Below are 65,130 nucleotides of genomic sequence, written 5' to 3'. Positions count from 1 at the left end.
TTATAACGCGTCTTAAATGCATATTTTAATGTAATATTGTGTACGGGATAATATCAAAATTATATCTCGATACAAGGCGGACAATAATTTCCTGCAAACCCCAGTCCACCATATTGAAAGATCGGCAAAAACCGAAATAGCATCTTGAGGGTGATTGGCCAAATTAGGATAGATCGTGGCATGACAGTCTTAACTCTCACAACAAAATCTCGACATATCGCTTCTTAGCATACTATGATAATCATTTAACAGATGATAAGATTTGAAGGGAATAAGGGGGGGGGGCGAGTACTTTTAATGCATTTTGAATGTATTTCATTCTACCAAATTACTAACTTCAATGAAAAACAAATTTTCTGTAGAAATTATTTATGTAAAGTCAAATTAGATATAAGATATTTTTCCTGCAATGGTAGCCTACCCCTAAAACACAGACCTTACGGCCCGAATTCACAAAGGTGGTCTTGAAAACCCACGGTTGAGTCCATGGTTTATGTAGATTTCCTGTATAAATTACGCTTAATTTAGCGCGTATCGGGCGCGTATGTAAGAAATGTACAATGCTAATGCGCGCTTTTGTCACAGTGCGCCAAATTTACGCCTGTTATCATGGTTAAATACGCTATTTTATTCATGAGTCCACTGTTTTTATTCATGAGTCCACTCTTCAAACAGTGGACTCATGAATAAAATAGCGTATCTAACCATGGTAACAGGCGTCAAATTGGCGCACTGTGACAAAAGCACGCATCAGCATTGGACATTTTTTTTATACACGCGCCCGATACGCGCTAAATTAAGCGTAATTTATACAGGAAATCTGCATAAACCATGGACTCAACCGTGGGTTTTCAAAACCACCTTTGTGAATTCGGGCCTATGGGTTGAGCCTCTATCTCATGTTCGATAAAATGCTAATCATTGTTCCATATTAGCAACGAGCAATAAACGAATTTGACTGCTATTTTTCTTTTTCATTCCTTTATGGGAAAGCTCCTTAGAGCTTGTCTATCTTTGAGTCGATTTCAATAAAATGTCCATACCTATATCTCAGCAGCCGCAGAACAATTTTGAGAGGGGACTGAACATGCTTTGTTTGATGGGAAATTTCAGGGGATTCACCTGAAATTTGGGGATGGACACAGGTAAATATTTTGACTAGCAAAAAAAGGTCATCAATCTATTTTTTTTTTTGGGGGGGGCTGACCACAAATATTTCAGGGGGTCCACGTGAATTTAAGGGGGACGCCGGAAACAAAATTGACAAGCAAGAAAAGGGTTATCAACTAAAAATTTAGGGAGGGGACCGTCCCCCACCTCAAATTTAGGGGGGCAGGTCCCCCCATCCCCCGCTTCCACCGCCTATGGAAAGAAGTGGGGGAGGGGCTGCAGCCCCAGCTTCCCACAGACTCTACGCTCCCTCCATCCGCATCCCTTTGAACAGAAACATTATACAGCAAATATCAAAGGGAAGATTCAAGCGTCTCATGAATCTCCTTGAATCCAGTAATTAATTTTTGATTGCCTATTTGGCCTTTACCTATTTAAATGCGTCACTGGCTGTGAACTGAGTGGTATATGCATGAAGTGGTCAATTGTCACCACGGGTTGTTAAGATCTTTGAGTGTTTGGTGTTCTTGATGAGTCTGAGTGCACAATGTATATGAATGTAAGGACGGCAAATTTATTAATTTCATTGCCCAACAGGGCTCAGGCCCGAATCTCAAAACTACAGAGTTTCAAAATGTAAAGCGAGAGAGAGAGGCGGGGGGGGGGCAGAGTATAACAATCCATACGGCATATTATATCACAGTCATGAATACAGACATGGGCGGAAATCCCAGGGGACAGGGGGCGCGTCCCCCGCCCCAAAATAATAGGGGGACACAATATAAAATGTCCCCCTACTATTTTCGGTCTTTTATGATGAAAAATACATCATTCAAAATCTAGATAAAACATGTATTTTGGTGGAAATTACCTTACATTTGGGGTGATAACATTTGTTTGCTTGTCACTTTTATTTTGGTCGTAATAACCTTACATTTGGGGTGATAACCTCTTTTTTTTCTTTTTTTTGCTTGTCAAATTTTCAAGCCTCTAGTCCCCCTACATTTGGGGAGAGATTTCCGCCCTTGAATACAAACCTACTAATTAGAATGAAGAATAGCGATATTAATACATACACTCTAAACAAAAATGAAGTGCTAATTTAGCTCTCAACTGCTTAAGAAGCGTATATAATGACTGCACTTCGTTGTGCTGATATTCTCGTTAAAATTTGAATTAGAGAAATCGGCACTCCGAAGTGCAGTCACTGTACATGCTCCATTTAATTAGCACTTCATTTTTACAGTGTGACCAGAAGTAGGCCCTACAGTCCAAAAAAAAGAAATTCATCCATGTTAACGAATCTTCGTCATCTAAGTCGTGCGAGTATCACCCAGTAATGGCTAGTGATGAAGAGTGTTTCTTTTTTATTTTACCCAGGAACAATGCGCAGGACGTAACAATGATTGGTAACAACCCCAGGGGTCCGTTGCAGAAAGAGTTGCGTTTAAACGCAAGTCAAAAAATCAATCGCAAGTCTCAAATGCGCGCTGTTGATTGGTTGAAAATCAAGTTTCGCATGATTTTTAGAGTTGCGATTGATTGTAACTCTTTCTGCAACGGGCCCCTAGAGTGATTGGAAATCAATAGATGAATTGAACTCCGAATTAATTCAGATCTCAAATATGATCCCTTTCCTTCTTGAGTATTGTCAATTCTATGTTCAGTTAACGAACCCTAGCTCTCGTATTCATGATCCAGCCTCCCTTGAAAGCATAAAATGTTTCTTCTTTTTTCGATTTCTTTCGTGATAAATTTCATTGGGAGAGGAGGGGTATAACAACTTTAATGAAATACATTGACTTGAATCGAATCCTCGCGATATAGAGTTTGATGAATTGAAGTTATTACAAAACGTCACTAGCAATTGCCAACATTTTGTTCAAAACAAGAAATACAAAATCATACAAAACAAAATCTACAATGAAAGGAATATAAGCAGATAAACAAAAACAAATGAGTATTTTTTTGTCAAAAGAAAAAAAATTGATGAAGAAAAAAGAAGCCACGGGGCAGTTGAAATAAAGAGTTGCGTTTAAACGCAAGTCCCGAATGCTCGCTTCTGATTGGTAAAAAATCAAGTTGCATATCATGTTAGAGTTACGATCGATTGCATCTCTTTCTGCAAAGGAACCCTGGTGGATGTTTCATAAAGCTGTTCGTAAGTTAAGAACGACTGGTGAACCTTTATTACGCTCTAAAGTATCACCAATGAACATTTAATGGTCAATATCATTTACCACAAGGAAGGATCACTAGTCGCTCTTAAAGTCACTCTTAACTTAAGAACAGCTTTATGAATCGCTCACCTAGGTTCCGTAATGAAATGGCCTATCAAGATCACCGTTGCATGCGCATTTTGCTCAGGATACTGACTAGAAACCAATCAGCATTGCTCTTTCAAATTATCGATCAATCGCTCAGCATGTGTGTTACATGACATTCTTCCTACTGAGATTTGGGATTAAGAATGACGTAGATGAAAAAAAAAACACCAGCAACTGGAATCTTCATTATCTTGTCTGACATAATTGTGACCAAGAGTGAAGTGCACTAAGATTTAAGACTCCCCTAAGGTCTCCACTTCACGGTCAAACAATTTTGAAATATTGTTGGGACGATGGACATAATACTCCCATGATAATTGGCGACGTCGAAAATATCTTACACTCACTGCACTGCCTTTTTAAATTTGACTTATTATGAGGATTACTTGACAAAGTATGGAGAGGGGAAGGTTGTAAGTGCGCTAGTATGTCGATGAAGAGATGCCAAAAAGGACGTACGAATGCGGTTCAAACTTGTTAAGTTGACTTTCATTTTCTTTCCTTCTCCTTCATCTCTTTCCATCTTTCTTCTTCTCTGTCATTTTCTCCCTATTAGACGCCATGGGGAAATAGCATGCAATGATTGGTACAGCTCTTCATGGGCAACCCTGTTGATTTAATGTTTTAATAGTTTTGATAGTAATGGATTTTATTGTGTCTTTAAAAAAATTTAATTTTTTTTTAATTAGAAATTTGAAAAAAATACTTCTACTATTTAATAATTAAGGAAGTCAAAATCATTCATTCTACAGCTGTATTGAATATATTGGTACTGGGGGATAACAATAAGCAACACCATGAAAAGGAGTAGTGGAATAAAGTATGATTCCTAGACAAAAAAATGGCTACAATTGTGAATTGCGTTGTATTACAATAATGTGATTATTTGCTCCTTACTTGGTTCAAAGATGAAACCATTCTTGAAAATACTTGAAACTATATACCAAAATGGTTAACGACTTTGTTGATTAGGTTACATCAAGATTTCCAGTTATTATAAACACTTTAGTTGCGGTGGCCACCTGTTTTTGACAGAATTTATGCAGGCGATGACACCAAATACTTAGACATTTACGAATCTGATTACATTTCTCTTGCGTTCGTTTTATTGGCATGCAAGCAGATGCAACCTTTTTTTTAATTTGATCCTTAATTTAGAGCCAAAGCTACGGTGATCTTGATTAGGAAATGTAAGGTTTATACTTCACTATAAAAAAAAGAAAATTGTGTAGGTGAAATCGGATTATGGTATATTAAATGCATCTATGGAATGCCAACCTGGACGATATTAGACCGCAAATGAAACGTATGCTCTCCATGTATAAATCAACGAATTGTTAAATTCACTGCGTCTGCATTTTCCTATAAGCCTATTTTCGTCCAGCTTAGCTATCCATATGGATGGCGTCAAGCTGGAGTGATAATGCTCTCATGAATTGGACACTTTAATATCTCTCTTAACACAAATATGATGTATGTTCAGAGATAATGCAGACGCTAGTATGATTTTTGTTTAAGTATCATTGTTTATCTTCATACAGGTTTTCAAGTGTACTTCCCGGCAAACCAATACATGTATACAGTTCCAGCTGATTTCCCTCTCAACCGGACAATAGCGCGGGTGTTGGCGTTAACTCGTCACGCGGTAAACGGTGTGCGCGCAGACATCAGATACAGCATCCGTCATGACCATCATCGAATCACGCGTGACGACGGAGTTGCCAATTTGGATAAAAACTTCAGGATCGATCCAAATACCGGGAGTTTTTCAATGATCAATAATATTACAGGTAAAACGAATATTAAGATATGTCGATTTTACCTATATTGCTAAAACAATAATTACGTAATTTCTATGGATAGGTCCTGTAGGATGCATGCTACCCTTCTTCTAAGGCTGCGTTTATGCGACCTCGACCCAGAATCATGATTTGAATCACAATTTGAATCATGATTCAAAACAGCAGCATGAATCACGATCCGACAGAATCAGCGTTTATACGACCATCTTTCTAACGCTGTTTCTCCCTGAATTCGGGCCGATCCAGTGCGCATCACAGTGCGCAGTTTGACCCAGGAAGTATAGGTCAACATTTTCGCACGTGTTTCTAACTTCACGTCGGCTGCTAGATTTTTGCTGCCGCCGGAGCTAACGAGCAAACGTTTGTGCAAGTGCAACGCTTACTCGGCTTCCGAAAAATAAATCTTTTACTTCCAGAATTCCGTGTATTGTACCTCATATTGTTTTTGATCGGGAACCAGAAGGGGTCATTATCCCCCCTCCCACCTCCCGATCGATTTTTCTTGTCTATGATGGTCCTGTACTGGGCACGAATTCTGTTAATTTTGTCTCGACAGGCGGTGCCACATCTCCGTTGAAATCCCTCCCTCGCAAGCGCCGCTGAAAGGGATCGTCTTATTTCCGCGCGGTAAGGGATGCTTGTGCTTCAGGCTGAGCCCAAAGCACAAGCAGAGCCCTGAGTTAATTCATCGTCGATCAGTCCAATTTGTGCCTTTGGAACTTGAAGAAATGATTGATGAAAACAATGAAATATACAAATGACGCTACAGTACAACCCCGGGGTACAATACACAGAATGATAATTCCTAAATGCTGGCAATACTGCTACACGAAAATTAACCTGCACGAAACACAGCGCGCGCCTTTGAGTCGAACCCGGAAGAAGCACGACACAATGACGTCATAGAATCATGATTCAAATCACGATATCGTTTATACGACCTTTTTCGTTCGTGATTCTACAGAAACGTCTTTCCAAACGCCCCTTTTTTCGTGTTCATGTTTGTGATTCTAATCATGATTATATTCAATTTCGACTAAACGCAATCGTGATTCTGCAGAATCGTGATTTGAATCATGATTCTAATCATGATTCTAGGGTAAAAAAGTGTCGAATAAACGCACCCAATGTCTTTTGAGGCTGTGAAAACAAAAACTTCATTTGATTCAGAAGTGGAGATTCTGCAAATGTATCTAAAAGAAGGGGGTTGCTTCATTTTGCTGATGTTTCAAATAAATAGTCTTAAAGAATGTAAAGATTGCTTCACAAATCATATGATTTTTCAAAGGTTCAATCATTTTGGAAGAAGCTTTCCTTTTATATAAAACATAGCCCTTCAAATGAGACTAAAATCATTTTTAATTGATAACCACAGTATCTAATTCTTTTTTCTATATTACAGGCTTTATCGTTACTTTGTTTACGTCTTTAGGGTTTTTTAGGTGTCTTATATTGTAAGTTTTTTTTTGTATAATATTTACTTTGTTCTTTTGGTGGCAGCACCAATAAAGCTTCTCTGCCTTCTAAGCTGTCTCGTTTCATATATTATTTATATTCATTATATATTTATATATATATATATCAATTGACAATATGTCTTAAAAAGGTTATTGGTAATCCTTGAACGGAATAAATCCATATAAATGAACGAATCAAAACTACACTACAGTACCATTATTTTGAATTTTGATTTTGAAGTCCATTAGAGAAACAAGTGTTGAAGGTGAATGAGTAGGGAATGTAAAATTTTCCGCTTCCACTTTTAATTCAATTTGAATTCAGAAATCTCTTTAAAAATATGTAAATCGCTTTCTTAGAACCGGAAAAAGAATATACATGTACAGTATGCTGTAACGTACGCCTGAAGTTCACCTTCACAGTAATGAAAATAATTCAAGAGGACCGAGTTTTTTTTTTTTATTCTTGGTCACGTACGTGGACATTAGATCGGTCTCAAGAAGTGAATGATTACATCCGTTTAATACTTACCTTAGACCTTAGCTCGTTGAGTCCACAATTTCCACGTTAATTCTGGTCTGTAAAAATTAACATACAAACACGCCCGCACAAACATCTCAATCATATGTAGACAATATACCTGGTGGGTGTTTCATAAAGCTGTTCGTAAGTTAAGAGCGACTTTAAGAACGACTGGTGATCGTAGATATATGCCAAAATGTTCATTAACGATGGTTTAGCGCGTAAGAAAGGATCACCAGTCGTTGTTAAAGTCGCTCTTAACTTACGAACAGCTTTATGGAACGGACCCCTGATGGATTAGTTTATTATTTATATGATTGTTGAAGGGAATGATATCAGGATACCAATCCGAGCCACTGGTCATCATTGCGGTAGGGTTAGTGAGGGAAGCACATGGATTCGTCTTAAGGTGCGTCACAAGGTCCCATCGTGCATGTGTAAGATCAGTTCTGCCTTGCACGTCCACGAGTCGCAGTTCCCAACGCAATCCATTGCATTTTTACATCAATCTGTTGGTAGCCTTGATGGTGCTGAAACAACGAGATTCGATATCGTATCAGGTGGGTAAGCATGAACCCGGCTCTCTCTCTCTTTTTTAATTCTTATTTGCTGAAAACACACAATGTGCAGAATATGCAAAGTGTGAAACACAGTATGAAATTCTCTTTTTTATTATGAAAAAAAGGTAATGCTGAGTATTGTAACAGTTAAAATCGCATCCACACAGATTCCACATTGTGATACACTGTGATTACACACTGAACCCCCTCCCACACACACATACACACACTTTTTTTTCTAAAACCATGTACATACACGTAAAAATTACCATCTGATGGTGATTTTTTGCATGTTCACCCCCCCCCCACATGTCAACATTGTCAACGCTTGTGTGAGTCCAATATTTCCTTTATTTGATTGGGTTTCTTACGAGGCAACGGGGGAGTCACAAAAAAATGATGGCATTCAACAAGGATCTATTCTGGGTTCTTTGTATTTTGTTTTGAAAGTTACTTATGCATGTGTTTTAATACTTGCCTGCTTTGCGGGTTTGGACTATAAGATTAGGATAATGAAACAATACATAAAGCGTTTTTATCCCCTTTACAAATAACTAGAATACTCATATCTTACGGTAGTTGTCAATTGAGAAATTTAGTCATCTTATAATGTTTGAAATGATACATTTCTAAATTACTTAAAACCAAACTGAAACGCACTGTCAAAGTCTTTAAAAAAATGAAGATGAAATGTTGATAAACATGCTTGACACTGCGTCTGTGTGGTCATTGTAGACAGGTGGTGTCCACTTCATAATTTTCATTGCTTTTAATAATATTTTATCCCTTATTGACGTTATATTTTTAATTGTCAAATTGAATAACCTAATTTCAGCACATCCAAGCAGCATTTTCCACATCAACAACACATCGGGAGAAATAAGCATACAAACGTTCACCTTGATCCACACGAACCAAACAACGGGCCATATCACGGTAAGGTGTCAGAGGTTCAGTGAAAATGGAGAAATCCTGAAAGGGAATACTCAGAATATAACACTTAACATCGATGCTTCCTACAACACGACGGTTCAAGAGAGATTGATGTATAAAAGAATCAAGGTTTGTACTCGTGCATCATGGTTTAAAGTAAATAAATATCAACGTTGCTGTGTGTATGTTGAGTGTACGGTGCATGCATGTGTTATTCGTACGGTGTGTATGCGTTAGGGAGGGTGTTCGTATGTGGGTGAGGGTGCGTTTGTGTGTGTGTGTTCTTGGGGGCATGTGTTTATGTGTGTATATAAATGTGATAATATCTGAATAAAGGCTTTTAAAAAAGCGAAAAAAGTGTGTAGGTCTTGTGCAGAAGTGAGTGTTTCGGGGATGAAGAGAGAAAATTTTATTCATGGGCAAATATAACAGACTTTTATTTCATATTGATCTATTTATCCTATAATCATTCAGTCAATTAGGTAAAGGGAATGCATGGGAATTGTATTTTGACTTAGAAATTGATATGTAGTTTCGTTTCATATTATGAATATTCAAGTTTCCTGGACTACGATATCAATCATTGAACATATAAGCCATTTCAGTAATTTCTGTTCACAAGTCTGTTTCGAAACTACTTTGATGATAGTTTTATAATGTTTGATTTCACTACTGACTTAGATGTCAAATCGTGGTAAAAGGGTGAGTTGCTTAATAGTGATATTGTAGAAATGAAAGTAACAATGTTGTGCTCCACGTGGTGCTTCCTTGGCGTTCATTACATTGATCTCTTGTGTACATGTATGTCATCAGCAAAAAGCTACAGGATGAAAATACAGATAATCCACAAATTCATATTGTATACAAAAGGCTTTTAAAGCCTTTTAAATGTAATATGAATAGGAGGGGACACAACAGACTTCCCTGCGGGTAACCACATTTTATACCTTATGAAATGGAAAAAGTGTCTATAAGATATACGAATTACGTGAGATAGGTTATTCATGAACCACTCCAGCGCATTTCCACGTACGACCACCACAATAAAAAGTCTTTTTTTTATTTTTTTAATAAAGAACCACTGATCTATGGCACATTTTGCTACCCATCCTCAACCACAGGTAGACTAGGTGTTTTACGGGGGAAGATTAGGGGAGTGTGTCCTTGAAATCTTCTACATACCCATAAGAACAAAACTTTGAAGTAATACATCGTCTTTTATTGCATCGAATGTCTTGGATAATATACCAACCATTTTCATCAGAAGATAACAGAGCATGAACGATACGCTGCATTTTCCTCTAAAACTGATGAGGGTTGTTAGATTAATGCATGCTATTATTGCAGGGGTTACCATAGTTACAAAGTAATGCTATGCAAAAGCGTGGAGAATATTAAGGTGTGTGATATATATATATACGTTGCAAATAAAATCAGTACAAGAAAGTCTCCTTTCAATTATAATAGTTGTATTGACATGAACCGTTCGTTGATGTTCAGCGATATGTTATGTTCCCTTTCCCTTTGTCTCAACCCACCCCCCCCCCTCCCCCATAACAGTACTGAGACAGTCTGTTCAGTTGATATTCATTCCATGGTAGGTTGTATGACATGTTCACAGATCGCTGTAATAAATGATCGTATATATCTATATATATATATACATATAATACGAAAATCGAATTCTGAAAATGACTTCGGATCAAAGCTATAATTGTGAATGTCTATATATCCGCATGGTTTCTACATGGTATAGAATCAATATCATGATGATGATACCTGTTAATAAGCATGATGTGCTAATTGTGGATATCATATAATAATAAAACCCCTTGCACATGCAATAAAGTGTACATGAGTGAAAACGGTTTATTTCAAGAATGAAAATTGATTGATTTTATTTCTCATTTCACATTAGACAAGAGTATACAACATTTTAAATTTTGTATCACTTTAATTCAATATTCATAAAGGATCAGATGACATATAAAATAGAACGATTACATAGTATTTTACAAACACAATTAACAAAGAAAGTAAAAGTAGCCCAGGTCCTGGCTTATTACTGCCGAGGCAGGACATACAATACAGAACATAATACAAGAGAGAAAAGAGAACAGAATAATATATCATTACATAGCAAAGATCTTGGTTGCGATTAATATCGTATATACAAAGATAATAAGCACATAACAAAACAATAATAATGCAATGCAATGGAAATAAATAAAAACAAAATGCAATATCCCTTTAACAAAATGATAATTTAGAGGAATGCAGGAGACCGCCATCGAGAGCGATTAAGCTTGATAATGATGGTGGTCTTGTAAAAAAAGTAGATGTAGTTCTTCATAGATCAAGTGGGTGCAATGCAGGTGCTGGTGCAGTCGAGAGCAGTTGATGTTTCAATTTGAAGAGTGTGATGCATAAGATGTTTAATGTATTGCTAAGATTAGCTTTCAGGAAGTATAATGTGGAGCGTTATGTAATATCTGGGAAATACAAAGTTTAGGTTGACTAAATTCATTTCTGAAAGATTGTTTGCAGTATTCATACGTGCAAAGCGATTACAGGTTTGTTGTTCGATTCGATTTTTCTGCGATTCATGTGACGCTTTTTTTTAAAGGTCAAGTCTACCTCAGAAAAATGTTGATTTAAATCAATAAAGAAAATCAGACAAGCACAATGCTGAAAATTTCATCAAGATCCGATGTAAAATAAGAAAGTTATGACATTTCAAAGTTTCGCTTATTTTCAACAAAATAGTTATATGAACGAGCCAGTTCCATCCAAATGGGAGAGTCGGTGATGTCACTCACTTTTTCTTTTGTTTTTTATTGTTTGAATTATACAATATTTCAATTTTTACGAATTTGACGATTAGGACCTCCTTGCCTGAAGCACAAAATGTTAAAATAATGGAATTCCACGTGTTCAGGGAGGTATGAAACTTCATTTCACATGACAATGACAAGAAAATAAAAATATTTCATATTTCAAATAATAAAATACAAAAGAAATAGTGAGTGAGTTATGTCATCAACTCTCTCATTTTGGATGTAACTGGCTCGTCCATATAACTATTTTGTTGAAAATAAGCGATACTTTAAAATGCCATAACTTTCTTATTTTACATCCGATTTTGATGAAATTTTCAATGTTATGCTTGTTGAATTTTTCTCTTTTTATTCAAATCAAGTTTTTGTTGGGGTGGACTTGTCCTTTAAATAACATCTCAGAGGCATGGAAATATCACAGACATTGATATAGTAAGCGGATATTTGATGTGCCAAACAATACCACTTTAGCCATCCACATTAATATATATCCTAATGTAATGATGAAATATTGGAACGAATTGTGTGTATTGAATTTCCCTAGGGAGATGAAGTATTCAATTACACAGTGCCTCAGCACCAGTACCGCCCATGGATGAGACACGCAGAAGTTTCCTTGCTCGGCGGTGAGGTGGCTAGAGAAACATTCGGGGTCAAAAGAGTGATACCAACTGGACAAGATGCGCTAGGAAATGCTGCTGTAGGTGAGTCACTCAAAATGGTCATATCATGGTTCAACTGTTGAAATGTCATTACTTGAAGATAATTTGATTTCACATAAGCTGCATTACGTAAAATACCATGAACAGCAATGCTATGCTGAATATACCTACCCACCCTTTAAGAACTTCGTTGTGCGATGTAATATTTTTTTTTGTTTAAGACGGTATCCATCATTGAGGATCAATGTCCCTTTAAACTGGATGGATTGGGCATTGGCGAATGCTGAAAACATGACCATTCGTTCTACGCATTAAAAATTGTATGAAGATGTGGGGGCCCCTTTATCAAAGGATAGACTTTGTTAACATGGCAACTGCCATGGTAACGGCCCAGCAACCGATCACACTCAAGGTTACCATAGTTGTAGCATTTTTTTAAAACGGGCCTTATAGATATATTTAATATTATATTTTACCAGTTATCATTTCCATAATTCATTCTTATATCGTCGCAGTGATATATTTATTACGAAGTATTCTCCGGGATCTCTCTGGCCCCGTTGCGCTCATCGTTCGGATTAACGAGTACGGGTGTGGTCGACGTGGCAATGAAACCATTAGAGGTGGACGAACACTGGACATCGCTTTTAATGTCACAATCTGGCCAATGGTCAATTACGAGAGCATCGTGTATAGTAACATCACGGCGGGAAGTCCGGTAAGACGCCCTTTTTATTACAGGCAGGTAGAATTATTCTATTGAATCACAGTGGCGTACAGATCTTGCCCCTCAGTGTTAAGGAAAAAGAGAATGGTAAAATATGATACTATTTTTGAAATATTATGACAAAATCTATTACAAAATTGAATTTTTGTAATAAGAATGTCGAAATTTATGCTTGCTCGATTTGCTCGTTCGCATTAATTTTTTTTCCCAATACGCCATATCTGGCCCTCTCAAAATCTCTGGCTCAAAAGCCACTGGTTAATATTTTAATGACAGAATGAAATGAAAATGAAAAAGCAGTTGCAAAATTTATCATCAATGAAAATTCGAAAAGAACAGTAAGTATATATATATATATATTACTTTACACTATATACGATATATAGTGTTAAGAAATAAACGTTCTTTGGCTTAAACAGTCTCATTGCAGATTTTTGTTTCAAAGTTGATATAAAAGGGGAATTCTCATCAATAAATCCATTGGTGCTGGTAGAAGATAAGTATGAATTAAACCACCTTTATCAAACTAATAACTTGGAATTTTTGACAGTTCAAAACAGTTGATATATCTCTTTAAAAGTCTATTTGCATTGTATATAAGATAAATATTCTTGCTTCATTTTGATTTGAGATTTTATTCATAATTATACCAGCAATGTGACGAAATTTGCGACGTTGTACATCGGACACTACAGATTGAGAAAATGTACATTAATGTAACAATCTTTATGCATTATTCTTCTATCTACAATCGGAAGAAAATGCTTAATAAGACATTACCGTTTGGCTACTTCTCTCACGACAGAAAGTGCCATTTCTGCCTTCTAAATGACTTTGAAACATTTAGACTGTAAGAGTGTCATTAGGGTTTCTACCTACTTCACAGAATGCTTATGGCGCATGACATCTAGATCCAAAGTGGCCCACATTTTATGTCACAAATAAAATGGATACATACAAGTGAAAGGTATCCTTAAGAGGCTTTGTCAAGTTGCACAGCGGGATTTTGTATGATCATCCTTTCACGTTATCAATAATTCAATGACTCTCATTTCCATTGTACATTGTGCATCGGATTTTTTATCAGGAGTACTTTTACTCGTCGTAGTATTTAATTATTCAATATCTACAATGACCACTGCTTTCAACACAGAAGGATTATCTAACCTGCCGTTAGGCCTACTCCAGAAAACTTTTTTTTTCAACAGTAGCCATAATGGTACTTATATAAACCATGGATTGTGTCTTTCTTTTTACTAGGATGGTAAATGACCTACTTTGTTTATGACCCATGTCTATTCATCTGTCTTTCGAAATAGTAATAAAATAGAATCAATAATTTACAAACCGATACCCTTTTAAGAATTTGATCAATAGAGAACGGTTCCGATCTGTATTTCTTCGGCTACCCCCAAAGCATGTTAGAAGCTCCATTTCAAAGATAATTCGATCTTCCAAAGTTTGAAAGAAGACCTACTTTTGATTTTTATTCTTAAGAAAACAAAATACTGATTATCTAGACGTAGATGTGGTGTATAGTTACTTACAAATAATCAATGTCATGTTTGAATAAATACTAGTATATTGCCAATGATTTTCAAGATCATGTTACCATTTTCTTTCATATTGAAGCAATCAAAGTTCTAAGATAACGACGTGGGACTGTCCACAATTTAAATACAATATGTAATAAAATTGTATACTTAATATCATTATGCTGAAAAAATTGCCATTCATAAAAAAAGTACCTGCAAAAATAGGTTTTTATCAAGATAAACTCGCTCATGGAATGTAATTTGTTGAGATAACGAACACATACTTTTTGATATAAACAAAACAGGAAATTTCATTCCATGTATACCACGAAATTCCAGAGTACAATAGAAATACAAAATGGATAGGGTAAATAGCAAGAAAGTTAGAAGACAAAAACCATCAACAGATATAACACATGCAGAAGGAAGTGTATTGTTTGATATTATTTTTCATTTTGATAGCGAATAAGGGTATAACACCATATACTGATAAGATTAATAACAATGATAACAATGGTCCGTGATACATTTTACACCTCCGTATTTCCTATACACGTACCTCCGATAAAAATCCGAGCTGGTATATGTCTAGATTCCGACAGTTCGAAGTTATTCTGGAGCGGAAGCGATATCACCCACAACTCAAATTTCGACCACTCCGTTTTGTAATTAATGTTGTTTTTTCCTAACTGCACCATTGACGTGATCGAACGCACGCCAATTATAGATGGTAATCTTGCATTCAACGTTTTCCTTAGTTCTCATCGAACTCAGACCATGGTTAATGCTGCAGTCACACGAATGAAACCGATTCCAAACCGATTAAAAAGCTATTACATTATTTCAAATGGCTCTATCATCGGTCGGTTTGGAATCGGTTTCGGTTACAGTCACACCAACGAAACCGACTCCAAACCGATTAAAAAGCTATTACATTATTTCAAATGGCTCTATCATCGGTCGGTTTGGAATCGGTTTCGGTTACAGTCACACCAACGAAACCGACTCCAAACCGATTAAAAAGCTATTACATTATTTCGAATGGCTCTATCATCGGTCGGTTTGGAGTCGGTTTCGGTTAAAGTCACACCAACGAAACCGACTCCGAACCGATCAAAGCTATTACATTATTTCAAATGGCTCTATCGTCGGTCAGTTTGGAGTCGGTTTCGGTTAAAGTCACACCAACGAAACCGACAGCGGACAGATCAAAGTTATTACGTTATTCCTAATGAAATATACCATCGGTCGGGTTGAAGTCTCTTTCACTGTTGTGACTCTAAAAACTCATTGTATAACATAAGAAGGCATATCAAACTTAAACCAGGCTGAAAGTTATACAACCAAAACATCTTTCCCAGAACTAGCCAAACTATTTACATGACGATTGATGCATTGTAGCTTGTCGAATGGCTCTATCATCGGTCGGTTTGGAGTCGATTTCGGTTAAAGTAACACCAACGAAACCGACTCCGAACCGATCAAAGCTATTACATTATTTCGAATGGCTCTATCGTCGGTCGGTTTGGAGTCGGTTTCGGTTACAGTCACACCAACGAAACCGACTCCAAACCGATCAAAGCTATTACGTTATTTCGGATGGCATTATCATCGGTCGGTTTGGAGTCGGTTTCGGTTACAATAATGCCAACGAAACCGACTCCGAACCGATCAAAGTTATTACGTTATTCCTAATGAAATATACCATCGGTCGTGTTGAAGTCTCTTTCACTGTTGTGACTCTAAAAACTCATTGTATAACATAAGAAGGCGTATCAAACTTAAACCAGGCTGAAAGCTATACAACCAAAGCACTATCTTTCCCAGAACTAGCCAACCTATTTACATGATGCATTGTAGCATGTCTCCAAGCGCTTTACAGATATGTGATATTCATGTTATATGATCATGACTACTTGGGGACCATTCCCGTCCGAACTATAAGGCAATGGCAAGAAATATATTATTTAGAGTGACCCAGATAACCTATGGATCAGCCCAAATATAATAGGTGCGATCATTTCCTGCCATTAATAAAAACATCGTAATATGGTTGCGTCACCAAACGCACACTTTCCTTTTTTCTCTCTCTCTCTTTTGTGTAATTCTTTATGTTTGATGACTATAATGATAATAATAATAATACCATAAATAATGACGATAACATTAAGCACAATAATCACCGTTGGTGGCGGAGATGGGCAGACTATCACTGCGGAGCTGAGGAAAGATATCGATTACTTCCGGCTCTCCGATTATCATTTTTAAATCATTCTTCATGTTCTTCATGTTCTTATGACTCTATGGTTCGAAGTAATCAGTGAAACATGAAACTCACCGAGGTTGATGACTGATGGGAGAACAGCACTTTATCACGTGATTGACTTTTGACCAATCCTATAGCAAGATTTTTTCGGATGTGGAATATGATTCTTTATCACTTCAAAAATCATGGATATAGTTCCATTCCTTTAGAAACCCATCCCGGAATCGAATACCAATAAAATTTCAATGGCATTGATTGCAGTCAAATATGATACAGAGGGCTTAAACCAGTATACGATAGTTGGTGGTTGTCATGATGATGATGATATTGAAACCTTTAGGTATGAGACCTACTTCAATGGGATTCACGATCACAATGTGTAGTCGTAATCGCCTTCACCATGACCACCGCCGTGATCTCTATCGTCAACACCAACATCCTCATTTACATGATTGTAATCGATAATGGATAGGATCAATGGCATACATGGAAAACCTCGTCAGAAGGGGCAAAAATGTTCCCATTTGAGTCACACATTGTCGGACACTGACTAAAAAATGGTCAAATATAAAAAGGAAGAGGTCAAAACATCATTGTGATTATATCATTGGATTTTTTTCAAAACAGCCCTGTAAAAAAATTATGTAAACTCCAAAGTTAACAAAAAGAATTATTACGTTTATATTGGACAACATTAAAAAAAACCTCTTGGCCGTTTTTGTGAAAAAATGATAGTTTTAGTTTGCCGAAGCCTCGGTTGTTGTTTTCCAGACAGTTCAAATCTCCGGGGAAACCTCAACAAACCGCTAGCCGTGAAATACAACCACGAAATGTTGTATAGCAAGCGATGCGTGCGTGATTTATCTCCGATTTTGGTCATCTGTTGAAGAGAAAGCTTTCTTTCTTTTAATTGAAATGGAAAACTTCAAGATGCACGCGGGCCCCTTCCTGAGCATTAATATACAAAACAACCGTAGAAGAAGGACGAATGTGAAGGGGTTCATGAAAATCAAGTTGTTTTTTCACTCTTTAGTGCAAAAAATCTCAGGGCAAAATGGTTTCCTTCTTGATTTACATTCCAATCGTTTATTGGATTACCCTAGATAAAACTAAAAAAAAGGACAACTCTGATTTCCCGTATATTTTGCATCTTTTGCCGCATTCGTGTCCGGTTTTGAGTTTCTCCTCGTTAAATACATTCCAATACAATATAAAACAAGCTCTTAAAGGTACCTTAATACTTTGCATGAAAATATTCATGCAGTTTTCATGCATTGTATAAAGATGCATCCCTTAGAATGAAATGTGATTCCGGAAACAAGACCACCTAGTACTTGATGTGATGTTGTAGCCTTCGTTGAATAAAATGGAAAGGCTGTCGCTATAAGAAATCTCAACTGAATTCATTTACTTCCATTCATCCATCCACAAAATCATTATTATTCGCGTTGTCTTGTTATGGTTGTTATGATGCAACTCTGCCTTCAATCAATACTTCTGTTGTCATCATGTTCCTATCGTATTCAATTTACGGCCTATGAAATAGTTACATGGATCCTAATCAAATGATTGGCTTAAATCTGTCATGTGATCAGTCATTTATTTTTACCATTGAACAGATTTTTGCTAATGACTGGTCACTGGTACTAATAACCTGTTTCATTGACCGGACATGGTTTTGACATGATAGTTGATTATGATCTATCTTCTAAAATCTATAATGCACATGGTTATTATTATTTATTTCGTTTTCATTTAGAATATTACAAGCAGTACGTTGTAATGATCTGTTATTTCCTTCCACTCCTGGTTTTGAAGATTGCAGACCTTTCAAGTTTAGTCTTGGCGTTGAAACGCCCTCTACCAGCGGTCAACGGTGAATACTGGCACTCTATCTTTGAGATGGAAGAAACAATGGAAATTGTTTACGTCACAAACAGGACTGCCTTGAAAATTATTGCACCCCGCGTTATCACTCTGTATGTTGAGTACGGATCTGTGGGGGATATTCTCGATGCTGGAATCATCATTAATCTGACTATCACTATACAAAAGACAGGTCGGTTTTCAATTTTCATTTTAAAATAATTCCCTAGGTTTTAATGTTACTCTGATAACCACGTTAATTCTATGTTGCTCTAACAATCAAATATTATTACAAACGAGTTGGCAAAACACAACAAGAGCAATTCACTCAAAATATGAGATATATTAATGAATGCATATTCGATGAAAAGTTGATGTTTTTTTCTTGAAATAAATCAGCATAATTGCATATTAAGGACGAGAGTAGTGTTTGATTCTTTTTAAGCAATGAGTGAATTCAAAATGATCATTTGGAAGATGACAAGGAATGCATTTGTTTTCTTTATTCATGAAGTAATATGAATAGTGCTAAAACCAATGCAATGATTATCTTCCTACCGATGACACATTTCTCTTTTTAATTTCAGAATTACAAAGTTGTAGGCTTGGTAAGTAATATCCATGTTTATTCCTTCTTATTGTTAAATTGTTAATATGCTTCGAAACTGATGTTAACGAAATAACTTTGACATCAATTTGGCAATAACTTTAGTACTCGACCGATTGTATCATGTCACTTATATACTTTTCTTGTGTCTGTAATGGCTGTTGTTAACTTTTATCTAAAACAAAATGAAAATAAATGAAATGAAAAGTGAAGTATCCTTCTCTTGTCATTGACTTCAATTTCTGAGAAAAAAAATCAATCCGTGAATCATGCATGAGTTAGCGTGCTGCCGCTTTGTAAACGGTCACATGGGTCATTTCACAGTCCATCATCATGAAAATAAATGGGAATAATAGCCTTTTGCTTTAAAGATAAATTCCAGTTTTGGTAACGATCTCAAAATGACTTTTTACAGAATATAATATAATGACCACCCAAGTGTCTGTTTGTATGAATAAAAAATATGTGCCAAAGGATTCTGGAAGAAATTGTGTAATTGCTGAGAAATGAACAAAATAAGAGTGGATTCGGTCACTTCCGTCGGGTCTTCATCACTGATCTCTCATCAGTCGGGTCTTTATCCCAGCAATAATAATACACTGTCCCACGTGTGCCTATCTGTGTTGGTGATCTTCAGTGTGAACATTTTTCAGCGTAGATTTCAAGATTTTACAAAGTTCAGTTTATATAACTGTACCAGATCTAGGTCCTCGATGATATTCTGACAATTATGCCTGGTTTTACAGACTTTCTCATCAAATCAGTCTTTACTGCAACTACTGGTATTTCTCTTTAACGTGCTCACTCATTGACTTTGTTATTAGCTTTCATCTGTTCTAAAGCATATCCAGATATTTTTTTTTCATTTTCTTGAAAATTCTCCCTTTGTTTTTTTTCTTCATTTTTGGACTTAAAATGTCAAAAGTCATGAAAGTTGGACTCTGTTAAAATTAACACTTCAAACCAGAAATTAAGAACTGCTTAAAGTGCAAAGGATGTTTCAAAATTAATGTTTCATAACTAGATAATAACGCCTTTAGAAATATATACATGTATATATTTTTAAAACATTAACTTTAAGGCATGATGTTTAAAAAATAGAACGGAAAATAAACATTAAAACAGATTTTCATCGTGCATGTCTTAAAGGATAGTTTCATAGACTTATTATGAGACAGGCATCATTTTGACTGTATTTTTTACCATTATCTCATTGACTTTCAAAAAGTTGACAGTTGTTCCCGCTTGCGTAATCGTGCCGATTGTTTGACCCACTGTGGTGCGGGTTCAATACACGACCATTGTTCATGGAGAGCCGATGGATTGAGAAGAGCCATGTCCACAGTGTATGCAACATGTACACCTAATATCAACACCTGTCCTGATAACAGATGCGATCCATTGGAAATGGAACATCGAAATGATATATGCCCTCAAGACTGTACATGTGAGTATATGGATGTCTGATTTACTTATGCATTATTTGTTTTATGTTAGATATTCCCTGCTGGTGAGAACAGAGGGCCCCACAGTGTGTTCCACACTGCGAGGACGGTGTGAAAATAAACTTCACATTGTACAAAAAATGTTAAAATTGAACATAAATCTCATATCTCACATGCATAGCATAGTCAACTTTGCGAAAAGCAAAGCATTGTGTACATTCTGTGAATGGATAAACTGTAACGTACATAGTAGGCCTATATAATTATAGTCATTGGTAATAGTCATTTTAGTTTATTCACCAATGATCAATTAGAAGGCATGTTTCTGATATCAGTTGCTGTCTTGTGTGGATCTTTTAACAAAGTAAGACAACATGAGACTTTCAGTGCCGATTTTTGCTTTTCTATCATTGAGCACTGGACCTTCTCTTCTTTTTTTTAGTGCGAACGAGCGGTTTTCGTAGACCACTCAACAGGAGCCTACCAGGTATCCAGGTAGCCATTGGACCATGCTGGTGTGACGCTGGAGGAAGATGTACATGTATGGGAGCTGATGCAAGACAACCGCATCCCGATCCAAAACCAGGACCTACTCTTCCTATTGTCAGGTTTCCAAGTAAGACAATAGCATTGAACTCTTAAGAGATACTGTATCATACTGTCCGAGACTATGGCCCAAGTTACACTTACGTTGAAAAATGGACTGAGGCCGGCCCAAAGCAGCGGCTGCGGAACAGATTTCAAAGGGGGGGGGGCTGACCATGCACAAAATCACAATCATATGGTAGTTTTAACGTTTTTGTGCACGGTTTTTTTGTTTAAGTTTTTTTTTTGTTTAAGGCTACTTAACCACTGAACTAGAACATGTAGAAATAGTTAATGATAACGAATAATAGAAAATATTGGCGTGAAAAGACAGGCGACTCTTGTCATGAATCTGGGAGCGGTGTGAGACTTCTTTCAAATGTTTTCAATGCGAGTGTATCACCACACCTTTGCAGGCTTGAAGCCGGCGTTCGACATGTCCGAGGCAGCCTCGAACCCGACGCATGTGCATTTCGCGATTATGAGTTGTCGAAATTGGCTTTGTATTGTACTGACACGGACGATGGGCCATGAAGGAAGGAAAACGATCCTAGGGCATGTTGCAAGAAAATATGTGTACTGTAATGAGATGGACGATGGCCTAAGCTTGAAAGAGGCCTGACGAATTTGGGAGTGACAGAGATGAAATATCTACGAGTAATGTCATATTCCTTTACGTGATTACTATACCACTTTATATTCAAATCGACCAGAGTATGCACAGTGTATTACCATGAAAGAAAGACAAAGGTCGTGAAGTGTACCATATAAAACACAAGTTATATTCTGGCAGACTTGTTAATGTTGTAGGAGTAACTAGCTCCAGATATGGAGGGATAAAGGGGGAAAAGTTTAAAATCAAGTAAGTTCTCGAAAAAAAAAAGAGTAAAACCTGAAGAAAATTTAAGAGGATGATTAACTTTGATAAAAACCAAAGCTCGGTTTCCAACGAACTGTCGATAAAAAAGACGATGCATTTGCATCTGTTAAACATTGATCATGTTGGTCAGGCTTTTTCTTTTCATTTGGTCAAAATAACCTTCAAACATTCAAATGTGAAGGATGCTTTTAATGTAATTGATACAAAAATTACCACGAAATGAACTTCACATTTTAGTAGTGTTTTTTATGTTTGTTTGTTTTTAGGTTGCACTTTGTAAAATTATTATCCCTTTCATTTTATACTATGTTCTGAAACAGTTACTACTACCACAGAACCGGTCGAAATACACCCAGATCCAGAAGATGAGATGTGTGGTCCCGAATGCTACCTCGGAGTCTCTGCAGGAGTGTTTCTGACTATCCTTGTTACAACCATCCTGGCGATACGAAAGAGAAGAGAGAGACTCCACCAGCGTCGGGCCTATACTTCCAGTATCTTCAAGCCACCGCTTGATGCCCCAAGCACGGCGCGTGGTAGCATGGTCCTGACTGACTATGCGGACGAAATAACTTCAGGAAGGTCTTTTGGATTCAGAAGCAGATTTGAAGTACGTGTCGACGGATCTCAATTTGGATCATCCATTTATTCTTGATAATAATAATGATAATAATTATTTCGCTTTTTATATAACACTATTAACGAAAAGACGTCTTTGTTGAAGCTCAGGCAATCCACATGTGATCTATAAATTTGAAAATGTGATTGCAGGAATGCTGCAGTTATGGCTTTGATAGAATCCTGGACAACTTAATAACTACGTTTATAATTAAAAAGTTTTTCCAGTTTTAAATGTCCGCCTGCTAAAATTGTCTTTAAATTTAAATGTGAATCAGCATGTGTTCCCGGGACAATTTTACAATAACATTTCCCTCTATTCATTTTTTATTTCTAATTTTCATTTCAGCACGACTCTAAATGGGAGTTTCCTCGGGACAAGTTATTATTGGAGGATGAGCTTGGTGAAGGTCACTTCGGTAGGGTGGTGCGAGCGCAAGCACTAAGCATACGAGGTCATACAGGTTATACTACGGTGGCTGTCAAGATGTTAAAAAGTAAGATTTGGGTGGAAATAAATGAAACGTACCTACCAGTGTTGTAGTGCCTTGATGCTCGGCCTTGGCCTTAAGGCGCCTTAAGGCCTATTTTTCAAAGCCTTGGCCTTGAACATTTAAGCCTTGGCCTTGAGGATTTTGAGCCTTGAAATTTCAAGGCATTTTCAAGGCATTTTCAAGGCTTTTTCAAGGCATTTTGTATTTTGTAATTTCATTTGTTTTATATAAGTAATTATAAATGTTTCAATTGTTCTGTATATCTAATGACACTAAATACTACACCAGTCAGCAGTAGCAGTAGCAGCAGCAGCAGCAGTACATGTAGCAGTGCCATCAATTGCAATTATCATCACATAAATATGTAACAAGGAGAAGTGATGAAAAATTAATATTATTTATTGGTAATATGATGTAATCATGACAATATCAATAATAATGATAATAATTAGGATTAGGATTATAGTCAGTGGCGTAACTACAGGGGGGGCATGGGGACATGTGCCTCCCCCCAATCGGCTGACTAAAAAAAAAGAGAAAAAAAGGGAGAAAGGAAAAGAAACGTAGTGGGAAAGACATTATTGTTCATTATAATGTTATAATTATGTTATGTAACATTACAAAAGAAACATTTTTTTCATATAAATGAAACATAATTTGCTCAGGGCTTATGTCATCATTGTTCCTGGTGCTCCCGTTGTCTGTTTACCGAGATATACATGTATAATCCTGTTATACTAAAACCTCCCATTTTCAAGTCAATATACACCAAACTACCAAATACATTTCCTCGCACTTTGAGTTATTGTTTTACATGTACAATTATAGTATGCTTCTTTTTCATGAATAGTGATTGTCCCATTTTAAGGTCTTAATATAAAACATTTCTTGTCCGTGCTTACGTTCGCAGTAGTGGATTTGTGAAATATGTCTGCTCTCCATCAATTCCTAGAATGAGTCCTTGAAATGTCCCTTTTTCTGTTTTCTGATCTGAATATCAAAAATTTTCAGCTCGCGCTTTGCGCTCGCATCATTTGGTTAGTGAACTACGTAAGGTCTTCTTCAATTCCTACAAACAAGCCTTAAAATGCCCCTCTTCAGGTCTGAATTTCCCAAATTTTCAGCTCGCGCTTCGCGCTCGCAAGATTTGATTAGTGAGATGGGTATGTTGATCATGATTACAAGTGCTTTATGTGCATGTTTAGATGTAATTCTAACAAAATCAGCAAGCGCTTATTGGCACTCGTATTAGATGACTATGGTGAGATGTGCATAATCTTAATAGACTCCTAAAATATAGTCCTTAAAATCTTCCTGTTTGGGGTCAATATTTACAAAAATTTCAGTTCGCGCTTCGCGCTCGCATTATTTAGCGAGACAGGTACGTATCATGATTACAAAAGATAGATTGTAATGTCCCTTTTTAGTTTTGAATATTATTTGACTAGTGAAATACATATCCGTTTATTGGCACCGTCCTTAAAATATCTCTATTAAGTCAGTATACCTGGCAACTGGGCGCGCTTCGCACGCTCACTAGGCGATTCCAAATTTTTGCTGGTGACCCACGGTACACCACTGATTGGGCCTATAGTGATTTTATGACAGGAATAATTCTGACAGATCTGACTGCAATTTTGACAACAATTTTCATACTTTAAAAATAGCTTACTCTAAAGAATGATAACAAGGTTGATTTCTATTCCATTAGGTTTTCCTTGTATTATTTTCTTTGACCAACAAGAATGTTTTAAGTCTTAATGATATTCTGAAAAGATTCGGTAAACTTAAACACAAACTTCAATTTTGTCATTTCCAAATGGGCTATGGCATCAATGGCATGATGAGCCAAAAAAATTGAGGGGCCAAGCATGGCATACAGAGCAAAATTTTAGGTTCCAAAATCAACAAATTTTGGATTGTGCTCGCATGAATTATTGTTAAGTAAAGTTCGCATTCAATTTACCAAAAAAAATGCTTAGAATGTCCAGTTTTCAGGTCGGAATATTACAAATTTTTGAGCTCGCGCTTTGCGCTCGCATTATTTGATTGGTGAGTTATGTATCCTATTTATGAGTCACTAAATGCAGTCCAGAACAGCTTCCTTTTCTGGTCAGTAAAAATTTCAGCTCGTGTTAATTTGTGTAGTAAGATGCACACCTTTTTCATGATTACAAAAACAGCTCGAAATATTTAAATTTCATTTCTTATTACATCTTATTACAACATCTCGCAAGGATGCCCTTTTAACAGTGATTAGCACCATAATTGACCCAAAATCGAGTTTTACAACTTCAAAATTGATTTTTTTTTCAAAACCGCTTGCTCGCTATGCTTTCTATAGCGGAAAATTAAAGCCTAAATCAAAATATCTGTCTTATCAATTAGAAATCACTTAAAAAAGCTTTGCTGAACTTAATTTCCACAAAACACACAACTTCTTCACACAGTTGATAATCTCATTTTGAAAATATCTGTTTGCACGAAAATTCTCATTTTGACTTATACTGTAAGTGCATTTTTGGCTTTGACCTCCCCCCCCAAAAAAAAAATACATTCTGCCTCCCCTGTCCCAGGGAGAGGAGAAAGACATATGTTGAGAATGGGCATGCCAGGATCAGATCACCTTGGTAATAATAATTATTGCAATGTGAATCGCCTAGAAAAATAATTAAATGCACAAAGGTAACTATATATTTATTTTAATATTATGTCTAAATCTAAATGATCTATCATGAAATTTTCGTTTTCAATGTACAAGGGTCAAAAATTTTGCTCGCTCACACCTTTTATACATTTGGTCCTGTGTGTCATGTCTGCCGCCTAAGCATTATTGTCTAATTGTTCCATATATTGTTCCAATTGAAATGCCTTGGCCTTGGCCTTGAGGTTTTCAGGCCTTGGCCTTGTCCTTGGATTGCCATGCCTTGGCCTCAGCCTTGGGTATTGAAGCCTTGGCCTTGGAGGTTTGAGCCTTGACTACAACACTGGTACCTACATGTACTACAATTAATAGTTGCATGATTTTGATGACAATGATAATGATGAAATTTATGACGATAACAACGATGATGGTGGTGGTGGTGGTGGTGGTGATGATGATTATATTAATACTGATGATGATGATGATGATTAATTTTGTTGTTGATGATGATGATGATATTGCTGCTGATGATGATGATGATAATGATGATATTGATGATGATAATATTGAGGAGGAGGAGGATAATGATGATGATGATTATGATGATGATGATTGGAATAATGATGATCATGGTGACGATGCTTACAATGAAACTTCTGGCTATGAAAAGACAATTATATTCTGTTATATTAACACTAACGTCTACCATTCTCATTAGAATGTATAAACTGCACTTAGTAGTCGTGTTTTAATCTAACGAAGAGCTTTAGCTTGTCAAATGATATCGCATACCGAGCCAATTCTCCAGGTTCCCTTTGAATATTATAACATAATATATAAAGCAAGAGAGCACCAGGGGCATACTTAAGATATTAATGCTAGACGGTGAGGATGAAATGGGTATCCATCCGCCATTCCAAATGAGGTAAAGTTCTATAACGCAATCAACTTTGACTTTTCAGTTAAATTTAACTCTTTGCGAAAAGGCTCCCATAAATGAAATATATCCTGCATTCATTAAGGTCGGATTGGCGCCACGAGGGGGCAGGGGCGACTACCCCTATGATTTTAACATGTAAAACAGACAAAAAGAATAGGAAACAATGGGAGGAAGTATATTTGAAAGGGAGATACATCTGTGATTTAATTGAAAAGTAAATAAGGACATCACCTTTGGGTAGACCCAGTTTCCATTATCATTGACACTCATTAATGCTTTTCACTGGTGCTCATGAACTGTATCGTAATTATAAACACTGGATCATAAAAATGTTTAACTACCCTGACTGAAGGTATCATAGGTATATCGATCATAATATTCATGTGTTCAAAAGTATGAAAGGGAAATATCATCGATCACGATGTTCAAAAGGTATCAGAGGTATGTCTTGTTTTGTCCTTCTTGTCTTGTCTAGTAACCTGTGTGTCCCTGTTCTTCGTAACGGTCTCTGTTTTCGTCCTTGTCCAGTTTCTGTAACTTTCACCGAGCTCAGCTCTATTTTTTCTATAATTATTTGTAGATATCAATGATTACACATGAATTATTTGTTAAGGGCCTATCCACAACAAGCTTTTGCTTTTCTTTAGGTCCATCCACTTAGAATCTGCATTTATATTGTAATTATGCATACTATTTCGGAATGAGATGTATGTTTTTTCTTTGTATTTTGATTGATTTGTGGAAAAATAAATGAAATAAAAATGAAATGAAATGAAAAAAGTATGTCATCTTAGCCCCGATCAATCTGGAAAGATCGTGGCAATAATTCGATGTTAAGCCCTCCCCCTTTTTCGATTACTTTTTTTCTGTACGCTGAAAAAGGGGAAAATTCAAAATTACTACCTCCCTTTCAAATAACACGATCATAAAAAAACGCTGAGTTGGAAGCGATTGATGGTAAAGGGTTAAATAATGACAAAGTTATGGATTCATCTAGCAGCGAGCTCATTATTATGGAAATGGCGAATTACGACTGAAGATCTGGAAATCCACATAAAGGATAATGGTATCAATGTGACTATCCTTTTAAATATCATATCGCGCGAGAGGGATCGCTTATGTAAGTCATAATTTATTTTACTAAATGCGTTGTACAAAATGCACCTTCATTTCAGTATCATTTTGTTGCACATGTAAAAACTGCGGTGTTAAAACTGACGCCAATTGAGGTGTTAAAATTACACCCTAAAGATTAAAAATAACACCAAAGATTGTAAATGTAACAACAAAAGGTGTTGTAATGACACCTATAGGTGTAAAACTAACACCACCAATTTAACACCGGTGTAAAATAACTGGTGTGGTCCTCTATGTACACCGGTTAACACCACAGTTTTTGCTGTGTGCCAATGATAATACATGGAGCCTACTCAGATGATTCACTGGCCCTTACCTTATGATATGTTTCTTTCTCAGATACTCTTTGTGTTATAGATTTTAACATGATAATCAGAAAATATATTATATTTTTACCATTTTCCCCTTCCTTTTCTTGCTTTTTATCTTTTTGATCTTCGTCATGAAACTTTTGGGGTCCATGGTCCCAAGCCACCCCCCCCCCCATTCATGCGTACACTCTTGGAAGAGGTGGATGTACTTTAACATGTGTCTTGCACTTCTACAATATAGATTGATGAACACTGTTTGGATTATGTGGATAATTTCCAATAGCACGAAATAATAAGAATGATAATCAAAGTGGTGTTAGCCTCTATATGGACACTGAAAAAAAAATATTGAGTAAAAGTGCTCCATGAGGGTAATTAGTGTCCAACCAACATTGTGCATTTCTTTTTGGCATTTTTATTAATCCAGGTTGGAGAAAATGTTGCCCATTCTAAAGTTTTTGCTGAATATTTTTTAACCTTACTGAATTACATGCTTCCCTCATTGGGTAAAATACTGCCCCAAATTGGATGGACACATAATTACCCTCGTGGAGGTAAGAAAAAATTAACCAATACATTTTTACAATATATGATTAAACTCCTTCCATGTCGAGGCAGACGTAATTGATTTAATTGTTATGTTATCTATAACTCTGTTATTTGTAGGGGATACTGCCACCAGTTCTGAACTGCAAGATTTGCTTACAGAATTAGAACTACTCAAACTACTCAATCATCCAAATGTTATTCGACTTCTTGGTGCTTGCATTCCAAAAGGTAAGACGAGTCAGAATGATTTTTATTTTCTCTATCGCCTCGTTTTATGAGTTACTGGTAGCATTGCTGAGTTATAAAGGCAAAGAATGCAATAAAGAGAGAGAACTGGGGATTTAATTGAAGTTTAAGAATGAAATAATTTGAAGGTTTGCATGCAATATTTAAAAACACGTGCACGCGTTTTGCAGCTTTTCACGTGATACATAACCCTAAAACGAAAATCAAATGTTATTATGAACTTCTTTACATGCATCAAACATGTCAAATAAAAGATGTATAATAATATTGAATTAGCTGAAGTTGAAATAAGTGAGTTTTTTTTAATTCATTGAATCCCATTTTTATAGATCCCTTTGACATGTGTGTGATTGTTGAATACTGCAAACACGGGTGTCTTCGGGAGTTCCTTCGGCAAAACAGAAAGAGGGCGCTATATACTGAATACATCTCATCAGACCAATCATCAAGTATCCCAGGACTTTCAAGAGGGAAAAATGTAATCAAACGTTTTGATATTGGGTTCAAAGAAATTGCATCCTTCGCTTGGCAGATATGCAAAGGGATGCATTATTTATCATCACTTAAGGTAATCTTACTATTCGGTTGATTGGTATTTTTTACTATTTTCCTCTCCTCCTCCTCCTTTCTTCTCCTTCATTAAACACGTTGTTTAAACATTTCTAACACTCTAACAACTAAATGTTTCAAAATCTTAAACGGTTGTTTAAATTGTTAAACAACCCTTTTAAAAGTTGTTAGAACTTGTTTAAATGTTCAAACAATAGTTGTATTAGTGACGGGCTTAAACCGCGTGCTCAAAATTTCAAACAGCATATTGATTATTCTTTTCTTCTTTTTCTTCTTCTTTTTCTTCTTCCTTTTCTTCTCCTTCTTCTTCCACAACTTTATCCTCTTTTTTCTTTTTTTTTCTTCTTCTTGTTTTCTTCTTCTTTTTCCATGTTCTTCTTCTTTTTTCTTCTTCTACTTCTTTCTCTTCATCCTCCTACTTCTTCTTTTTCTCTTCTTCTTTATACAAAATATGTGCACTTTCTGTGTAGAATGACCTAACTTTGTGAATTTTTATTTGGTAATGGTTGTGTTTATAGGTTGTACATCGTGATTTAGCAGCTCGTAATATCCTCGTAGCAGAAGGTCTTCTTATGAAGATATCTGATTTTGGTCTCACGCGGGATGTTTATGAAAGAGGGCTATACGAAAGACAAAGCAAGGTATAAAACATCGTTTATCAAACTTGATCATGTTTCTTTTGTCCTGTAAAATTTGTCAAAATTTTGACCAATTCCTCGCCTCATGACAACGTTGAACTGTACAGGAATTGTGTGTTTCTGTTGTCATTGGACTAAATTAAAGATTTCGATATCGAGATTTAAATTTAGTCTGCATGAAAAAAAATGAATGGCTATCGCAATATTCTTTGTATTTTTTTTTAATTAAAATAAGTAGTATATGCTCATTGCAAATCATGCATGTTATAAAGTTGATTAGGTTAATATGTATAACGAAGTGAAATGATTATTTGAGTACATAGATCTATAGAACTTTAAGATGTATCCAGTTCAATTAAACACATATTGTTCTATGAAACACTTCTGCTTTTTCTCCCAATAAATCGTTATTCTTTGACAAAAAATTATATTCAAAATATCAGGAATAATTTTAATTGAGTGTTAAAGAAAATAATTCATTTCTTTTTAAATATGACTGTTAATTTAACAGTCACATTTTTACTGACGCCCCACCTCCCATCCTTCCCCAATCATGTATATCACACGATATTAGCGTATTTTCACACTCATTGCGCGGACGCTTTCTAGAACGTTGGAAATCTATTGAAAACACGTGTTAAATCACAATTGACAGATTAGAGGTCACTCTCGAAAGTTTATGGACCGGGACTGCACATCGTCTTGAGATTCGGACCGAAGGAAACGTTGAAAATGTGTCGATAGTCCAGAGTCCAGTACGAAACTGCAGTTTAGTTTTACCGATTTTCGACAAAGACTGCTTGGTTATGAATGGCTTTTGACAAGAGATTTTCAGCGTTATAGAAAGTGTCTGCGAAATGATTGTGTAAATGCCCTATCATATTAGCAATCCGTGTATTACATTCAGGTTGAATCAGGGCTCCGTAACACAAAGATTTGCGATCAATCGCTAAATGAACTGACCAATCAATATAAATGTTACACGCGCCCTTGGTTTAAAATACTGACCAGGGACCAATCAGTGCGGTGCTTTCATATTTGCAATTCATCGCAAACCTTTGTGTTACGGATCCATGAAGATAATAAAAGCATAAATACTAAGATACACAGTAACAAATATGGCATTATCGTGATATTGGGAACCACCGTTCACTTCATACATGCAGCAGTGCTTTATTCAGTCACACGCACGGTTCCCTATTTCCACCTCCATTTACTTTGTACACAAGTGCGCGTATACAAATCGACGAGTGGTTCCCGAAACCACGATTTGGCCAGAAATATACAGCGCTGTTTACTATATGAACCTTGATTAATTGTTTAAACAGTTTAAACAAGTGTTTAAATATTAAGCATTTTTTTTTAATTTTCAACATTTAATCTTCATTAAATTTAACATGATTTTTCAAACGGTTAAACAAATACTGTAAGGTTCATATAGTAAACAGCGTTGTATAAAACCTTAAAAAGCGTTTTTACTGCGTAGTAACGAATGCATTGGTTGAATGATAAAATGAAAATTCCAAAGTAAGTGCACGGGCTCCCTCATCTATTTTTTAAGTGCATCTTGAGAAAATAGGGGAAGGGAGAGAGGAGAAGTGAGAGTCATTCAATCCTATTACAAAAGGGGCATTTCAATGCAAAATCATAAATCGGATTACCTATGTTGTTGCTATAGATTTTTCTCTTCTTCAAAATGATACCATTGTGGTTTATGTCTCTATATCTTATACTTAGTCACTACTTCCGGTTAAATGGATGGCAGTAGAAGCTCTGTACGATAATATTTTTACTGTGAAAAGCGACGTGTAAGTATCCATCTTCCTAAAGAAATAATATTCAATGTATGGCTTTAAATTGGGGTTGTAGTATCGTTGAACATTAAGTGTAATCTATATCAAAAGGCATAAAACAAGTTGATAATTTTTAATAAAATAGGGAATAGTCAAATAAGGATAACACGGAAAAGTTTGTTAAAATAATTATGTAAAATTATAAATTTATGACGGATGATACGCAAATCACAAAACCGTCGATGTCACACACTGTCTTTGTTATTATATGAAATGTGGAATATTTCAAAGGTAGATTTTACGATATCTGCAAAACGTAAAATCATGTGCAGATAAAACGCACAACCGTCAAGACACAGAATATCCTGGAACGCATGCTATTAAAAGTCTTCATGACTTTTATTTTACGTCAATAATCATGACGCCACTGTGGAATATTATCATGATCATGATTTCAACCCTTTCCTTCCCATCTTTTTTATTGTTTTAGTCTCGATGTATAAGATGCATTTGTTAGTAAAAGAAAGTTGGGCTAGTTGTCTCACCGTATCTATAAAAAGATTGTCTGGGCATTATTGCATTACATCCTAGGATTTCCAGTATCATTATCTTTCTCCAAATGGAAATTGAATAAAGAAGAGCCAAACTCGATGGAGCTAGAGATTCTCATGTCATAAATCTATGTGCATTTTGATAGTCTTGATACAAAATCCTTTCGTAAAACAATCAGAATGTCTTGATAATTTGGTTCAGAACAACGAGGATGGTCATTCAACTCAAATTGAAAAAAGGGGGTACTTGGAATGGTTGTGTATGTTATAATTATAATGTTCTTCTCTTTTCAGATGGTCATTTGGTATTTTATTATGGGAGATCATTACCATGGGTACGTATTCTATTTTATGTTTTCACTCATTGATTGACTAAATTGACGCTATGTGTGCCTCTTTTTTGCGTTTAATTAAGGTTTGTCAACATAACAGAAATAATAATAATCCGCATTTATGTAGCGCTTAATACATCGGAACGACGTCTCTAAGCGCTTTACAGATATATTATTACCCCGGTCATCGGATTCTTGCATGCCCGCAGACATCGTATGCACCTTCTCCACTTCCTGGGGACCACTCCAACAAGAGTTCCAAGACTCAATTGCTAGGCATACTACATATAGGCTTTCACATCCTACCGGGTACCCATTCAACACCTGGGTGAAGAACACACGACCCTCTGATTACAAGGCGAGAGTCAGAACCGCTACACCGCGACGAAATATAAGGAGATAGGAAAAAAAGCCCCAGTAATAATGCATTTTGATGAAATGTTGCTTCTTCGTGAAGCTGTTTTTTTCCACAAGGTTCTTGTATATTTTCGGTGTGTTTTATCCATTTTCATGCTTTGTAATTGTTAATTTAAATAGGTGCTATTCCATATCCCGGGGTTACTGCTGAGAGGTTATGTCAGCTACTTCGTGAAGGATACAGAATGGACAAGCCAGCAGAGTGTTCAGATGAATTGTAAGTACATGGATCAAAAAATCATCAGAGTGACTACCTTTAATTTGAAGTCCTATAAATTGTCAGTACATCTATCAAATACATAATCACAGTAGTAAGCTCTAATTTAAAGAGGAAGCATTTGTCTTTGGAACGCCAATGTCATATTTCCACCGGTGAGGATTTGTTTTATTGTTTTTTTTCTTTAGTGGATAGAAATTTATTGGTATCTTGTCGGGATCGTATCTGTAGTAACAAAAAGTTTATTTTTATCAAAAAAGAACGTACTAGTTAAAATCATGTATAAAGCTATGGTAAAGGTGCCTTAATATAAAGTCAATGAAATAAAAGATAACCAAACATTATATGAGTTTAGTTCACTTTTGTTTATTTTTTTCTTTGTGAAAATTTGAAAGAATGAATTGATTATTAAGGCTGACGCGGTCTGCCAGTGTTAGAATTATTATTGTATGTCATAACTATTTCTATGTTGAAATCTATCACGCACCATGTTTTTTTATGATGGCATATGATATTGAACTCAAACATTTTTCTCTCTTTCTCTCTCCCTCATTCAATATCCCTCTGGAACAATGATGCAGATATACAATAATGAAACACTGTTGGTTAGACGATCCACGCGAACGTCCTTCATTTGAAGAGCTTGGTTTTCAGTTCGAGAAAATGCTGGAAGAAACGATGGTAATATATTCTCTTTACGTACAGGTTTTGAAAAAAATTGAAATAAATTTCACGAAGCCCCCATAGTAACATTAGACGAAGTAATTTTTTCCCCTGTATTATTACTCGAAATACGTGACCGCAATGTCTTTATTCCAATGGCCCCCATAGGTTAAAAATGACATTGTATATGTTGTTTATTTTTATTTTTTTGCCCTTGTTTTTCTTTGTTGAAAATGCGTTTCCATCAAAATGGGTACGCTATGTCAGTCATTGATTGAATAGGATATAAAAATACAACGATATTATCGCAGGGGTGACTCGACATTTGCTCCTGCGACAATTGCTCCGGGCTTAGCTTCGTTGATGATGATGATGATGCACAGCATTTGTATAGCGCCATATATCTGTCAAAGACATTCAAAGGCGCATTGGAGGAGCCAGCCAATCTGGGTCGCCTAGAAGGGCGCGCACACAGAACTGTGACCTGCAGGTCTCTCCTCCCGATTACTGGTTGAGGAATGCAGGACTGGTAGACCACTACAAAAAGTTGGTCATTCCAGGGCGTTGGTTAAAGTTGGTCATTCCATTATGGTGTGTTGAATCTAGAGCGGAGCATTTGTCGCCGGAGCAAAAGTCATGGGACCGATGGTAGTACCATAATATTCCAATGATTCGCCTCCTATCATACCTCTATATGGAAAGGGTATCATAATATTGTCATCGCACTGTAAAAATACCGGTGTTAATTCAACACCAGCCCGGTATCTACATGTATATAGGAAATCACCAGAGAGGTGTTGAAACAACACCACTTCGGCTTTAGGCTAACACCAGATAGGAATTTAAACAACACTAGTGAGAGTTAAACCAATATCGGTTTGATTCTTAACTGGTGTTGTTTACACACTCCTGGTGTTTTCTGATACATATATTGGTGTTAAATCAACACCAGTGTTTTTGCAGCGCACGTAATACATAAATTGTTGGAGGATTAACTTGTTTTACATGGGGATAGTTTCACGAAGCATCTTATCAGTGATTTTACCAACTAATTTGTTATCAGCCAATTAGATGCAAGGATTTCAGTAGCTTATAACAGTGGTCATTAAAAACCACCTAGACTAATTGTCACATGAAACGTATCTGGGACAGGAATACCTTGATCTGTCGGACATCAATGGAGACCTTTCATCGGAAGACGAAAACGAAGACAACGTGGAGTGCCACAAGGAACAATGTTGTCTCCTACGGAAAAACAGAGATGGTGAGAAGAGCTGTGACCCCCGAGGGATATCACACACTGCTACATTATGGTACATAGTGCCTGTCCTGTAGAACAAGGGTGTTATAGCACATCCCTTCAATTATAATTGCTCTAACTAAAGCTGGCTGTTACAGAAAGTATGTTTAGAATAGGAACAATATATTTTTGTGCTATTGAAATACTCTTCATGATGAATATTGTTTTTTATGTTAAAAAATAATAATGGCACTGAACCACATTTAGAACAATGGGTGATTGTTTTGAAATTATACAAAAATACAGGCCTATACAATGATATGAAATGTATAATATCCAACAAAATGCCTCTTTTTTAGTAATTATTGTTATATATTCGTTTCGTGCTTATTGATTTAGGTCATGTGATTAACACAGCATTGACTGTGTAGATGAGATAGAAATAGCGATTTGTTTAAATGATAGTGTCTTAAGCTTTTAATACCGCGTGCAGTTGATTGATTTATTTATCAAATTATTTCGTTTTATTTTTAACAAGATGGTGTTCAACTCTTTTGATTGGGCAATAAATAGTTCTCCCAGAGGATCGTGAATAGCATTTCTTTATTATACATCTTCATTACATCATAATTCATGTCTAATAATTGGTCCTTCGCGAAAAAAAGTAAACAATGAAATGGAAAAATCGTTTAAACGACTCGTCTGTGGTTCCAACCAAAGACTCGTTGATAGAACTTGATCTTTCTGCAAAATATGCGCATTATTGTTGCTCTTTATTTCCCAATCAATTATTATATAACTCTCTTTTAAATGACATCCTTAATTCATTTCGTTTCATTAGTATCATAGAATATCAACCCTAATCTTGCAAATCGACATTTTATGCGGTTCACTTTTACACAGATTTGAGCTCTCCCGAGACATCGCCGGAAGAGGATATAGCGCCACCAAGCTATGGAGAGGTCGCAACTTCTAGGGAGGCTGACCCAACGCGACAGGTACTGAAGGAGATACAGCCAACGGTGAAAGACCCCACGCGTTCACACCAGAGTCCTACAGAGGCAATGTACAGTACGATTGAAGAGGCCGTTCACATTGAGGCAGTGTAGATTGAAAACACATTCATCTAATAAGCTTGGATGTTAACTCACTTTGTAGGAGAGGAGTTGGAACCTCACTTCACCTGTGCCGAACGCACAAAAACGTTGTGAGTCTAACAGAGCGCTAACAGTGATATCAATCACATCTTACCTGATTGTTAAGTCAAAACATCGCCACAGTACCGGTTGTAACAGGGCCTCTATTAGTGCACTGCTAGCGCTAACAACGTTTCTTTGCAATCAGTTCAGGTTGTTCGAAGACATAGCACTCGTACTGGTGGGAATCATTACTTGTAATGGAAATACCACAACAACAACAACAACCAGAAACAATCATGACAAAAGTTTGATCACGTGACAAATCTTCCTGCCATAAAAAAATCGGCATCTATTCATGATAAGTCGAATTTCCATCATTCATGGCCGTTGAACTTATTACCATCGAGTCAACGACTTCGAGTCTGAAGTGCTGAGAAATTAGACGTGATCAGTCTGAATTTACCAACTTACCCCAATTGTGCCCTTGCAAGGTTGTGACGTCAAGATTATTTACTTACCAAAAAGCGAGATCGATATGAAGAGAGACAGGGATAAGATGCGCGGGAATCCGGATTTAGAGACTTGTCATTTTGAAAGTTTATTCTAAAATATCTGTCACATACAGCTGTTATTTCACCAGATTGCATTTGACTTCTACCATAAATAAAATTGAGTCATTTTTTTCATTTCTGTATCATCTCAAATACGGATAAAGTTTTCCCATTTCATTTCTTAATTCTTATACGCGATTACATTTTTGTGGAAAGGGAATATCAATGTTTTTTTATCATAATAAGATATCCGACATTATACACAACATTACAAATCAACCACGATGTGTATATAGAGGAATCGCTGCTGTGACACGTTTAGTTCTTCATTAGACATAGGCCTATATGGTTAGGTATTTGGGCTCAGAAAACATGAGTGTCTAAATAAATGTAATGGATAGTTTTGGGTCTGTTTTTACTTATTTTTCGTCCTGGAAAAAAATCACATCATTTTCCTTAAAACATATGTTTGGAGTAGACGAAAAAAAGTCTTATAAGCAGGAAATGATATCAACCATCTGTAATTAGAATATGAACATGGGGATAATGATATTTTCCTTGTTTGCCTGTTGGCAATGAAAGTTTTTCTTCTTCGTTTTGAATTAAGCTGATATACATGTCTTCATTTACCAATCCAAGAGCTATAGACAACTTATGCTCTTCTTATTTTATTCATGATATTTGATCTTAAGCACATCTCGAATGATACAGTGTCCGTTTTAGTTGAATTGACATAATTTATTTGCAGTGCTGTAATGTGTCGTTTGCCATTATCATACAAATATCTTCCTATATTTCTTTGCAAAAAATAATTATGAAATACAAGCCATGGGACGAAAGGACATAAGAAGAATAGTTGTGTCTTCTTGCCCATTAGTTGTAAATGTAAAGCGAAATTGTAATCAGCTTTAAAAATATATATATATTGACGCTAAGAATTCGAAATGCCAGTACCACGGCTTCGGACAGATCGACCGATTTCCACCATTCTATATAATCATGATTCTTCACCCCCACTCCCTTTCTCTCTCTTCCGGTTTCTCTTTCTCCCCCCTCTATCACTCTCCCTTTCTCTTCCTCTATTCAATCCCTTCTTCGTTTTATTTCTTCCTTTCTCTTTTTTTAAATATTTTTTTCTTCTTCTCGCGCTCTCTACTTCTTTTCTTTTACTTTATATATATGTTTCTCCGTATATCATGTATCCACCCTCTCTCTCTCTCTAATCACCTCTCTCGTCCCTCCCCTATCATAAAGGAGAAGAAATTGTAATCCTCACAATAAATAAATACCTTGAAAAATCCGAATTCAAAGCATGATTATCTAATTCAAAATGCTAACATAATTTGCAAAATGCAATTGTTAAAACACAAATGTCTATTATCTTTGAAAAGTATTCATTTTGTACTACAATTTTCTAATCACAATTTCGCAAATATTTTAGTTAACTACTTAATCTAGTATTTTTTTCATGTCATTTGAATTAAATGTTAAGCATGTATGTATTAATCAATATTTATGTCCCATTATCATTGCTATTATACTCATTATTGTTATCATTAATATTATTAGTAACAATAGTAATACTGTTTTTGTTTTAATTATTATCATTATTATTCTATTATTATCATTGCTCTTATCATAATCATCATTATCTTTATCATCATCATCACCATCATCATCAGCAGCAGCATCATCATTTGCAAGGCTGTATTGTATACTGATCTTCCGACAATATGCGTCATTATCATTAGTAACAATAGTAATGCTGTTGTTTTAATAATTATTTTCATTATTATTATTATCATTATTATTATCCCTATTATTACTACTATTAATATTATTATCATTATTATTCCTTTTATTACTACTATTGTTATTATTATCATTATTATTATCCCTATTATTACTACTATTATCATTATTATTATTGTTAATATTGCTATTATTATAATTATCATTATCATCATTACCACCATCATCATCACCATCATCATTTGCAAGTCTGTATTTCATACTGATCTTCCGACAATATGTGTCTTTCTTTTATTTCCATTATGTGTTGAGGTTCATTTTTTTCTTCTGAATGTTGAGACGTCTTGAAACATATGCATGCAGGTCCATTTTGGGCCGATTATCTCTTCAGTATACGTTATGAAAATGTAAACAATGATTGCTGTAAATATTTTGTTCTTCTGAATGTTGAGACGTCTTGAAACATATGCATGCAGGTCCATTTTGGGCCGATTATCTCTTCAGTATACGTTATGAAAATGTAAACAATGAATGCTGTTAATATTGTGTAGATATAACGCATCTTCTATGAGACTTCTATGAGACTTTTATAAACTGTCTATTGGCGTTCATATTCAACATGTCCATGCCTATACAATTGAATCGAAATGTACCTCACGACTTATTTGTGCAACCACATGTTCAGTACTACCGTATCTGCAAGGAAATGTAAAGGTTATTTTCATATATATTTCAGAGTGTAAAAATATATATAGTCAAATATTTTGTTTTTTTATGTGTGCAATATTAAAGACGATGCTTGGTTAGAATTGTATACCTTTATTTTTCAAAGACGTTATATTGAATTATTCCTACAAACGTTACATATTTCAGTAGTATATTTTACTGATTTTATTGAACAATCAAGTGCACTGGCAAGTATATACAGGATTTTAACTTGAATGTGTTTTAATTACACAAACAGGAAGCCCGACTTGAAATTTATTTCTATTTTTCTTTTTTTTCATTATTTTCTTTCTTTTTTTTTGGTCGTGAAACTTTTTTGGTGGAGCAGGGAGAAGTGTCCCTCAAGCCCTCCCCCATCGGTACACTACAAAAACACCGGTGTAGATCAAACACCAGTCATGTATCTATAGAATTACATGTATGTCCACACCAGAGAAGTGTTAAAAAACATCAGTTTGGTTTGGTCTAACACCAGATAGGTGTTCATACAACACCAATTAGTATCAAAACAGCATCGGTTTGATTCAAAACTGGTGTTGTTTCAGTACTTATCTGATGTTATGTGGATATAATTATCGTTATCGATTCCACGCTGGTGGTAAATCAACATCGGAGTTTTTGCAGTGTATGTCATTCATGCCATTGCGTCAGCTGGAGTCTGTCACTGGTACGACCGCAACGTGATTTTAAACATCCTAAACATGATAATGTTGTAGGGATTATTGACACCAAAGTTTGCAGGTGCTTCATTTAAAGCATAGCTGCAATCATTATGCAGAAAAAAATGATACATTCAATGATAATTGGCAGTTCAGTAGATTGGCATATGTGAATTACTTAATGAAGTTTGCACATGTGATTTGTGTTTAAAAAATCAAATATTAAGAAATGTATGTGTATATTTCATACCACATGATATATTTACAAATTTGTTTGTCTTTATTGTTAAATAACCTTTACCTCATTCGTGTGTTCTTATACATGAGTGTAAAGTGTGGTGCTATTTTTGTGAAATGTGATAGTGCTTTATTTACTTTTGTACATCAAAGGCATGACAAATGCAACCATTTTGGTCAATTAAACATTACCTTCGAATTTATGTTCACTTCTAGGTTAAAACATGAAAGTATCTTATGCTGGAAAAAAATATCGATTCATGTCCATTTTAAGTATCCAGCTCATGTTTATACACTATATACGCGAAATACTAAGTACGAATTACGAAGATATTTTAGCTATGATAATTATAACTAGTGTAAATATGCTATCATTCTGTATCATACGTTTATGAATTGGATTCAAGTTTTACCTTAATGTCATTTGCAGCTTCTATTATTCTTTCAATCTTTTTCAAAAAATTCCGTGAGGAAATATATAAGTGCATTATTTCGAATGTATCATGTAATTTTATTTATGTAAAGTAAAGGTTTCGGTGCAAAATTATAATATTTATACAAACTAACAGTGGTGTTGACTCGGTTGTTGCGATTGTTGTCCAATCAATATGAACATCTATGTTGGTCTTGAAACGTTTGAGATGCGGTATTAAGAAATTATGGAGAAATATCACGTAAATGGAAAATCTTGGGAACTCATATGCAGTGAAGTGTATGTAATTCTAACGGCGTGCCCCACCAAAAAAAGGAAAGTTCCAACTCTAAAAGTCCAATCCCTTTTTGTTAATCATATTTAATATCAAAACAATAGGGAATAAATGACAAGGCGTAAAAATATCATAATTCATTACAATGTGCTAGAAAATATTTAAGAATCGATTTTTTTTCTGGGACACCCTATGGAGTGAGAAGTTTGTCTGTGTAATCAGCTGGAAACATTTTATCAGTGTTCAACTGCACATTTTGGGTGCTTTAGATGGATTACTTCATCGTTAGCAGTCAATTATTTTAATTGTCTCAATTTTTTCGTAAATGTGAAGATTTTTTTTTCCTAAAATGTAAAATAATACACGTATACACTATCACTCATCCTCATCCCTTCGGGCTATAGAATTCAAACAAAATTGTTCAAGTCTTTGCAGTTCTTTTATTATGGAAAGTATTTTAAAAAGGAAACCTCATTCTCCTTGAACTTTAGAGAACCATTGACGTAACCTATTCAGTAGCTTATCCTTACTTCTTGATTTGAGAAATAATTTTAGGTAAACAGACAAGTGCATGGCGGAATGGAAGTAGGCCTACTAATGGGTTGTATCCCAGAGTAGAATAACAAAAACGACAAGAAGAAAAGGAGGAATATATCCGCTACCCCCTCCCCTCCCCTCACTGCTATGCTGAGTTGTAACCGTTTGTAACAGTGTGTGTGTGTGCGTGCGCGCGCGTGGGTGTGTGTGAGGGTATGTAGTGTTGTGTTGGCGTATCCTGATAATTGTTAGTAAAATTTAGATGGTATTATCCACCCCACCAAAGAGTTGATATGAAAAAATAAGAAAAATCAAACAAGCATGTATCAATGATTTTCTTTTTTATCAAAATCGGATGTAAAATAAGAATGTTATGACAATTTTAAGTTCTGCTTAATTTCAGAGAATAATTATAAGCACATTTTGGTCTGAAGTTGAATATGAAATATTCAAATTTTATCCTCATTGTCCTCTTAAACAAGGTTTAATCATTCCTCCCTGAACACGTGAAATTACCATTGTTTTATCATTTAATGGTTCAGTCAATTAGGTCCATATTGTCAAATCTGTAAAAAAAAAAATTCTTACACTTTTCTTTCTTTATATATTTATATATGTGGGGGTGTATAGGCCTATCCATCAAGTTATCCGTCGTCAGACAATGAACATTTTTTGTAATATCGAGGGGGAAGTATTCAAATGTGGCAAACTGGAATCTACCTCATCCGATTGCATGTCCTCCTTTGTCTTAGTAAAATCCTAAAATATATTCAAAGCAAGATATCCTTGAAAAAAAAATTCATTTGAAGAACAAATATCAACATCATACCTCAGATTTAAGATCTTATCGTTTACACAACATGTATATATTATAATATCTACATATTGTGTAAAGAAATTGATGAAGAGAACAACGGTAGGCGTAGCTTCAATCAAGGTTCCCCAGAGCTATCTACCCTTTCGAAAAATTGGTGATGCCGAATAAATGTCTCTGCCGGGAATCGAACCCGGCCCCCAGCTTTGAACGCTGATGCCTTAACCACTAGACCACAGAGACGGGTTAATGGTTAGGGCGAGCCTGATCCAATTGACCGTCAGATAGACAGATTTTCGACACCATACCAATTATAATTTCCTTTGTCGGGTGAAGTTGGGTTTTGAACAATGACAAGCCGCCATGCCTCAGCTGGATCATTGCTATTGCTTTGATACAAAGCTATAACGTATAGGAGAGAGTATACAAATGTGTGTGAGGCTATACATGTACAACAGCTTTGGCAACTCTTTTATTTTAAATATTGTGTAAAGAAATTGATGAAGAGAACAATGGTAGGCGTAGCTTCAATCAAGGTTCCCCAGAGCTATCTACCCTTTGGTAAAATAATAATATAATTATAATATCTACATATAGAAGTTACAATCGGAATTTAGATAAAGCACACAATGTTTCATTCCATCTGATAATAATTTTGAATATTTTTAACGTGATTAAAATGAACGATTTTGAGGTGGAGCGACATTTCTTCCGGGCTTTGAGGGCATAAAAAATAAATATTCTATACTATTATAAGACGTCACCATCTCGTACCTACCCTTTCGTAGCGCCATCAATCATTCAGTCAGCTTAACCTAATATTTGTGAAAAATCTGCTGGAATTCAATTATCAAGTAAAATTTCTGGAACGATATTGGATTAAAGATGTCTGATCTTGTTTGCAACTACAACTAGGGATCATAAAATTTGACAGGTCGACATTTGGTACAAGCATTACATCTCCTAGGAATACTTCTTTTTATACATTTATTACGTTCGTCTTTTTTATATACGTAGAAGAATCTATACCTTAAACCGTAGATACAATGAAAAATCCCGATTAAACGTTCAAACATTTAGTGTTTATTAATGTTTAAAATCATGTTTAGAAGATATTTAAATACCATAAAATTACAATTTATATTAAATACCCGCTGATTCCATTTGTTGTATCAGTACACCCATGACATCAGATTGCTTGCACTATTAAAGTAATGCCCTCTCCCACACATAAAGAAATGAATAATAGAATAATAATAATAATAACAATGATGGTAATAGAAATGATGATAACTACATGACCATCTACCCTTTCCCCGTTTAAGAGGTCATCCATCTATCTCCTGCCATCTTTTTTTTTCTTTTTTTTTAGACCTCTAAGCGGTCTTTCCTTTCTTCCTTACTATTCCCTGATACGTGTGAATTCCTTTATATTCATATCCATTTCTCATTTCACTTCCACGATCTTGGCTTTCCCGAGGGAAGTACATTTCATTAGCCTGATACCCCAGTGAATTGACCCTTTCTCTTTAATTTCACCATTCCCTCCAGTTTACTTGATAAAGACATGTGTATGAAGTCACGACCCGTCTCAATAATATTGGCTTTACTAAATTCGTTGGATTTTAAAGGCCGTCGTCTTTATGCGCAATGCTTGAAAGTAAAAAATCTAAACTCCAAAATTCACTGCTTGAGCATGGTCATAATCTAAATAAACGAAGATCTATCAAAATCAAACTGTTTGGAAAACAAATATCATCCCGCCATGCTTGATTATTTTGTTTAAATTAATCATAATCTTCTTCATCATCCTTAACAATTACATTACGATACTAAGTAGGAGAGCCATCTTTACGACTTGTACTATCAGTATTGTCACCTAATATTTTTTTGTATTATTATAATTGATATTACACCTTTATTACGTTTCATTCTCCCAATAAATATTGAAAGCGAATCCAAGTAACCTGCAACTTTAACAATTGCTTTATTACCTTTAAACACCTCTGGATATAGGGGTTAATGAAATTTAGACATAACCAGATCCGGTATTATTCCATATGAGACCTAATTCCCCGGGACAAACACTGCCCTTATTCCAATTTATTGAATATATGTTGTAACTTTATATTGCGTATTACCTTTATAAAGGGATACTAAACTATAACTTATGTATAAATGTGATTGAGGTGTCGTTGACTTACTAAACCAAATATTCTGAGGGTGGGGGCAAGACATGGCGTATGGGGCAAAGTTCATAAAACAAAAAAAAAGCTGTGAGTAAGCAAAGCGAGCGAGCAAAAAGTTTGACATTTTTTTCATTAAGAAATATAATAAATTCTGACATTACATTCAGAATAGCTTTTCGCTCAATTCGCTCGTTTCCAAGTCGAACATAAACAGAAAAAAAGATAATTAAACATGAAACATGTAATGTATTAATATCGATCTGTTGATAATTATGTTGACTGGAAATTGCTTCTTGTGTATTTTTACGGGGAGTGGTTTGAGGACTTGGCATGTATGAGCTTGTCTGCATCTCCCACTCTTGACTCAAGGTTACTGTGACTTTGACTCTACTTCCATTTGATATTGGCCCCCACGAAAAGAGGGTGTCAGGCATATGAATAAAGTACAGGAAGGCGATTCTCTGCTGCCCAACTCCAGTCATGTAAATGTAAGAATTAAATTTAAACCAATGATTTGATTATAGAATAAAGGAGACTCCCAAATTTTTTGTTAGGTTTCTTTTGATCTAAAAATGGAAAGAAAGGATTCGAGAGTTAATATCAGGAAGCTCCGATCAAGATTTGGTGAGGAGAACATAAATATTTGCCATGGATCCACTTTACTTTCACTGTCAGACAGTACACTAGTTGAGGTCTGCATACCTATGTCTCTATAAACTTGCACTTCACCAAGTCAAAGAGATTGAGGAAATAGAGATGTTTGAATGTGAATTTATATGAATGTCAGACTTTACCTAACACTTGGAAGACAAACCATTCGAATGCCATGTTGTCTTGAGAGAGAATGACAGAGACAGATGGGGAGAGGGAGAGAAAGATGGTGAATGGATAATTAAGAGAAAGTAGGCAAGGAAAGAGTGGCTGTTGTTGAGATAAAGAAAGTACATTTGCTTATGCTATATAAATGCCTATTATTATTATTATTATTATTATTATTATTATTATTATTATTATTATTATTATTATTATTATTATTATTATTATTATTATTATTATTATTATTATTATTATTATTATTATTATTATTATTATTATTATTATTATTATTATTATTATTATTATTATTATTATGAATAGCTATCAAGTTTTCCTAATCGACGCTTAAAAAAGAAGGAGAAACTTTGTTGAATGTTTAATTCTATTTTTTTCCTTCTAACTGTCAGTAATAACTAACAAGGAAGATATGATGATCATTTCCAGAAGTAATCTGGAGTCCATATTTGAATTTTCGTAGGAACTGGATGATCCTGAGCAGTCAGATAATGATGGCGACTAGAATTAAAATGCAAAAAGGGATCAGTGATACTTTAGGACTTCAGAACTGCACTTTCGATTATTTTGCTCCAGGTTTTATTTCACTTGCCTCCCGTAACCTCACGCCACATCTTTAAAGCGATCGGCTCTTGAGGCAAGTGGTGTCGCTTTAGCACCGGTCATTTAATGAGTTCTCGAATGCCGAATTTGAGAGTCAAATTACAAATCAATTCCTTTCTTTCTGCCCTTCATTGCTTTGTGACATGATTTCGCTAGTGTTTCGCAACAAGGGGACACGGATGGCAGCAATTGGAAATGTCAGAGGAAATTCAATATTACTCTAGCGGAAAGTGGCAAGCCATTATTTTTTCATTATCTTTTTTTTTACGAAACATCATAGTTGGCTCAACTGAATTACAGATATCGCTATTTTTTCACTAATAAAGCCACAGGGTGGCATTGTGACAAAAAAACTGACCGTCGCACATCCTTAACTTTTCATGATGTTTTGATTCACTAGTATTTGATTCTACGTGAATTTAGTTTTATTCTAAAGATATGGTGTCCATTAAAGAGAGAATGGCCATCCTAACCCGGGTTCTAACCAAATCCAAGATTTACCTTGCGTAGCTATATACTGTATATGTGACTTTTTCCCTTTTGTGCTTCATTTCTTGTGTGTTTATGCTACACGTCTTCATAAAAAGGCGATGCGGGTAGGTTTCTTTTTCTTCTTCTTTTTTTTAGTTGTTAATGAATCATTTTTTTTAATAAAGGAAAGTTTTTCTGGCAATGGCGGCGAACTTTGACCTTTGTATTGTCTTGTCAAATTTATTTGACCTGAAATTGCTCCCGGAAATGCCTTCCCTTTTCAGTTCAAACATGAACGTATATTGTAAAAATATTACTTTAAGTCTTTTCATGAAAGAACATATAAATTTTGACAATAAGCAAATATGGATAAATGCAAAATAAAAATAAAGATGAAAGGAGATTGCGTCAGTACTGAAAATGCAGACGTGTTGATGCATTGAACATAATGCCTTCTCTAAATGTCACGATTGAATGCTACTATACGCAGCACCTGCCACTTATTTTAACAGTGGGTATCAATTTATCTTAAATTTCATTTGCATCCTGAATGATATCGATTGTATACAGAATAAAATGGCATTCACTCGCATTCAGAATTTATGTTTGTCCATTCAATAAATTCTCATCAATTTCAACTTTCATAGAATCTGTAAACGATGCGTAAAAGAGTTCATTGACTGAATAATGATCCTGTTGATCAGAGAAGTATCATTCAATTAAATATTTGCAATGTGTCAATCGACAGACATTATTCAGATTTTTTTTATGCCTGATAGACTGATATATCATATACAGTAGATAGCGGGCAACAGGTGTCTCCACCTAAACTTTTTTTTCTTAACTGCTAGTATATAGACCAGTTCGTAGTTACTTCATGGGCAATTTTGGTCAAATGACCTTTCATTTCTTTCATCATGATAGGCAGATTTCAAAGCAAGATATTACGCAAGCTTGCCTTACATAGCAGGATGAAGAAATGGAATAGACCAGGTGGCTAGAATAGCACACCAATGAACACTTAATGAAGGTATTTGTTGCATTCCTACTTTGAATGCATATCTTAGCATGTTGCACAATGTACTTGACAAACTGTGAAATACCAGTCGTTCGTGGAAGCATTGTTGTTTTTTGAAAACGACAATTCAAAAGAATATATGAATAATCAAGACATCAAAGTTGGTGCTTATCTCATTAGATTTTAAAGCACCATGTCACTTTAGTACAAATGACCTTCTTCTGATCATGCGTAGAATCTTTTGATCATGCGCAGAAAGGAACTACGAACTGGCTTATTGGGTTTAAGGATAGTCCGGAGTTAAGGATGATAATGCAGTGTGAAAAGAACATTACTGTGCTACAGGTGATTCGCTTCACGGATTTAGCTAGAATCACTCGTGGAAAAAGTTGATAAAAATCGAAACAATCAATTGGTTTAGATAAGCGATATGTAAACTGATGCTTTTATTACTTTCAATCTACTAACGTATATTTTTATCACTCATGTTGCATAAAACGTAGCAATTGACATGTATTTCAATGGTTGAAATTTTATAATATTCAAAATGGCACTTGTATAATAGTTTATATTGTGTTGTTACATAATGGTTAAGAAGCAGATAAGAAGATGAGAAGTAATAACTTACAAAACTAACCGAAACGTGATTGATAACTAACAAGTAGCCACTGGAACGTTATAGGCCTACATGGTTGTCTGAAATGAGAGAAGATGTTTTGTATTGAAAATCAATTTGACAGATTTCCAATTCATCGTATTTTGTTTTATTCTGGACACATTAGGGAAGCAACACGTGAATCCTGAATTCAATTTCCAGTTTGGGATGGTCGAAGAAAAAAAGGGGAATGGCAAAACAAATCATCCCCTTTTTGTTTTCTTTGTTTGTGAATCTTTGTTTTTATGTTGTTGTTGATTTGGGGTGATTTAATACTTGTTTAGCTGTCACCGGCCAAGGTTATAACGTGCGTCATGATACAGATGTCATTGGATTACGTCACTCCTTGCTTTTTACAGACGTATTCCTTTAATTAGTGGACCGGGGATGGGCGCCACAATATACCTACAATCAGTGCCGTATTTCATGCGTCGAATAGCCAAGGGCGAAAAGAGACAGTTCGGTGAAAAATTCGTCCTTATGAACCGATTAGATGACATGTTTTTGCAAATACTTTGAACATGTTGAATTGATGTGCCTTGGTGTGGTTGAAGAGTTTCTTAAAAAGTTGTGAAAGAAAAGCGCACCACTGAGGTGAGAAATACTCACGGTATTGGTTTACTAGCTCTGCTTTCACATTGATTTGATCAGGTGTATGGAAAGCCAAATGAAGCAGTAAGATGTCGGATTAAAGGCAATCCGAACAATTCGTTGTTTTTGCTGAATCTATGGGCATTGCCTTGCTATCGACGACGGTTACGTCGTCAATGCAGAGCATCGGTGAAGCCTATGGAGACACGAGACCGTCATGCACTCTATCATGTGTATTACGTTATTTTCAATGACATGCCCTCGGCTAGTTTCAGATTAATGTATTGGACCATATCAAAAACTAGAAATTTGGAACATTTGGATAATATATAATCACTGATAGAGACATGTATTGCAATACGACATAAAAAGGCGGGCTCCGTAAAAAGGAATTGGTAAAAATTTTACCCATAAAGGCAAACAATGAAAAACACGGGCGAAATAAAATATCGCTGAAAGTTCACTGAAGAGAGAGGATGGAAGAGGCCATGTAGGCGAGAAGAGAAAGAAGTCGAATGGGGAAGGAAATAAAGACCGGAAGTGGGAAAAGTAAAAAAAAAAAGTGAGAGAAATGGAAATAGAGGAGAGTGGGGAGAAAAGGGAACCAAAAGGAATGAAAAATAATGCATGACAACATAACTGTGGAGAAGACACACAGCTGCACTTAATAATTGCATAATCAGAAGAATATATTTACAAATACAATTGGAATCCGTCCTGTTAGCATGACAGTAAAAAAATGGAAATCATTCATAATTTGAGTTTTTAAGCAAAAAAACCCGAGTATTTTAGAAAGACAAAAAACCGAGAGAAATATAAAAAAAGGTTATAGGATTTTTTTTTCAAAAGAGAAAATTGGGGTTAATTTCAGGGTCTTTTCACACGTGAATCTTCAATCATCATTGTAATGATCATTGCAATCCTTCTTTAGAATCATCGGACTTTTCACACTCTCACTCGGAAACTGTGATTTGAATTCGAGTTCCCGAGCGAAGGCGGAGTGTGTCCCTGGTGACCTGTCAATCTATTTTACCGTGTGAAAGGGCGGATAGAGTATATATATATATAGACATCATTACAAACCCCCTATTTTTGCACCAATCATTAGGCAAATTTTATCAGACTGCCATTGACTCGCAAAAGAATAAACGCAGAATTCTGACCACATTAATCATCGCATCTTTTATATATGGATTGACAAACGTGAATATTGAATCATCATTGTGATAATGACTGCATTTCGTCATTAGAATCGTCGGAACTTTTCACAAGGTCACTCGATTTAAATTCAAATTGCCGAGTGAAGGCCGTACGTGTCCTTGGTGACTTGTCAATCAAAGCACTACATCGAAATACAAACTAGGATGATTGTATTTATCTACGGAAGTGCTTGAAAGGTCACGTAAGCTCCACCCTAAAATATGTTTTGGAGGTCAAGCCTTTCACACGCACAAAACGTGCAGTGATTTGAGTGAATCTTAACTGGAATTTACCTCCGGAGTCGAATTCGTGATTGTGGATAGCGCTCGCGATTCTAATCATGTTCTAGTTTAGTTTCACACGTGGTAAATGCTTTATTTTTCAGTGGAAACATCACTCATATTACGATTTTTTTAACCTTGTAAAAGATCGGAAATACCTGAAGCTTCCTACGAGCTTTAGAAAAACAGTCCTCGGCAAGTCATTATCTTAATTCAAAGGTCAGTGGCGAATGTATTTTATTACAGCACACGCTTTTAGCCTCCAAAACTTTGATGCATCAAATATCGATGTATGGGCGAGTAGTTTAAAGAAGAATATACTCTTTGTCAATAAAGCTAAAATATTTCTCAGCAAACATTTCCTAAATGATGGACCTAGTAATGTTGCTACTACATCAAACAGTCTTCATTGTATTGGTATTGACTATCAAAAAAATGTTTTTAAAGTGACGTGAAAAAGTAATATAAATAGAAACTTAGATTGTAATGTTACATATTTACATTTTGTAGTAACCATAGTGGCGTCAACGCGTTTGATCTTTGCGTGCCCATTTTCATTTGTCATTAATTATCAATTCAATCTCATATTTTGTAGGGGGAGGGGGTAGATAGAAGTGTGAATATTTCAACCCAAAGTATATATTATCAGTTTAGAGATTGTTGCTTAAAGTTCAATGAAAATGTCTGATACTAAAATATGATCCCCTTTGACACAATGGCATGAAGATGATATTTCCCTTGCACAATAATCCCATCCGAGCTGCACGTATAGTCTATTCAACTTATAAATGTTACGTACAGACGATAAATCGAATCGCTACTCCTATTACCGATATTCGATATATTTGGTAGAAGTGGGAAAGGGGGTATTGTCAAAGAGAAAATAAAGAAGAAAAGGGTGATGGTGATCTGTATCACGATACCACTGGAGTTCTCCCCTTGCGTTTTGGGTTCCAACAAGCGTAGCAGGTGATACACATCAATAAAGAAGGAGGAAATCATATAATAGTTAAAATAAAAGTGCAGTCGTAGTCCTTCATATCGCTAATCGTCAATAATCCAGCGAATGTAGTACTCAATTTTCATTTAGGTGCTATGGCTGTATAATTCAACTCTCACTCACAGTCATAATTCATCACCTTGGAGAGTTAGATGGGAATTTTACAGCTATAATTGGTTAGAAATTTGAGGTAGAGCTGATATTGATATTAATCATTATTCATCGCACTGACTTAAGGAATAAATGACGAATCGGTTTGAATAGCAACGGATGCAGGTTGATGTGGTCCAAGGGTATTGACATTGTGTTACCCTGTTTATACCACATTCATGATTACGTGTAGCAGCTTTTAAAATCCGTCGGATTATGTTTTTCATAAAAAGAAAAAAGTCATAAAAATGTTTCGTAGAGACAAGGAAGGATAATGATATACTTTCCTGTCACTACATTTCTGTTCTAGAATAGAATTATAATAGGATAGAATAGAATAGATAACTTTATTTTAAAAACTGCTTTGCCATTCTAACTCTCTACATAAATTCATTTTATCACTCCGGGAATGAAGCCAATATCCGTCTAAGTTAATTATGTTTCATACATTAAATTGAAAGGTTATCCCTGTGTCCAAAGAGTTCTTTAAAGTTGTCCAACCTAGCAAAAATGTGATCTGAATAAAAAAAACTAAAATCAAACAGGCATTATTTAGAAGAATGAAACATCGTTGAAATCGGGTGTAAGATACTAAAGTAATGACACTTTCGCTTGATTTCACACTTTCGTGTACATCTTGTTTGGTATGCAAATGGGGGACCGGAAATATCACTCCTGTTCTAATGAAATATAAATGGTAATCGGTGTACAAAATGTGTATAAAAATGTTAAACAACATTTGAACATCTGAAAATATCATCAATAAGTACCCGATTTACTCTAACCCATATTCGTTCCTGGTCATTTCCGTAATTGTTTCAAGAATAATAGCGTGTAAACATTAAAAGAAAAAAAAATCAGTTTCTTCGAGCCAAAGCCTTCCGATAATAGTAGGTAATGGATTAATATACTTTTTTACGTCTAAACGATAATTGATTTTGGTCTGTTACTTTACACCAAAATCGAATGGAAATGTATGAGCCGATTACACAAAGCGGACATGTAATAAGCGTGCGAATCTGGGATGAGCAGTGAAATCGATAGAAAATCGAAAGTTACTTGAATTTAGGGACACCGGAAAGAGCTGGACTATGATACTGCCTCGAAGATCAAGAATCTCCTACATGGAGGGTGTATTCTCTTCTTGAGATACAAGAAACAACTTGAATGAGTGAACTTACCATCCTTATTTTGTTAGTACTTTAATGCCACGTAAATTTGAACAATAATGTGATAAAAGCAACGTAATAATAAAAAAATTGTAATGATAATAGTTTCTTAGTGATGATAATAATCATAATAGATAATAGAAGTATCATTATTTTTTTTGCTTCATTAATGGTTTAATTTGCTTCATTAATTAACCCCACCCTTATAAGCGACACTCTTTGGGCATGTTGGGATTGGATGCAGAGGCGTATTTGATAAACTGCATCAAATTCTGGCAAGCCTACAAAAGTGGGTGAACTGAAATTCTATGCAGGGGCACCCCAACCCCAGGTATGCTAGTGGTTAGATATCATATTTTAATCCTTATGCTCTTAATGCTATTACATGAATCATTATTCTGATGGCAGTGGTGGTCAATAGCGGTTACTTTTCTTTGCTTTCTGTTCGCATTGTTTGTGTTATTGTATTTGTCATTTGCTTCTTTGCTCATTATTGTACATTCTTTATTGTTTCCTTATCAATTTATTTATGTTTGTGTTTACTTCCTCCTTTCCTTTTCATCATTGTATGTTCTCCTCTCCCTTTCTTTGGAATACCTCTTATTCATTACAAATTTAAAGGCGCCCCTTCCGCAATGCTTGGAGCATAGTCAGCTACTGACAAACTCAAGGAACACCTCAACATTCTACTTGAGCCAAGTGCCTGTGTATCGCATTTTATCTTCCCTCCCTCAAGTGGGCAAACCCTTGACTCGAAACTCGTGTTTATTACGGGTCTCCGTCAAAACAAATGCAATGGCGCGTTAACTACCCTGACGTCACTGAGGGGCATCTACTTTTCGCGCCATTCGGGTCTACAAACACATCAACAAAACCGATTGCAAAACTGATCGATTGTGTGACATTGGTAATAGTTTTTGTCGTTCTGGCTTCGGTTTCTTTGATGTCACTGGCCTTTAAATGTCAGTCTCATCTGGCTAATTATAATAAAAAAATTGTGGGATATTTTTTTCAAGTCCGTGAAGTTAGAAATAGCATAAATATAAAATATGATGTTACCATGGTTACATGATTTACCCTAACATGAAAGGATGCGGCGTGAAAGATTTTAATTTCATGATATTTTTATCTTCATAAATTAACATTCTGGTTCATGATGGCATACGGGATCAAAACTGTTCATTATAAACACTACGATTCTTATTATTGCTATCATAATTATTGGTTTGCCGAAACCCTTACGTGCCTTACCAAAATCGATGGTCGGATTACATACGCTTTGATCTCTATTTATCTTTGCAGCTGCTCTTTGGAGTGAACAATGATGTTTATTGGTCATTTGTAAAACAGAGTTCGTATTTCATGGATTGTATAATGCAGTTATGAGTTCATGAAATCTGTTTTCATTCATAACAAATGTACTTATTTCTCAGATTGACCAACTGATCGGAAATCCATTGTGATTTTGTTTTTCCCTTTACTATTATTATAATTATTATTATTATTTGTTTGGCGTCACCTGTGCCTGGGAGGCGAAAAGCGAACTTAATCACTATGACCCGCAAATCTCTCCTGCGGTTGGGGGAGTGCAGGTGGACCACGACACCGGTGGACCACTACACCTTCTTTAAACCTCACACACACACACACACACGCACCCACACACTTATCACTTTTATATTCAAAATCACACACGCGCGCATGCCCACACCCTATCCCACACAAACACCCACACACACACGTCCTCTCTCCCTGAAAATGTAAATCACCACACTGTCACTCGTGTTTACACATTCATGGTTGGGTTGAATGTCTTCTAACAACCGAGGCCAACACTTACCGGCGACATATTTCAGCAGGACGGTAATCTTACTGGGTGCCGGGGGGTGGCTTTTAAGCACACCCTCGATCATGTTCCTCCTCCTCATCATTATCATCATGAAATATTTCAGCTGAAAAGTAATATCGAAAAGAAGAGCGAGAAATAAAACGATATTGATGCGATTATTGTCAAAGTATCGCCAACAAACATTTTCATCTGCAGCTTAAACATGTTTTTAACTAATCGAAATAAGAAAATTGGTACTTAAATTCGTTGTGGTAATGCAAAACTTTAATAGTGCATTTATATTGCTAAACATATTTGAACCATGCCAATGCACGCATATAATAGTAGGCGTATAATTTCCAGGCCAAAAACAACATTGAGAACAGCGAAATAGATAGTGATCTGACATAAACCCTCGCTCTAAAAAGTGGTTGAATATTCAAAAGGATGCGCGTTTTTCTTATTACTCGAAAACGAGTATATCTTGATCTGTGTGTTTTAGGGCTTGGATATCTCTACTGTTCCAAAACTGTCTCCTTTTCATTTCATTTTAGTCTTTGAAGTAGAATCAGGCTTCTGCTTTCTCGTTCAGTAATATAAATGTGTGTGTGTATTTGAGTTTTTTCAGACGTGTATCAATCAGATATGATTATTTACGTCTGGGGCCGACCTTTAACGTCACCATACGAAAGACGTGACCAGGGCTCGAACCTCGAACCTCTGCATCAATTTGTAACTTCCCCACAGCTTGGACTACAGGCGCACGCCACAACGCCCAATCGGCTCTAATAATATAATTGGAAGTAACACATTTTCAGAAACAGTGATTCATTATTTATTTACAGTTAGCAATAATTGATATATCTATTCGTGGTGTCATTTCCCCCTTCCTTTATTGATATATTTAGTTTATTGAATATTCAACTGCATTTATTCCTCTATATGTTAACCATATCTATCTATTCATCTGCTAACGGTTATTTGATTTATTTCGTTTAATCCAATTAATTTATATCATTAATATTCGTCTATATATTTATTGTCCATTCATTTATTCATCTGTCTATCTATCATTTATTTTTTTCTTAATTTCTTTGTTTATTTCCCCCTTTGACTATATATATATTTATATATGACACTTAGTGTACTTTTTTTTATAATAAACTAGGTATAAACCTCAAACCTTACCGTTTAATGAACGCTACTGTTGTATTCGAACTTGCAACCATATTCATTGTGGTCTCTAGTGTCGAATTGGAATCAATTAGAGCGCTTATTATATTTACTGAACTTTCCTTGTCTACTACTTAAAACATAAGATTATTGACAAATGGTGTGGTTAATCAAATAATAGTCCTCCTCTCGATCACAAGGGGGCGCGTGACGTTGCATTCTTGGCCATGAAGATGGGTGTGAGATAGAATTACATGATATATTGGCCTACATACATATATGATTATTCGAAATGGATACTAACGGAAGGCTTTATACTATCATATGACGTAATGCATGCTAATTTTGAAGAAAAAAATGCAAAAGATATACTTGGTGTTTCCAAGTTGACAATGGTAATTAGCTTTGAAATGACATAAAGACTGTAGCGAAAAATCAGTAAATCGTTTCTCAAAATGATGATTGAAATAGCCCGCAATCCATTCGAGCAAGATTGAAAATAAGCAACAATTACTTTGGAATGGGCTCTTTTCATCACACTGGATGAATAAAAGTGTCCCCCAAAAGTGCCCAATGTTGGTTTAACACAAGGAGCATTTTTACCCAATATTTTGTAGAGTGTAGTCTTGTGGAGGTAGGCAAGCAAAGTATTTACAGTCTTTTTTCTGTTCTGGTAATGATGTTTTACCTCATTTATTCCCAACTCAGGGTTCATAAAATGATTATTTTCATCACAGTCATATCTGAATAATCAACAAAGTACATGTATTTTACAAAAATTAGACAATGTTATTCCATGTAATCTTCATATCATTATCTGTAAAAAAAACCCAAATATTTCAAAGTGTTAAAAAAATCTAGGCAAGTTATAATATTGATTCCTACCGGGAATTCAATCAGAGACACTTCAGGCACACAGTGTAGAAAGAACTGAGTCCTTCTGTTCATGAAATGTTTTTGTAGGTTTGCGTTATATAGATACTTTTTATATAATAATAAGATTTGTTGTGGTAAAAATGCATGGGTCGCTTTAATGGTCTTATTTCTAAAAAAATCATTATGCACGCACGTTATTGTAAGCGACGGAATTGTGTCTTCTTCTTAGTTTACATGACATGCACTCAGACCTGATGTCGCATCGGGTGGACTGAATTAGGCCGAATGCAAATATCAAATCCTGTTTCCTAAGTTGTTTATTCATACATTATCATATCTAACATATATATCTAATGCAGCCTAACACGAATTCCTGTGCTTCGCTTTGTGAATTTGGGGCTCCCATTCAGTCTATCGACTTCATTTTCTCCTTCGATTCGTCCTCTTTATTCTAATTATACCCTTTTCACGATTCGGGAAGGCTTCCGACCCAGTTGGTTATTAAGTCCAAAATCGGGGTCAAGCATACTTTGCCTGTGCAGCACCATATATCACTCCGATCAGTCTGATGCATTGTGATGAACTATATATCTAATCTATTGGCTTCGTTCGACCATTCAAACAATTTCCCATTCGAAATCTTCTCCTCTCTCCCGCTTCTGAAATATCAATCCTCTAGGGACTAGAATTTTAAAAATATAGTGGTATCCAGGTATTCCTTGAAGAGAATACCATATCATACTTTTTATATTTGATATTGTGTATCGTTACAAGTAACATATTCCGAGAATGTTATTCCGAAACTGCGATAGGCTTGATCCAAATCAAATCTGCATCATTGATCATAAAGAAGTGTGTGTGTGTGTGTGTGTATTTGTGTTTTGTCAGACTTGTATCAATCAGATATGATTATTTACGCATGGGACCAACCTTTAACGTCACCATCCGAAAGACGTGACCGGGGCTCGAACCTCTGGATCAATCTGTAACTTCCCCACATAGCTTGGATTACAGGCGCACGCCACAGCGCCCAGTTCTTCTTTTTTTAAAGTTCTTTCAATCATGCTTATGAATGGGTTATTACTTATTTAAGAAAATGGGGATTTCCCTGCTGAAAAGAACGCAATGTCCAGATTGTGTCCTACGGTGTGTTCACATTAGATAAAACATAGTAATATCATCGCTACAATATTGAATTAGAACATTTTAACAGTGTGATTGAGTGTCATTGAGAGTTACGTCTTAACACAGTGTTCTTTCCAACAATATTACACATGGACTGAAACTTCAATTTGTTTTAAGAATTCAATAAGTATTTTGAAACATACGACATAAATATTTGACCATAAACAACAATTCCAACAAAAGAAATCGAGACCGTATCACACCGTCAAACGCTAAGGCCGTTTCACACTTGAATCTTAAATCATCATTGTAATGATGATTGCTATAATTATCGTAACTGTGATTAGCGTCCGTGATTCTTATCATGTTCTAGTTTGCTTTCACACGTGCTTAATATTCGTCATTAGCTGTATTGTTCACTGGCATCATCATTCAAATTAAGATTTTTTTACCGTGTGGAAGGGCGGTTAGTTAGATCATTTCACTATTTAGCGGCATTAACTTTTAGGATAAACCAATGACTGCTAACCATTTGCAAACAATACACAACCCTTTAGGAAATCCTCACTGTTCAACAATAAGATATTAAGTATTCATTTTCAGAACGTAAAGTAATCAAACCGACTCCAGACCGATATATATTGCTTGCTTTTCTAATGGCATATTCTCGATCGATTTGGGGTCAGTTTCGGTTAAGTCACACCAACAAAACCGACTCCGGACCGACCTAAATTATTACGTTATTTCGAATGGCGTGTCATCGGTCGGTTTCGGTTACAGTCACACCAACAAATCCGACTCCGGACCGACCAAAATTATTATGTTATTTCGAACATGTCGAATGGCATACCATCGGTCGGATTGGAGTCGGTTTCGGTTACAGTCACACCAACAAAAACGACTCCGGATAGACCAAAATTATTACGTTATTTCGAATGGCGTATCACCGGTCGGTTTGGAGTCGGTTTCGTTGGTGTGACTAGTGCCACAGTGTTTAACCCAGCTCACCGAAACTTTGAATAAACGGGAGATCGTTGTTGATCTGATAAAAAGTAATGTGGTTTTCATGATCATCCATCAACCTCTCTGATTTCTTTCGGTTACTCGATAAAACATCCGTCTTTCCTGACCGTTCAATTATGTTACCGAAACCTGAGCAGATGAAGGCCATGGAAGACTCTCCTGATGAAAGCGTGATTGAAAGAGAGCTACTGCGCCTTCAATATATCTTGTGTTGATCGCAAGTGGTAGATTTACAGACTATTTAAGTGACAACATATCTCGAAGAAACGAGGGATTATTGTGTGTGTGTTTTTTTTTTAAACAAACGGTACAGATATCTCTTAGAACAAAATGCTGAGCAATCAATTTTTTTACATCTTTTTGTATAATGTTATTCATACTTGCCAGAAATGAATTCATTCTTACATACAAATTTTCAGTTTTCTTCTTCTATAGCACTGAGATAGCCCTAGTCCGTGTCCAAAATGATATCTTATGTGGCCTTGATAAGAAACAAGAAACCGTATTGGTACTTGAAAACTATTCTTCGGATTTTGAAACAATCGATCTTATTTATTGAAGCAAAGGTTATCTTTACAGTTTTGCTTTGGTGGTACTGCTTTGAAGTGATATGTATCTTACTTATCCCATCTTTTCTAGACTGTGTCTATTAAGTCTGTGAATTCTGAAAATGCAACATGTTGTGTGCAGTCCCACAGGGCTCTGTCGCTGGTCCGTTGATTTTTTGTTGCAATGTTTATACCTCCCCTTCAGGCAGGATATCATAATGGCACACATTAGATAATTGTAATTCCCTTCTCTTTAGTCTTTCCACAAAAATGATCTAAAAGCTCCAGCGCGTCCAAAACACAGCAGCTCGTCTTGTTTCCTGCGTCCCTCGTTCTTCCCACATTACTCCTGTGCTTCGTAAACTCCACTGGCTTCCTATTACTTCTCGTACCACCTACAAAATTCTTCTTCTCGTTTTCAAGTCATGGTCTAGCTCCTTCATAACTTTCTGAACTCCTTCCTCGATATCAGCCAGTTTTTTATACGTTCTGCTTCTCAATCTCTCCTTTCTCGTTCCATACTTCTTACAAACAATAAGGTCCATGTTTGTTCTTATGCAGCCTCAATTCTTTGTAACAACGCCCCCCCCCCCCACAGATTCGCAATGCTAACTGTGTTAATACATATTTCAAAGTTATGTTTGAAGCTCATCTTTTTAAATCTTGAATGGATCATGTCATATGTTTGTTGGCTTGCCAATTTTAATGGTATTCCATATTCATGATCTGGTGAGGACGAGTTGTAATTTGTAATATTAGTTGTTGATACATTTTGTAGTGCAAAATATTTTTATTTCTATTTCAATTCTTTACTTCATGTTTCCTTTCTCTTAACCGTTTAGAGGAAATTTGCAATTGTTGTTATTTTTCCTTATGTTTTTAGTTTTTATTAGCTTATACAAAAGCCGCCTGTGCTTTCATTTGTTATTCATATAACTAAAATACTGCGCCGATTTTAATTTATCAAAATGATAATAGAGATGCAATTTTACACATGATCATTTCATCGTATGCAAATAGAAACTAAATGGTGTTGTGTGTGGGTGTGTGTAGGTGTGTGATGACGTGAGGGTGTGGAGACGGTGTTTTTTAGTTGAGATGGTAGCTTTGAGAAGTGCCAGGATTTATACTTATCCACGTCATTCATTGTTAATAGTCTCGCAAAACGTTAGCGAATTTGGCGAGATCATTACTGTTCATTTTAACAATCGCGAAGATAGGCATGTTGTAGTATGTATACACTGTGCACTTGTAGTATTGAAGTTTTATTATTCTTCATTGAGACTAAGGAACAAGTCCATCCCAACAAAAAAGTTGATTTGAATAAAAAGAGAGAAAGACAACAAGCATAAGACTGAAACTTTCATCAAAATCGGATGTAAAATAAGAAAATTATGGCATTTTTAAATTTCGTTTAATTTCACAAAACAGTTACATGCATATCCTGGATGGTAATTAAATGAGGAGACTGCTGATGTCATCCACTCACTATTTCTTTTGTATCTTATTATTTTGATATTCTTATGGATTTGGCGCCATACAAATCATATATATTATTATTATTATTATTATTATATGAAATATTCCAATTCTATCCTCATTGCTCTGTGAGACAAAGTTTTATTCCTCCCTGAACATGTTGAATTAAAATTGCTTTAAGATTGTGTTGTTCAATGAAGTTGGTACTTATTGTCAAACTTGTAAAAATATAAAATATTGCCTAATTCAAACATAACAAAGGAATAGTGAGTGGGGGATATCGTCGAGTTTCTAATTTGCATATATGTGCATAAAAATGTTTCACGAAAAACAAGCTAAATTTTAAAATGTCATAACTTTCTTATTTTACATCCAATTTTGATGAAATGTTTAGTGTTATGCTTGTTTATTTTTATCTATTGATTCAAATCAACATTTTTCTGGGATGGACTTGACCTTTAAGGTAGTAAGAAGCGAAATAATGTGAATACAATGATGACAATATTGACTATGCATCTGTCAGCTGATCGTGACAATGGCCTATTCAATTGTCAATTTACTTGAATTAAAACACGGGGGAGTAGACATGATCGGCCCACGTTACTGTTCTATGCACAGCCAAACTGGCGAGACCGACTCCAGACCGACAATATATGTGACGATATTTCCAGAGTATAGCACATGTGACAAAAAAACTTTAAATCCCTATATAGCGAGAGAAGCGAGAGATCAAAACTTTTTACCCTTTTTTTAGATGAAAAATTAATTTTGTGTTAGATTTTGAGATAATCTTCAGAATATAAAATCATTTTTCTCTTTCCATTTCTTTTTTGGGGGGTCGTTTAACTTTTAGGGAACCAATGTTGGACATCCCCCCCCCCTCCATCTGTAGACCAGCGATTATTTTCAAAGACATGCCATCGGTCGGCTTATAGTCGGTTTCGTTTGTGGGTGACACGACAATTGCTCCTGCGACAATTGATCCGGACTTAATTTTGTCTAAGATGTAGGGTTAGAGTTAGGATTGCAATAGGGTTTTATACACAGCAAAAACTGTGGTGTTAACAGGTGTACATAGAGGACCACACCAGTTATTTTACACCGGTGTTAAATTGGTGGTGTTAGTTTTACACCTATAATAATAATAATAATAATAATAATAATAATATAGGATATTTATATTGCGCACATATCCACCTTGTTAGGTGCTCAAGGCGCTCCTATATTACCCGGCTAAGCTAGGCGTTCATAGCGCACACAGCTTCTTAAGGAATTACTTCCTACCGGTACCCATTTACCTCACCTGGGTCGAGTGCAGCACATCGTGGATCAGTTTCTTGCTGGAGGAAATTACGCCATGGCTGGGATTCGAACCCACGACTCTCTGTTTCAAAGTCCGAAGACTAATCCACTGGGCCACAACGCTCCTCTATAGGTGTTATTACAACACCTATGGTTGTTAAATTTACACTCTGTGGTGTTATGTTCAATCTCTAGGGTGTTAATTTAGCACCTCAGGGTGTGGTCCTATATTAACACCAATTGGTGTCAGTTTAACACCACAGTTTTTACAGTGTATTATAGGTTTAGGTTAGGGTACAATATAGTGCATGTTGGACCAAGAGTTTGATGTTGGTCATTCGATTAGAGTGTGGAATTTATAGCTGAGCAGATGTCATGGAACCCGTTTGTGTAGAAGTACAAAATAAACATACTAGTTATAATTTTATAATTTTTTATATTTTTTTTATAATTTTAAAATACGTCCAAAACTAGATCTTCCCAATAATCAACTATTCAATATTTAAGGGATAGCCGACGCTGTAGTGGTATTAATAGAACAAAGGCCTGTGTATATAAACAAAGCAGGTCCCTTATTTAACAAAATCACCATATTTTTATCTATATAATTTTATTTTTAAGAGTATGCTGTAAACAAAAATCCTCGGCTGCACAAAAAGGCACAAACTGCCAAATTAACGTCGAACGGAGAACCACCTCGACTTTTTTTTCATCTCCCCTACCTAGCCTCTGCCTTAAGAAGAAAGTGTCACTCTCTAGAACCATATATTGATAATAGCTGTAGTGCGTCTGTTGTCCATCAAAACGCGACGGTGTCATTGGATTATCGATAAGAAGAAGAGTCAATCTCACCATGCCTAGCTCCCCATTTCATCTCTACATCACTGTCACTCTCTCCTCATTGGTCAATTTCTCGCTCACCTAGTCACTCCAGTATCCTCACCACACAGCCGTGGCGTACGCACTTCACTTTACTCCATCCCTCCTTACTCTATCAATTTTTCAAATCTTATGTTTCTCCATATCGGGTGACAGGAGGACATCATTCTTAAGGAACATCAAGGCAAATCGCATCGTCCTGGTAGCAGCGTTAAAGCCTTAAGTATTTCACAGGAAACCGTCTGGTGGAATTGGTGTTGGTTAAATTCTCTGGATAGATCTTTTGTTATCAATGGTATTCTATTCACACGCGTTCGTTCTCATTTGGATTTGAAAGAAAAAGGTGAGCATACTTCCAATTATTTATGTTCTTATGATGTAAAGATACCACGTGATTGACAAACAGCATTATATTTTGCTGGTAATTGACCGATATTGATGTCAAGTATTTTCAAACGAATAATATTTGTTACACTCTAAAAATATTAAGTAAAAGTGCTCCATGAGGGTAATGATGTGTCCAACCAACATTGGGTATTTCTTTTGGGCATTTCTATTTATCCAGTGTGATGAAATATTTGCCCATTCTAAAGTAATTATTTTTTTAACCATACTGGACAATATGCTTCCACATTGGGTAAGATACTGCCCCAAATTGGCTGGACACATAATTAGCCTCGTGCTGATTAAATTTTACCCAATCTGATTCAAATGTTGCTCATGTTTTAAAATGACAGCAACCGTGAACCATGGTCGAGTTTGGGGTTATAATGCATATTTCATTTGTTTGTTTACTTGTTTGTTTGTTTATCCATTTGTTTGTTTTGCAATTGGCTTTATTGTGCTTGCTGTGTTGGTCCACGGTGTCCGATCTGATAATGAAAATGAAATTATTATCAAAGTCTCAATTAAAATAAATCATTTACATGTGATTCACTGATACAAGTATACCAACTCACCTTCGGATCGCAAGAAAACCTTTCTAAAGACAAAGGTTGATTACAATTCCTATCTCTTTTAGATGAGCAAACAAATACTCTCCTTGATATAACTTAAAACATTGCTCATGGTTGATTTATTTATATTGTGGTATGTCCCCTTAAGCAATTCACGGTGCTTGACGACTTCAATGGATCTAAACATAAATTTAATAAGCGCAACGGATGAAAGTTTTTAAAAACCAAATTAATTTGAATACATTGTGCAGCGGAAGTACAATTTCAAAAACTTCATCAAATAAGATAGTGGTGCATGGCAATATAAAGATTTCATTAAGTCACAATACCAGTGATTCGTGTGACACGGATTCTATTAATATTATGATGAATCCTAAGATCGTCAGTTATAAATTTTGTGAATAAATAAGTCAAATCATGAATACTGTTTTTAATATGATTTATGCCTGGAAAGCGCAGGATTACATCATGTTTAGTTCGATAATGGATTGACCGTGTTTCGTGAAAGAATATGTAAAATCGTAAATATTGATGGGTACAACTCAAAAAAGATTGTAAATATATTCAATGACGCAATGAGCAAAAAATGACGACTCTATGTCGGATTAAAAAAAATGCGAGTGAAGCGAGCATTTTTGTACCGTTTTAATAGAAAAATCTAACTTTCGGATAGATTTTGACACAAGACTCAGCAAATATTGTATTGTTTTACTCTTTTCATTTCCTTTTCTTCATGTTTTTCCTACTCATGAAAACTTTTTTTGGGCATGGCCCCATCCCCCCTGCCATATTTGTCCCGTTGAATCTGTTTAAATCTTGATCTACATTTATCTTGTAAATTAAAGTGATTGGTTAACATTGGTTTGACTTTTAAAAAATCTGAGCTAGAAGGTCACACTTGTCACTGGTGTCTGTGATATGTTACAAAAATGAAGCCCAGAAAAAATTGCGTTCGAAAATAATTATTAAATGCTTCAAAAATTGAAGTATAAAGTGACCGGAAACACCACCTTAATTTCATCCCATACACTTATGTGTATTATTAAGGTGTCTAGAAGACGCCTATTTACAAAATCGGGGTTTGCCATGTAGTTTTAGCTTTTCATTCTCAATAATGGTTGTTTTCAGGGTTTATTAGTTCTAATACATGCACTTGTACACATGTTTCATCTTGGTTTG

The 65,130-nt window shown here is 35.6% G+C and overlaps 1 protein-coding gene across 1 annotated transcript; it reads left to right on the top strand.

Moving 5' to 3' along the window:
* The first annotated feature begins 4,981 nt into the window (after positions 1-4,981).
* On the top strand, positions 4,982-38,235 carry LOC121431540 (proto-oncogene tyrosine-protein kinase receptor Ret-like). Its single transcript, XM_041629061.1, has 20 exons — positions 4,982-5,227; positions 7,546-7,779; positions 8,615-8,841; positions 12,094-12,253; positions 12,727-12,929; positions 18,558-18,798; positions 19,193-19,213; positions 20,441-20,659; positions 21,100-21,273; positions 22,443-22,732; positions 23,090-23,237; positions 28,933-29,043; positions 29,391-29,629; positions 30,150-30,272; positions 32,007-32,077; positions 32,908-32,948; positions 33,483-33,579; positions 34,161-34,260; positions 35,395-35,506; positions 36,386-38,235. The coding sequence occupies exons 1-20, from the start codon at positions 5,011-5,013 to the stop codon at positions 36,589-36,591; spliced, it is 3,234 nt and encodes a 1,077-aa protein (XP_041484995.1). The 5' UTR covers positions 4,982-5,010; the 3' UTR covers positions 36,592-38,235.
* Positions 38,236-65,130: the final 26,895 nt, after the last annotated feature.

Source organism: Lytechinus variegatus, chromosome 18, assembly GCF_018143015.1.
Source record: "Lytechinus variegatus isolate NC3 chromosome 18, Lvar_3.0, whole genome shotgun sequence".
Taxonomy (NCBI): Eukaryota; Metazoa; Echinodermata; class Echinoidea; order Temnopleuroida; family Toxopneustidae; genus Lytechinus; species Lytechinus variegatus.
This window is presented reverse-complemented; position numbering and strand designations above follow the sequence as displayed.

What these genes read in the sequence shown, in the direction of transcription:
- LOC121431540 (XM_041629061.1), top strand. Translation starts at nt 5,011, where the DNA reads ATGTATACAGTTCCAGCTGATTTCCCTCTCAACCGGACAATAGCGCGG. An exon ending in TGATGTATAAAAGAATCAAG is followed by an intron (nt 8,842 to 12,093) that starts GTTTGTACTCGT and finishes GAATTTCCCTAG; the next exon opens with GGAGATGAAGTATTCAATTA. An exon ending in GATTCAGAAGCAGATTTGAA is followed by an intron (nt 22,733 to 23,089) that starts GTACGTGTCGAC and finishes TTTTCATTTCAG; the next exon opens with CACGACTCTAAATGGGAGTT.